This window comes from Pituophis catenifer, unplaced genomic scaffold, assembly GCF_029215685.1.
Source record: "Pituophis catenifer annectens isolate HBS135680 unplaced genomic scaffold, rPitCat1.0.hap2 SCAF_3, whole genome shotgun sequence".
Classification (NCBI taxonomy): Eukaryota; Metazoa; Chordata; class Lepidosauria; order Squamata; family Colubridae; genus Pituophis; species Pituophis catenifer.
The window spans coordinates 161,872,161-161,933,108 of NW_027256883.1; the positions used below are offsets into that span (position 1 = coordinate 161,872,161).

At 38.5% G+C, this 60,948-nt stretch overlaps 2 protein-coding genes and 1 pseudogene across 2 annotated transcripts; 2 read left to right on the forward strand and 1 right to left on the reverse strand.

Annotated features, from left to right (window-relative positions):
* Window positions 1–31,995: 31,995 nt before the first annotated feature.
* On the reverse strand, window positions 31,996–33,671 carry LOC139315068 (craniofacial development protein 2-like; annotated as a pseudogene).
* A 1,494-nt stretch (window positions 33,672–35,165) lies between these two features.
* KCNA10 (potassium voltage-gated channel subfamily A member 10) lies at window positions 35,166–36,740 on the forward strand. The gene has a single exon (XM_070941094.1). It carries the CDS (start codon window positions 35,166–35,168, stop codon window positions 36,738–36,740), a length of 1,575 nt encoding a protein of 524 aa, XP_070797195.1.
* Window positions 36,741–43,606: 6,866 nt separating this feature from the next.
* LOC139314114 (adhesion G protein-coupled receptor E3-like) lies at window positions 43,607–57,882 on the forward strand. Its single transcript, XM_070939648.1, has 16 exons — window positions 43,607–43,640; window positions 45,477–45,575; window positions 45,868–45,999; window positions 46,783–46,856; window positions 48,052–48,144; window positions 49,844–50,018; window positions 51,036–51,158; window positions 51,509–51,708; window positions 53,064–53,222; window positions 53,635–53,829; window positions 54,193–54,428; window positions 54,599–54,659; window positions 55,225–55,316; window positions 55,466–55,634; window positions 56,785–56,883; window positions 57,823–57,882. Exons 1-16 carry the CDS (start codon window positions 43,607–43,609, stop codon window positions 57,880–57,882), a joined length of 2,001 nt encoding a protein of 666 aa, XP_070795749.1.
* Window positions 57,883–60,948: the final 3,066 nt, after the last annotated feature.

A 60,948-nucleotide genomic window follows, 5' to 3' on the forward strand; every position in this document is an offset into this window, starting at 1 on the left:
AAGTCTCTTGTAGCCACATCTGATCAAAGAAAGGATCAAAGAATGTCAATAAAATTGCCCATGTGCCTGTGAATGTAAAAGTGCCCCTGAACCTGTAAAAGTTCATATGAAGCCTCAGCAGTAGGAAAGCTTGCTAAAAACTTAAGGGAAGATGGTGAAATATAAAGCAACTCTATAGTGCAAAACAAGTCACTGAAATAAATTGTAACCATCTTCCACAAGCCAACCATTCCTTAATCTAGTTTGAAATTATTATTATTATTATTATTATTATGTGCCATCCCATCTGTATTCTTGTGATGCTCATGTCATCTTATATGACATTGCATTCCTTCTTGCAGATTGTCTCAACTTTATCCAAACTTCATCATTCCTACCGTTAAAGGTAGCACAACCTAGTTATTCTAAACCAGTGAATTCATTTAGCAATTCTGCTGAGCAAGTTTAGCCAGTATTCTAGTACAGGAATCCACCCTGCTAAAATAAAATTGCCAATGTCAAGATAAAAGGAAAGGTATGAATAATTCAACTCCCAGGTTTTTTTTTACTCAGCCCTGCTCTAAATATTTTAATAGTTCTGTGCTAGGGGATATCTAGTTATTTGCTCAGGCACAGATACACAATCTATAAGTAAATGATGAGAAAGGAATCTTCTAATGCAATATGATGGAAGCAACAATCTTTTCCATTAAATTATGCCACAGATCTAATTTGGGAGATTTTTGAAAATAATGGATGCTAGGTTTAAAAAAATTGCCAACTGTAACGCGTTGCTTTCATAATGATCTATTGCTTGGTCTCCCCATTTATTTTATGTTTAAACACACACACACACACACACACACACACACACACACACACAGCACACTCAAAAGCATTAATTGGATTATATCATGATCAATGCTCATGTAGCAGTTTTCTTCTACATGGTGCCCTCTTGTTAGGCTGCACTTTAATTCTCAGAATTTCTCCCCAGAGGTTCACGAGGCCAGAGTGATGGAATGAAATAGTGCTCCTTTTTGACCTCACAGTATTGTTTTTATCCCTGTTCCCTCTGGTTTCCTTGAGGGAGTTAATCATGGCATCTTCAGTCTGGAATAATTGAAGGGCTTCATTCTTGATTCTTTAAGATCTTTCCTTGGGGGTCCTGAATTTCCTGGTTGTACATATTGCTACCCCAGCAGAGGATCCATTCACCAGAGAATAGAGCACTGTCATTTTATCCAATTTCATTCTAAGAATTGTGAATCTAGATTGCTCTATTTTTTCACCATAATGAAGAGGTGAATAAGAGATGTTAAGTGTGTACATATAAGAGAGGTTAAGTGTGTACATATACCAATGTAGAAACTATATTTTTCTCTCTCATGTAATCATTGGAACTATTTTGATTACACTGCCATAAAAGCTCAATAAGAATTAATAAAATTTATGTGATTATTGCATTGCCTTGATGTTCTTATATTAAATAAATAAATAATAAATAAATAACTTTATTGTCATTGTACGTGTATACCCAGTATACCCATACAACGAAATTCACTTAACGCTCAAAGACCAGGTCCAACACACATAACAATCCTCAAACACACTCCCACCCATCACAATTCTCCACCCCTAAACCATCCAAACATCCACACAACAGACCAAGTAATACTGTCCAACAGCTCGCTGATGGTGGCCCTTTAGTTCATTATTGAGTGCAATTATAGCTCTGGGATAAAAACTATTCAGAAAACGTGTGGTCCAAGTTTAATTGTTCTGTATCTTCTGCCAGAAGGCAACAGTCCAAAAAGATTGTAAGCAGGATGGGAAGAGTCTCTGAGAACGTTATGCAACTTTCTCAAACAGCGAGATTCGAAGATGTTGTCCAGGGCTGGTAGCTGGAGTCCGATGATATTCTGGGCAGTTTTAATGATTCTCTGTAGAGCTTTTTTGTCCGCTACAGAGCTGCTCCCATACTATGCAAGAATGCCGTATGTCAGGACACTCAATGGTGCTGCGATAGTAGGACAGAAGTAGATGCTGAGATAGATTTATCTTCCTGAGCATTCTCAAGAAGCACAGCCTCTTCTGTGCCTTCTTCACAAGCATGTTAGCATTCATAGTCCATGAGAGGTCCTCCGAGATATAAATGCCCAGAAATTTAAAACTACCCACAAGCATCACACACAGAAGTAATTACTTTCATGCACACATGCATGGACACACAATTTCCCTGCATGTATCATTTATTACAAATAATCATAATATTACAATGAAGAATCTTTAGTTGTATGTATGCTGCTCAATGTTAACAAGAAAGAGGTTTACACCTCTTTCAAATCAATGATCCTCTCTATCCAAAATATGGACTTTGCTGTTTTCAAAAGAGTGATCTTTGTCTTTCAAATGCAGATGGACAGCTGAATTTTGTCCTGATGGGTTTGATCTTCTATGTTGTGCCATGCACTTGTGAAGTGGTTGTTTTGTTTCACCAATGTACAGATCTGTACATTGGTGAAACAAAACAACCTGCACCTATTCTCCATCCTTTTTTTTTTTTAATTTGATTTATATGCCACCCTTCTCCGGAGACTCAGAGCGGCTTACAATGCGTTAAGCAATAGCCTTCATACTTTTGTATATTTATACAAAGTCAGCTTATTGCCCCCACAAACTGGGTCCTCATTTAACCTACCTTAGAAAGGATGGAAGGCTGAGTCAACCTTGAGCCTGGTAGATTCGAACCTGCATCCTTCCCCCAACCCCTGCCACCATCACAACTGATGAAGTTTCTTGGATGAGAAATGAAACGTTTTGTTGTTCTTTCTCAAAGAAAAAACAGTCCAGTTGCCTTTTGTAAAAGTACTTTTGAGACAACTATGACCTGGATGATTGAGAATCTCCACAGACAAACTGAAGACTGTTAGCTTATGAAGGTAATGCCAACTTTTAATTAATTAAGCCAAATGGATAAACATCCATTGAAAAGAAACATGAAAAATAATGCGTACCTCAATTCTTTTCAGCAATGGTGCTTTGCATGATGAGGTGATATAGAACAGCGAAAATTTACATTTACTGGAATCACCACTAAGGACAGGAGGAAGCTTATGCTGAAATGTAGTACATCAATTATTATCTTTCCCCCTATGCAAATTGAGATGCCATTCACTGTTCTTTGCTTTCTCAACCTATTTGGTCTATTTTTGGCAATGTATAAGGGGCCAACCCAGCTCCAAAATCATATCTTCTGTGCTGAAATAAATACAGAAGGAGATCTCTATGTGTGTGCGTGCATGTGTGCATGTGGGCGTATTAAAAACACATTTTAAAACAAATTTAAAAAGGAAGATTTTTAAACTTTAAAAAAATCAAAGGCAACACAATTTACTTGTACAAGAGAGGTAGGGCTTTAATCAGTTTGATCAGTACCTCTTTACTTTGTGGACCTGTGGGTGTTTCTGAAACCATATTTTTTTAAACAAATAATTTCATTGAATTTCAAAAAATGAGAATAAAAGATAGGTGAGTGGAGAAGAAAAAAATTAGGAAAGGAAAAGTCAGGAAAAATCAAGCTAAGGTACAAAGAGCAAAAAAGGATGAAAAAGTAAAGGGAATAGAAAAGATACGACTTCTGACTTTTTTTCTAATGACATACATAAAAATACATCAAATTCTTATTTATTTATCTGATTTCTATAATCGCTCATCTCAACAAGTGACTCATTCTAAAGTTCATATCTACATTATTTCTATAATCATATATAATTCTAATTCTAATCATCAAATTCCAAAATCAAAAATTCATTTCTTTCAGTTTTTCATAAAAAGTCCAAAAGTAGTTTTTAGGTAGAAATAAAATTGTTTAAAGTCTTTTCTTTAATCAAAGTGCCAATTTTGTCATCTCCACTAGATCCATTAACTTTACCATCCATTCTTCCATTGTAGATATTTGCAAATCCTTCCACCTTTGTGCAAATGGAAGTTTCCCTGCTGGTATCATATGTAAAAAGAAAGTTCCATAAGATCTTGCAATTAATTTGTCCATTAACCCCAAAAGAACCCAGCTGTATACAGTACCTTTACTGTACTTTTAAAATCTCCTGAATCAAAATACGTATTGATACTAATATTTTCCAATTTTTTGGGATATACTATACAGTTGGATCAATTGGAGAATAGATGAAAGAAATGGTTGAGATTTACAATGAATTATAACTTTAAAGAGAACTTTTATAAAATGATGTGTCTTTGGTATTTGCTGGAAATGTAATCAGATTGAAGGTACTTTTTTCATCCTTGTAGCCATGTAAGAAAGCTGAAATCACATATTTTTGTAAGCTCCTATTTTGTCTATTCTGGCTGGGAATATTGGGTGCTGAAATCCAAGCCATGGAACATTTCCAGAGTCGCCTTGATTTTGTCTCTGACATTGAAGTACCTTTCAACAGGCTCCTATCTATTGAAAACAAAGGAAGATCAAGTTTTGATCAACTTATTTTAGATTGTAACTTGTCAATGAGATCACAGGATGAAAGACTGAAACCAAATGAATCAAATACCATGAAGGCAAAAGTGCATTCTTGGGTTGAGGTCTCATTGTTCTCTCTTGTCATCATTAGTCATGCTGCTAGGTAACAAACCAGAAAATCACCAGCAAATCAGAATGCAAAGGCCCATAGTGGTGATTAAACACAGTAAGCAAAGATGGAAAAGAACTCAAATTATCTTGGACGCTAACAGAGTGGAAGAAATAATATTTAACACAGGTGTTTAAAATGGAGATTCTCAGTCATCCAGGTGATGGTTGCCTTTAAAATGAGAACTGACTGAGATGATTGTTCAAGATAATATGGTATTTATTTATGATGGTGATAGATTTCATTGGCAAATAAAGTTAAATTTACATGCCATGATGCTCATTGGACTGTGACAATGACAGTTCTTCAGGTTTAGATTATGGATCACTCAATGACATCATTATCTTTCTGCTCCACTTTTCATATATGTTCTAGTGTGCCAGCATTGGTTGGGAGTTTGGCTTTAAGACGCATGGGAGGGAGGGAGGAAGGAAGGAGGGAGGGAAATTATAGATTCTAATTATCTGATTCCCAACACACTTGTCTTTGAGGGGTCCTTGGCACTTTCTGAGTTTGGTTGTTTTCTTGCAGATGTTTCATTACCCAAACTAGGTAGTATAATCAGTGTTAGTGATAGCACTAGCATTGATGATGTTACCTAGCTTTGACAATGAAATGTCTGCAAGAAAACAGCCAAGCTCAGAGAGCACCAAGGACCCCTCATTTCAACCTTGAGCTACAAATATTCTCCTTTATTGGTACATTTGCCTTTGTTTTTCAAATGTGTTGGGGTTTCAGCTTCATAGTTGAATTCATAGTTCATATCACATAGTCCCAGCCAAAGGACAGGGTTTCCTTTTGACCTCAATCCACTGGCCCTTATTTCGTGCTCTTGCAATTTATATTTTCAGTTCAACTTTTGGCTATATATCATCATTTGTGTCGACCCATCGAGAGATATTTTCTTGTTACAGTGTGACTAATGGTACTTTTGGGGCTGAGAGTGAGTGAATGACTTTAGTAGAACAATTCCTTCAAAGAGTCCAAGACCGCGGAAGCTTTTTTGTTTCTTTAATATGTGCAAGTATATTCACAAGTATTAACGGTGGGGAAAAACAGAACAATATCCACCAGTGTGTCCAAACTTCCTAGTAGAAAGTCTCTCCTTCCCTTCTGTTATGCCCAAGGCACTAACTTTCTCTATCGCTCTCCCAGAACAACTTGCTAGCAACCATCAACTCTGTTTTTAAACTACAATTTCTGCCCTCTCACACACTTTCTCCTTCCTCCCTGCTGCCCAGTTTTTCATTAAGAGATAAGAATGGAACTGGCCAAATTATTTTGGAGAATGTTTAAAGGTTTTCATTGTGCATCTTTTTTGGACCTTGTCAGTCTTCTCTCTGCATATCCATTGCAAGATGCACTTCCGTCTGGGGCTTCTGTCCAGCCCTTCCAGGTCTGTGGCTTCCCCAAAGTTTCGAGGCAGCCAACTCTCCATCTACCTTGGGTTTGGAGTGAATCACATCACTCTGTGGCCTGGTGTTTGCTTCTCTTCACCAGGGAAGCTTCCAGGCAAAGTCTTCAGACCTTTTCTCCCTCTAGAGCCATGAAACAGCAACTGCTCTCACCAGTGACCCAATAATTCACAGCAAGGCTCTGTCCAGCCACCAATTTCCTGCACAGTCATTCCAAAATGCTTTCTGCCTTTCTGCCTCATAGCAACGCAACTCAAAACTTGGCAATCTCTCTCTCTCTCTCTCTCTCTCTCTCTCTCTCTCTCTCTCTCTCTCTCTCTCTCTCTCTCTCTCTCTCTCTCTCTCTTTCTTCTCCCTCCACATGGTTCAAATCCCCAGAATTTCCCACAGCAACTGAAGAGGTGGGTTCCCACCCCCCAGGGTTGTAAAACCCCAAAGCTTGTATATTACATTTGGCCAATGAGAATCTTGCTTCCATCTGCCCCACAACAGTCCTGGCAAAAAGCCAGGGCAGCTCATCTGTTCTCCTAACAGCACAGCTGCCCTCCAAGGTCATACCTGAGCTGCTTCTCCTTGCTTTGTTTCATTTTTCCCCCCTTTCCTGACTCCCACCAGCAAAGCAACAGCCAGTCCAGTCACAAAGCCATATACCACACTTCTCCAGGATATCTGTCTCTACTCAGGCCTGTCTGGTCTCCCAAATTGCACCCAACACCATTGTAATCAAGCCTATTCACCTTGTTGCTGATTATTTTAATCTTTTCCATCCTTCCCAGCCTTATGAACGTCTCCAAAATTATCCAAAGGGCAGACTTTGCATAACATACCCAAAATGAGCCTGGTTGTTTATATCTTGAGTAAGGAATCTAGATTATTTTGTTCTATCTTGGCTATCTATGGTTTTCTCAAGAGTATTCTCCAACACCCTAACATTCAAAAGTGTCAATGTGCTTTCTATCCTGCTTCTTCAAAGTCATATTTTTTACTTCCATACAGGGTCATGGGGAAAACCACTACTTGCATAATTCTGATCTTGTAGGTATCAACATGTCATTGCATCTCAATATCTTTTTCAAAGCTTTCGTTGTTACTCTGTCGAGTTCTAGTATGCAGCATATTTCTTGATTGTTGGTTCCTTTATTGTTGACGTTGATCTTGAAAGGCAAAAGGTCTTCACCACTTCAATGTCTTTATTTTCACTTCTAAGACTGGTTGTTCAATCTGTGGTCATCAATTTGGCCTTCTTTATATTTAAATGTAGTCTCCTTTATTTTATTGTGCCTCTTGAGCAAGTGATTGATATTCTTTCCTTCAGTTTTAAAGCCATATTCATTTTCGTTCAACCCAGACTCTCTCAATATATATTTATCATATAGATTAAATAAATAATGAGAAAGTATGCAGCTTTATTCTTGCTCTTTATTGGAGGATATACAATAGCAGAGATTCACAACAAGCAGGTACAGTTGTTGTTGTTGTTTTTACAATGACTAAAATTATTTTTCTCTGTTTCTGCACAATATGGAAATGGACAGAAATGAAACAGCTCTTGTATGAGTAAAGGAGAATGGGCATTTTGTCTTCTGTTCAACAGATCTGCCACAAGAGGTCACCATACATTCAGCTAACTCAGATAACATGCATGAAACAGTTTAAACTAGCATTTCTCAATCTCAGAAATTTTAAAATGTATGGACTTCAAGTCCCAGAATTCCTCAGTTCCTGAGGCTGAGAAACATTGACTTAAACATTAGCATAAAATAATTTGAGAGGATTCAAAGCTCATAGTAACTTCCTATACTTCTGAAACTGATTGACTTTTTAAATAAAAATATGTATCTTTAAAAAGCGTCCAAATTATTCTGAATGATGCCTTTGCTAGAGGTCTTCAGTCACTAACTCCTGAAGTAATGTCCCAAAGGTGCTTTTTTTCAAGAGGCAACTGGACTTTCTTGTTTTTCTCTGAAGATGTTTCGCTTCTCATCCAAGAAGCTTCTTCAGCTCTTGGGTGAGCTTCTTGGATGAGACAATCATGACCTGGATGACTGAGAATCTCTACAGACATCTTGAGGTAATGGAAACAAGTATAAAATGTATGGTCCTACAGTGTGGATAAAGGCATATGCTGCCTGGCTCTAGTTCATTTGCTGTGATTGTTCTTGGTACTCTATGGCCATTACCTATATTTGTGTGGCTATCTGTTGTGTTCAATGTGGATAGAGCTGCTTGGGCTTTCCAGCCCATAGGATATTTCAAGTGACTATAGCAGTGTTTCTCAACCTTGGTAGCTTGAAGATGGGTGGACTTCAACTCCCAGGATCCCCCAGCCAGCGCTGCTGGCTGGGGGATTCTGGGAGTTGAAGTCCACCCATCTTCAAGCTACCAAGGTTGAGAAACACTGGACTATAGGGATAAATTGGCTGAGAATTCTGGGAATTGCAGGTCCAGGATGGGTGGGTGTTAAGAGTGGAGAAGACTGATCTATGTCTATATGCAAAGATGCCGGAGACGACAATGGTATTTCACTTAGAGCGAGAAAGGGTCTGCTCCAACAATCAGCAAAATGTCTTGGTGGAATGTGTCTGTTGCCACAGGCTTGCCAGATGCGTGGAAATTTGTCTAATTTTTATTAACATTAATAAAAATAACTAAAGTAACATTTCTTTGACATCTGGCAGCAAGAGCTAGACAGTTAAACCACAAACCCTCCATAGGCTGACCACAAAAATCTCTTATAGACTAGCTGACAGGATGCAGCTTTAACATTGGGCTAAGATGGATTGCAAGCGAGCCCGTTACTGCCGGGCTGTCAAACTCCAGGCCCGCGGACCGGATGTGTCATGCCCTGACCATGCCCACACCTGGTTTAGAAAAGGGGGGGAAAGTCCCAATATGTCATGTGACACTGCCATGACGACGTGAATTTGACACCTCTGCATTACTGGAATGAAGAAAGGTGATGTGATATTTAGCTTAAGGAGTGGTTGGGGTGTCTGGACAAGGGTCTGGAGGTGAACAAAGTTTATCATTAGCACAGTAAAACATGTCTAGGGTAGTCAACCTATATGATAATGAAGTGATATTAAAGTATTATGGGATGGCTTTTCTTTATGCAGATGCTTATTTGTACCCTATGACTATCATTAAATGTTGTACCTTATGATTCTTGACGAATGTATCTTGTCTTTTTATGTACACTGAGAGCATATGCACCAAAGACAAATTCCTTGTGTGTCCAATCACGTTTGGCCAATAAATAATTCTATTCTGTTCTGTTCTGTTCTGTCCTGTCCTGTCCTGTCCTGTCCTGTCCTGTCCTGTCCTGTCCTGTCCTATCCTATCCTATCCTATCCTATCCTATCCTACCCTACCCTACCCTACCCTACCCTACCCTACCCTACCCTACCCTACCCTACTCTACTCTACTCTACTCTACTCTATTCTATTCTATTCTATGTCTAGTCTAGTCTACTCTATTCTATAGTCTATGTTTGTGACTGTCATGTAATTTTGTAACCAATGAGCAATTTCTTACTTTTGTTTCCTGTAGGTAAATTGTATAAAAACAACTGGGTCTAGTTTTCACTCCTTAGGTGTGAAACTCAGAGGACTCCTCTTCTGCTTCTGTACAGAAATAAAAGAATTTTGTCTTTCCTTGACCCTGTGTGGAAATTGGCTTCTTTGCAGGTTCCTGTACATAGCCATCCTTATGGCTTACAGGCTTGTCTATGGTTTAATGGCCCTTACTGCTCCTTAAAGTTCCTTCTTCTGTTGTTTCCCCTGATAGACCCAAATCTTGCCTTCTTATTATTTGATCATATATCCTTTGTTAACTTTGAATGATCTCAGAATCTAACAGGTTAGACCTGGTTAGTATGTGGATGGGAGACCACCAGGAAATGCCAGGACTGGACTGTATTAGGACACACACACACACATCACTCTGGAAGAAGACAGTGACAAAGAAAACTAGATTGGCACACTTATCAAGTCACTTAGAGTTGCATTTAACTTATGGAAGACTTTTTCTCACCCATAAGCCATGCTTCTTTATTAGGGCAGCCACTAATATAGGGCCAAAATGGGTGGGGGGGGGGGACACCTGATATTTTAACTGCTACACCAAACTGACTCTATTTATTTTGCATGTATCAATGTATATCCTATAGTTATATTAAAATAGAAATACAATTTGTCAGACCATAATGGAGAAGTATTCAATCTAAATGCCAAAGATTGAAATGTTGGTGTTGTAAACAGCTTGGAGAATTTTACCCATACTTTAAATATTATATTTGAAATGAGATATGGTACAACCCACCCATAACACATTTCCAACATTATATTATTCTACTCATTTATTTCTAAAATACTAAAATAAATAGGTAAATATATCAGAGATGGGTAAATGCAGTTTCTAAAAATCAAATCAGTACATATTGAACATCTTCATTTGATCTTTTTGCAAATTAAGTTATACAACATAACATCAATTTCTTTTCTCTCCTTAATAAAGGCATTTCCTTAGTATAGTTCCTAAATAGCTCTAAATTGTAGCTTTAAAATGTGATGTATTTGTTTCCCAATCAAATATTTTACTAAAGAGGTTTGTACTCTCTGTGAACTTTAAGCAGTGCAGGGCTGGCCCAAATAAACCTTGATTGTTTAATGAAGTACTTAAACAACTGACCTTGGACATCCCTTCAACTGAATTGATTGTATTAGAATGGCAATTACCTTCTAAACTGCTACATTGTAGCTTGGTTGACTTCATTTATGACACCAATTAAACAAGCCGCAAACGTTAATGTTATTTGTTCACTCTTTATGAATTAGGATGAAGCTCAGATAATGTTCATTGCCAGGGAACTGCAAAAGTTAGGAAGTTGGGCACATCTATTTTCCCAGAATCACTTCTGCAAATTTGTGTAAAGTGAAACTGAATTGAAATGTCACTTCCTGTTCAACTGGGAGTTGGGAAATGGGCCGTTTCAGGCCTCCGGAGGGCCTCCGAGGGGGTGGGGAAGGCTCTTTTTGCCCTCCCCAGATGCATAGAGATGATCTGGAGCCATGTGAGAAAGAAACCGGCCCTTCCCCACCTCCTCCCAGACCCTCCGGAGGCAGGAAACAGCCTGTTTCTCTATTTCTGGTGGGCCCAGAAGGCCCGAAAATGAGTTGGCCGGTGCGCACATGCACGCCAGAGCTAAGATGGTGTACCCACTGATAGGCTACGTGTGCCACCTGTGGCATGTGTGCCATAGGTTCACCATCATGGATATAGAGGATTGCGTTTGAAGTTAGGGTACCTTTACTGCAGTGGTCAGAGTACTGATGCTATGCCAACCAGATGACAAGACTCCCTTCTAAAATTTGGTCTTGGCATTTGAAACCCTAAAGGCCGTGTAATGTTGGCTGGGACAAGGGAGTTCCAGATTCAAGTTTGTCATGGAGCAAACTAAGTAAGTTTGGGTCAGTTAATATCTCTCCATCTGTTGTGAAGATCAACTACAAAGAGGCACCCTTATATGCTGCATAGCACTTCTATCCAGATAATAAAAGGAAGGATGGCTACATTAACTGTTTGAGACCATGCATATAACAAGCCAAATTGCCCAGGTTTTATTTGCTACAGAGGGATACTGTTTTGATTCTTTCCAAAAGAAATTGGAACAAGAGAATGCCAGCAGGCCCTGTAGGGCAAAAGTGTCTGGAATGGTTGTGTTTCAGAGTGACTGTAGTCAAAAGTTTTTTGTCTGCGTTCAAATCTTTTTTTCCTTAAATCTGGCAAGCATTGAATTTGTTTTGATTTCTTAATTATTCATGATGATGACTGGTCCTATACCAGTGGTGGGTTGCCCCCGGTTCGCACCGGTCCTATAGAACCGGTAGTAAAACCGGCAGGAGGCTCCACCCACTGACCCTGATGTCATCAAAATGCTTCTGCGCGTGTGCAGAAGCTTCTGCATTTGCGCAGAAGAGCACACATGCACGCGAGCGAAGCGAGCATGCCCACGCGGCCCCATTGTGAACCGGTACTAAAGGTAAGTAGAACCCACCCCTGTCCTACACTATAGTTTTTACTTTATTGTGTAAACCGTTTTAGGAAAAAATATTTTGAGAAACAGCCTGAATCTTAGATATTTGAGAAAATAATATTACTATTCCTCCATTTGGAAAAAGATTCCAAAGCGAGTGTGTGTGCTCACGCGCTCACATTTTTGGTGTGCAGTGAACCAGTGATAAAATTATGTGAAATCCACCTCCACTGAAGATCCTATTTCATTTGGAATTTAATCCCAAATTGATTGCCCTTTTAGCATTTCTCTTGATACTTCTCCAAAAAACATCCCTAAGAAGCCACATCTCCCTCTCCCTCTCCCTCTCCCTCCCTCCCTCCCTCCCTCCCTCCCTCTCTCTCTCTCTCTCTCTCTCTCTCTCTCTCTCTCTCTCTCACACACACACACACACACACACACACACACACCAGGGATGGGTTCTATTTACCTTTACTACCGGTTCGCAACGGGGCCGTGCACGTGTGCTCACTTCACTCGCACACGCACTCTTCTGTGCATTCACAGAAGCATTGATGATGTCGGGGCCGGTGGGCGGAGCCTCCCGCTGGTTTTACTACCGGTTCTATAGAACCGGTGCGAACCTGGGGCAATCCAACACTGACTCACCAGACTCACCAGAGGTGGGATTCACTTACTTTCCCTACTGGTTCACAAATGTGAGTGTGCCTGCTCGCTTCACTCACACACGCCACCTCTGTGCATCCGCACGGCCTTCTGCTCATGCGCAGAAGTAGTTGCACATTACGTCTGGGTGGATGGGTGGGTGGGTGGAGCCTCCTGCTGTCACCGTTACCAGTTCGCGCAATCCGGAGAGAACCGGTTGAATCCCACCACTCACACACCCACACACCCACACACACAATTTAAGCAAATTTCCTTGTTTTAGGGACTTTAGAATCACAGGCTAGAAGGTACCTTGGAGATCTTATAGTTCAACCTTCTGCTCAAGGCAGAAGACCTCATACATACACAAGTTCGCAGACATCCCGGCTTTGGCTGCAAGAACTGCAGGCAGCCTTCCTTGCCACACACTTCCTCCTCCTGCCGCCACAGGTGGGAGGCCCAAGAGAAAGCACCTGGTCTGGGCACACAGTGGAGCCCTTCCTGGGGAGCAAAGCAAGAACTTACTGATTCATCCCAAGAGCGAACACCAGAGTGGTGGCGGCGGGGCTCCGGGTGGGCAGCCCTCAGGGGAGGAATTTTCTCTCAGGCCTCTCACCCATCAAGATGTTGCTTGATCTCATGGCCACTTCTTGTGGTGCTTATTGGTGTTGAACATACCTTGGGCGCTCGAGGAGATGCTGCATGTGCTCTCTGGGTTGGCAGCTGTTTCTCTCCACTGCTGCTCTTGCTGGGAAAGCGTCTTGCACAGCAAAGCAAAATTTAGCAGCTGTGAGTCACCGTTTTCCTCTAAGTGCCACCTGGAAAGCGGCAGAGAGAAGCAGCCAGGTTGAATGATGTTTCTCTCTGCCGTAGCACTTTCCGGATGGGATTTACAGGACCCAATGCGGCAGCTCATGGCTGCTAAATTTTGCTATGCTGCACCAGACACTCTTCCAACAAGAGCAGCAGTGGAGAGAAACAGCTGCCAACCCAGAGAGCACATGGAGCGTCTCCAAGAGTGACCGAGGCTTGCCCAACACCAAGGGCCAGAAGAACCGCCTGCAAGATCTGAGAGATGCCGGAGATACAACCTAGCTGCTTCTCTCCACTGCAGCACTTTCCAGATGGGACTTCTTACAGGTAAGAACCTTACCCAAACCACTTTGGGGCACCTGCACCCATGCTGCCCCCTGTGCCTGTGATGTCCCCCCATGGTCCTTTGGCTGTGTGTGGTAGGCCACAGGCCAGATAAATTGCTTCAGCCCAAGGGGTCATAATTTGAGGTCAGAGAGGGACATGTGCGCGGCATGTGGGCAGAGGCCCCGGGGAAGGCCAGAGCTAGGGACTGCTGCATCCCCTGACCCAAGGCGAAGGGGGAGTGGGTGGCCTGCAGGCGCATCCCCTGAGGTGAAGATCATGCAGGCAAAAGGGCATGCAGGTGGAAGGATGGTTAGAATCAAGCCCGAAAGGTAGCTAAGCCTCGCCATGTCCACCCCAAGACAGCTCTTCGGGCACTTACCTTTGTAGGCAGCCATGGTGAGCAAAGTGGGCAAGGTGCAGAGACCAGCTGGGCCACGTGGTCTGGGCAAGCGAGCTATAGAGTAGCTGGGCATGGGTGTGACTCTAGTCACTGGCCAAGGCGGGCGAGGTGGGATAGAGTGCAGTGGGGAGGAGCGAAGTGGGGTGGAGTGGGGCAGGGTGGGTGAGGCCAGCCACTGGAGGGATTTGCCGGTCTGCCAAACTGTGCAGAATCATAACAACCGGTTCGCCTGAACCGGTCAGAACCGGCAGCAGCTCTCCTCTCGCTGACAGTAATATTTAAACTTCTGGCTGACTGTACCAACAACCATAACAATAAAAATCCTATAAATAAAATAAGACTTTCTCATTACTAATACAAATCTTAACATCATCCAGGCAACTCTGTACCACAATCTTACTGTGCTGGAAACTGGAATGATGTAATAAGGTTATGATGGCCCTTCAGGAAGAGCAGTGTAATTATTAATGGCACCATATCAATTTGAGGAGAGATGGTGTCCCTTCAGGGTCACAGCTGAGTTCGGTATTAATTACTATATTTTGAAATGAAGAGGAGAAGGAGAAGAGGAGAGAAGGTTTTGTTTCCCTGGTGATATTAAGCTGGGAGGATAGCATGGCAGTTCTTGTTGACTGAGAATTAAGACTGAAATGAAGCTTCTAAGAGATTGTCTGTCTTACCAAGATGAAGCCTAGTAAGCAGGGCCAGCTCTAGACTCTCTAGGCATTTTCTCTTCTTTTCTCTCACAGAAATGTGATTTAGAACATAGAATCATAAAGTGGAAGGGACCTTAGAGGTCTTCTAGTCCAACCCCCTGCTTAAGGCCAATTTCCCCCCAAAGAGTCATAGTTCTTTAATTTTCTGTTATTTTTAATTCTGCAGCCGACTAACTTTCTAAAATTTGGATTAACTCCAACCATCCAATTAATTGACCTAAAACTGATGCAGAGTTTAAAATTTAAAATATTACTTTCTTCGGTAATTGGGGGGCACCTGCTAGCCAATCCGCTGGTACTTCTGAAGGTGTAGTACCCCTTAAAGGGGTATGCACCAAGTTACTCATGACCAGGAAGGAAGCAAGAATAATAGAACAACAGGAAATTAGAAGCCTTTTCTTCATCAATTCCATCAAAATGTGAAAAAAAAGAGAAAAGGATAGGAGGGAGAGACGAATGCTGTTGTTACCTTAAAAAATGATCCTCCAGTCATTTAATGCTAGAGAGAAAAGTTATCAGCCTGTGCAAGTCAGGCAAGTCATATTCTGGTTCCCACTATGCATATGGCAACAATTATATTTATAGTTATAATTAATAAATATAATTATAAATGTAACCATATAACTATTTATAGTTATAGTTATAGTTATAGTTATGTTTATCCTCAAGCCAGTGAGCTGGCCTACACAGTGCACTGTTATCACTTTTCAAGGGTTTTCTTGATCAGGTTGTTTAGTTTCTCTATTGGGTTGGCATTTACTGGGATGTAAGTTTTTTTCTCTTCCAGTAATTCTTTGGCTTTCTGTATATATTGTAATCTGTCCATGATAAGCATGGTTTGGCCTTTGTCTGCTGGGAAGATGGTGATGATTTTTCTTAAATATAATTTATTTATAATTATAAATAAATACAATTGTTGTATTTAACTTACGCCGGGTACCAAAATGTCTAGAGCAGGGTTGTCAACCTTGCGGCCTGTGGGCTGGATGGTCACGTACTGGCCACGCCCACAGCCAGTTTAGCAAAGGGGGGTGGGGGAGTCCCGATATGTTACGTGATGCTGTCGTGACGATGTGAGTTTAACATCTCTGGTCCAGAGTGATTTCTGTAAGCATTTTTTCCTATGTCTGACCAATTCTTTCGTCTTCCTCCTGACAAGGCAGAGAGATTGGAGAGGAAGGGATTACAAGAGTGTAAGAAGGCGCACAATGGAGAATGCACATTGAGAGGAGTATATTTGGGGCTGCTGATGGCTACCATATTCTTTTTGATATGTATTCCCCTTATGTGTCTGTTTGCTCTATTAAAATCTCTTCTTCTCCAATGAATATAAATATAAATATAAATATGAATTCCTTTCTTGCTAATCTGGGGAGAACACTTCAAAATGTGGGGGAGTGAGGTAAATGAAAGCAGCCACAGGTATGTGATTTCTCATTTAGCAACTGTTTTACTTAACAACAGAGCTACTGATCCCTACTGTGATTGATAAATGAGCACTACTTGTATACTCTGGGAAAAAGAATTTAATTATTGGGTGCAAACTAGAGCCCTTAAAAATCCATGTTTGCCACAAATTAGAAGGCCCAGCTTTTATTTAAAATGTTCCCCTTTCTTTTGCATCAGCTGCAGACACAAACTGGAAGACACATATTGATTTTATGATAAAACAGTCTTGAATGCCAGGGCATTTCAACTTATTATGCCATGCTTCATTTTAGAAAATAAATTTACCCCTTGCTCTTTTTATTTTCAAAGCACTTGAAATATAAAACAATAGTAAAACCTGATCAAGTTATGCGTGCAGAGCGCTTTCTGACCTTTCTGACTTTCTTGATTTCTTTGCATTCTTCAGAAGTTCAAGGATTTCAAAATTGGTTCTGAGGCAAGTCCAGGCTCCAGTTAACTCCTCTTCCTGGATAGAAGAAAACACTTAGCTAAATGAAGACTGAAAATCTATCCGCTTGCCAATGAAGGGGGTTGACCTCTCCTGACTACCCTTCAGCCATGATCAGTTTGCACTGTTAACCTCAACCTATGATCAAACTGATACTTGTTTCTGGTGCTGATAGGATGATGAGCAGTGATACCAGTGAGAGGAAAATACAGTTTGATGGATGTGCCCTGCACTCTTTGCATGCAAAAGACAAAACCAAGTTTCTTTTTCAAGTAACATCTACCTCAGACCATCTCTCTTTCTCTCCCCATTAATTTAGAATGAATGTACTTAATTTGCCTTAAGATTAAATGTTTTATGATCTTTACTGAAGAGATTTCTATGATGGTGGTAAAGCAATGCCCCATTGTGTTTGGTAGACTGAGAAGTGAAATCTTTAGCACTTTTGGGAAGGAAAAAAAAAGATGACTTCTAAAAAAATGGCCAGAGTTAATAAAATGCAGGTTGTAGCTTTAAAGTATCAGGCAAGGACCAGGGAGACCATTTCCCTCAGCCATAGAAGTCAGTGGTGGGTTTCAATTTTTTTTACTACCGATTCTGTGGGTGTGGCTTGGTGGGTGTGGCATGGCATGGTGGGTGTGGCTTGGTGGGTGTGGCAGGGGAAGGATACTGTAAAATCTCCATTCCCATCCCACTCCAGGGAAAGGATACTGTAAAATCTCCATTCCCTCCCCAATCCAAGGGAAGGTTACTGCAAAATCTCCATTTCCACCCAATCAACTGGGATTTGGGAGGCAGAGAATAGATGAAGGTGGGGCCAGTCAGAATTTTTACTACCGGTTCTCCGAACTACTCAAAACATCTGCTACTGGTTCTCCAGAACTGGTCAGAACCTGCTGAAACCCACCTCTGAGAGAAGTTCACTAAAATAATTCAGGGCCAATAACTTTTTGTCTCTTTCTCTCACAAGACAGAGAATCAAAGGGGGAAAAAAGGATATTAATGTCATAAACCAAACCAAAAGTGCATTTGGTTAGCCTGGCTTTCCTGTACTGCTGCCCTTCCATTATGCAGGTAAAACTTTGGAGAAGGCCATATTAATTTATAAACTCACTTCATCATTTGTGGTTATGCCAGTAAAAAAAAAAACCTCCTCTCCTCATTTCTCCATTCTAATTTTTGAAAGCAAGAAACTAGGTAAGCATGTGTGTCCTCTCCCCGCCCATTCCTTCATGAGATTATTCAAATGAGATTATTTTTGGAACTCAGGAACATCATAGTAATATCAGACAAATGGATATGGCTAATTTTTCAAGTTTTAAATGGCTTTTTTCAATTGTTTTGTTTTTACACTTAATTTACCTTACATATTTCAGTTTCCATTGGAAAATGATGGGAAATGTGTGGTTTATTTTCTATGATTTTTCTGCCAAATTTCAACACAGTTCCATGGCTGAGGACTGTACATGGCCTAGGGCTGTTGTGTTATGCCCGGAAATTAATTGTGAATGGCGTTCCACTGAAAGGTGGAATCTCTCATAGGTTTTGCCCATCGGCTGCCAGTATTTTTTGGTGCTGCTTCTGAGGAACTAAAGATGCAAAACCACCCTCCTACCCTTTTGGGATGCATTAAAGCAATGAAGGAAATGTCACTGAGTTCATTTTTTATATACGGTCTGGTGAAAAAAAAGCAAAGCATCTGAGCCAAAATATGTTTATGAACGAGGCACAAAGTCCTAAATTCTTTTCTACTAGCGACTTGACTCCTGAGGTTACACTCTAGTTGAGAAGCACAATGCCAGGCTACTGGCATCCACTTCTTACCCGAATCTACAGCTGTTCTTGTCACCAGATGGTAGGCAGGATATGGTCACAGATAGTAAGTAGGGAAAACTTCATCATACAAAGCTTTTATTTCCATCTAAAGGCTCTGTTTTAACTTCTTGCTTTCATGGAGATTTCCTATTCCTACTCTTTTCTGAGGCTGAGTATGACAGTTTAGGTGGCAAACACTGCTACAGATAAACCCAGGTATTAGATAGCAGATATTTTAAGCACCTGTGCAAGGGGTACTGATTATTCCTATCAGTAGTTTATATTCTGATAGTCACATTACTTCAACCCTATTTGAGTTTTAGTATTGCTACAAATCAACTTTATATTCTGCTTATATTCCTAAAAAGATTTTTTTTAATCCATAATAGGCAGTAATAAATTAAAATAAGGAATCCATTTCTTGATGACCCTATAATGCCTTTTCTCCTTTTACTAGTGTTACATTATATGGTCATAAACAAATAATAAGGCATGATTGCATTTGGCAAATTAAACAAAACAGGATTTCTTCAAGGTTTCACTGTGGTGATGTTAACACAAACCTGTACACAAAACTGTAGAGGCAGTAATATAGGTTTCTGGAACAGTATCATGATGACAATCCTGTAAGTGATGCTTGTGATGCTACCTTGTCCCCCTTGGCAGTGATCAAACTTTCTTGAAGCCAAAACAATTTGGAGTAATTTTCTATTGGCTCTCTTTCAATTTGAAATCCTTTGAAGAGAACAGAACTGGGTGATCTACCTGTGGAAAATATATGTCTCAATTTTGCAAATATGCTTGACCTGGGTATTTTTAGGGGAGGAATGGACAAAGAACAAGTGACATCATGTGTGCCAATACACCATCATGCAAATCATTCAAATTATATTATTTGTATCATTTGCATGCTCCACATGACATGCCTGAAGTTTCTTATGATGCCTGTGCTGGGATGCAAAATGATAAGGGATCATTTAAGTACAAATATCCAGCTATTTTTCAAAGGATAGGCAGGTCAGCCTGGGTCACTAAAAACAGAAGATACTCTTATGGCTCAGTGTAAAAGATTGTTGTCAACAATATTGCCTTCTATATTCTCTCTTATATCACCCAGCTAATGTTCTCCATGATTTTTCTTTGACATGTTTCCTCCTCATGGGCAAAGGGAGCAAGTGACATAATGTCTTCATATACTGTATATGCATTGGTCACATAGTATAAACTGAAGAAAATTGCATAATTCTCATCATATGCAAAAATCATCATGATGCATGGAATGTCATCATGGCTTGTACTGGATGTCTTTGCTTCTCTCAAATTTCTGAAGCTAAAATTTACCTAGCACTTACCCAGCACCCTGTTTCCCAAGCTGTCTCCCACTAAAAATGTACAAAATAATAATACTGCATATCATTATTTTTTGGGCAGTTCAATATAGTGGTTAATGTGCTGGCCTAGAAACCAGAAAACTGTGAGTTCTTGGCCTCACTTAGGCATGAAAGCAGGCTGAGTCACTTCAAGCAAGTCATTTTCTCTCAGCCCAACCAATTTTATTGGGAAGTTATTGTGGGTAAAATAGGTAGCAGGAGTATTAGGTATGTTCACCATCTTGATCAAAATATGTATTTTTAAAAAGGTGGCTTAAATAGCACCAATAGTAATAGGTGCTTTGGGTATAATCCCAAAACAACTGGAACATCACTTGAAGTGTTGACAAATTCACCATCGGTCAACTGCAAAAGGCAGCTTTACTCAGAACACTTACATCCTGCAACAATACTTCTAGCACAATCGAACATCAACATCTGTCTGTCTCAGGTTCTTGAGAAGGACTTGATAGGTGGATAAAAATGCCAAATCCAGTCTGAACATCCAGCTGACTATGCAACAAACCCTAAAAAACCAAGTGTCTATATAAAGATGACTTACAGAATCTTCTAGTCTCTTCCCAGCTACTGTTGTGCCAAAATAACAGAAAGACTTTATATCATTTCGGTGTGCTTAGGTGATGCTCTAAAGCAGTGGTTCTCAACCTGTGGGTCGGGACCTCTTTGGGGGTCGAATGACCCTTTCACAGGGGTCGCCTAAGATCATCGGAAAACACATATTTTCGATGGTTTTATTAATAATTTTATGGTTGGGGGTCACCACAAAATGAGGAACTGTATTAAAGGGTCATGGCATTAGCAGTTGAGAACCACTGCTCTAAAGGCAGACTATTGGCCTAAGACTCAACTTTCCTTATTTCTGTGTGCCAAAAATTTGGGGGGCTCTTAGATGACAGCCAAAAGTGTTTTTGCCATCTCTTTACTGTCATTCGGATTTTTGCAGCTCAGATCTGGAAGTCCTAATCTTTCTCCTGTTTCTAACTGGGAATTGGGTATTGTTCGATTGCTTCTCATCCTGAGCTGAAGAAGCTTCTTGGATGAGAAGCGAAACGTCTTCAAAGAAAAAAAAACAGAAAGTCCAGTTGCCTCTTGAAAAAGCACCTTTGGGACAACCATGATCTGGATGACTGAGAATCTCCACAGACGTATTGCTCAATCATTTATTTCAGAACAAACCAAAAATATTAAAAAAAGATGTCTAAGTATTTTAAGGGATAATTCATTGCCCCACCCCAGCTTCTTAAAACTGCAAATATCAGAATTCTCAGCTACTATAGGAATTTAAGACATAGTAGATCCCTCCTATGAAACGACCACTAGTTTAGGGAATGCTGCCCTATCTAGCCTTCAGTTGTATTATTTGTTTTCCAATCTGGGTAGAATCCAGAAGTGATTGGTTTCTTATTGCATTTATATTGGTTTAGCTCATTTGACTTCCAGGGGATTAACTTCAGTGCAATTATGCAAGATTAAATACTTTGGGGATCAAATTGCCTGTCACTTAAGCACCCAAGAAGACCCAGTCTCTGTTTGAGGGCGACTACGTTTTGAGAATGCTTTCTTTTAAAGCCAAGGACAACAAGAGTATAAGATTTCACTTCTGTATTGGATTTCCGAAACTGATTCTTAGCCAAAGCAAACTCTTTCTAATGCTTATCATTGTAACAGAGAAAACAAGTAGAAACCTGTCACATCTGGAACAATTGAAAACCTCCCAGTGTTCCCCCATGCATTTTACTGCCTCTCAGATGAGCTGCTGAACAGTATTTGAGGTGAGTTGCAGAATATTTTTATTGCATTTTTTAAAAAGAGCTTATTTGGAGATTTGAGCTAGCAGAAATGTAATAAAGATCGTAACAGACAAGACACAATAGGATTATTAAAATAATCCCTCATGGGATAATACAATAACTTTAAACTGAATTTTAACAGTGGATGTTTTTAATCACCTTCTAAGTTTGACTTTTCTACATTGCTTATCTGACAAGGCCTACACTTGTAGACATCAAAACTCTATACCCAATTTAGAATAATCCATCTGGCACAGAATTCTAAATAGCTTTTCTTCTTCTTGATTACTTTGCAGAATTTTTTGTAATTTGCATTCTCTTGGCATTTATTAAATGATTGCAACCAATGCTTGATGAAGGAAATAAGGAAACAGATGGAGCAGTTTTTATTATCTTGTGACACAAATTGATCTGGGATAAACAATATAATTAAAATATTCTGTTAATGTGAAGATTAATGCTTGCATCCCAGTGTTTCTATTAAGAATGCAAAACCACCTTTGCATTCTTCAATGCCGTTTTCTTAGCTTTGGTGTGTTCTACTTATCAGTAACAAGTGAATTAGGATCACTTAAGTTCAAGGACTTAACTGGATTGTTACACACACACACACAAAAGCAGACAGCATACTAATTCATCTAAATTTGGGAAATAATTTGCTTAGAGATGTTAGAATGAATAATGTCTTTACCGTAAGTACTATTCATAGGACACTTGCTGCATTTTCTTGCATTCTAGTTAGGAATATTTGAAACACTAGTAGGAATGTAGAGGGGTTTTAGCCACAATAAAGGAGGGTATTATAGAAAAGAGAAATTAGGAAAGAAATTAGCCACCTTCTCTCCCTGTTTCGAATTGGGAAAACTGTTGGCTGCATTTAAGAGGGCTCAAATGTTCCAAAGAGAGCAGGGCTAAAATATTTTATTTTATTTGATACCAAATTACTGAATAAAAGAAAAAGAGTTTTAAGTATGTGACCTCAAAATTAAGAAGTATAATAAAAAAGGGGGAAGGAGGAAGGAGAGAAAAAAGCCTGAGAAATTGCTATATAAAAATGTTCACAAAATGTGACCATATTGTCCCCAAAGTTTATTTGGGGGTGGGGGGTTGTAGAAAAGAAAGCCTAATTCAAACATGACAAAAACAGATTTATTTTATTTATTTATTTATTTATTTATTTATTTATTTATTTATTTATTTATTTATTTTATTAGATTTTTATACCGCCCTTCTCCCACTGGACTCAGGGCGATGAACAGCCAAGAATAAAAACATCACATACAAAATTTAAAATAATTTTAAAAAAGAATTAAACAAATTTTGGCCCAATAAATTTAAAACACCCCAACTAAAATCAATTAAAAATTAAAAATATCTAAGGGGGGGTGGTCAAGCCAGCCTGGCTTGATGAAATAAAAAAGTTTTAAGGGCACGGGAAAAGCACGGAGATCTGGGATCCTACGTATCTCCGGGGGCAGGTCATTCCAGCGGACAGATACTGTATCAACAATCCATTGCTGCAAATGGTATGCCTATTTGTCATTTTAGTGATATATAACAATTCTTAATCAGACCCTTCTGTTTCACAAATGAATATGGTAGCTATTAATATCTGATGATTTCCCCTATTGGGAAAAAAATGTCAACATATGGCAGTTGACCAAAAACCATATCAGCGATCTTACTGATATTAGCTTGGATTGGAACAAGACCCAACTATATGAGTTTTTTTTTAGCTTAATCGAGTTGGAAGGGACCTTGTAGGTCATCTAGTCCAAACCCCACCCAAGCAGGAGACCCTACACCATTTTCAACAAATGGCACTCCAATCTCTTCCTGAAAACCTCCAGTGATGAAGCTCCCACAACTTCTGAAGGCAAGCTGTTACATTGGTTGATTGTTCTCACTGTCAGAAAATTTCTCCTTTAACTGAGTTAATTTCTCCATTAACTGAGTTAATGTTTCAACATTCCTCAGTTGCATCTTCATCAGGAAGGGAACAGTGATTCATTAAGATACAGTAGAAACAAAGTTTTTTCTCTCTGTATCTACCTCAATTTAGATTTGTAGGAAATTAACATCATGTTTTTTAAAGCAATTCACCACTGCTTTACCAAAAAGGGATATTTGGTCTCCTTAATTTGAAGGTCATACCCAGGTCCACAGACCAAATAAACAAGTAAACAAATAATTTTAATATGATTTTTCTGCAAAAAAAGAGTTATTCATTTAATAGCTGCAATTAATTTCTTCACATTCTCCTATCACGTTTAAGCAACAATGGCATCTGAACCAAATAGATGGAATAAGAAAATCCTTGAGTAGAATCAGCTGCCCAAAAGCACTAAATTAAAATTGTTTTTTAATTGTGCAAATATTTGTAAAATGGTTTCCTTAGAACAGAGTCGATCCAAATTAGCAAAATTTGTTTATCCAGAAAACCAATTTATTCACTTTTTGAAACCTAGGCGTATACTAATCAAGTAAGCTTTGGATCAGTAAAATAGCCAAGATGATACCTATCTACCTCACAATATTTCCCAGATATAGCTCATGGCATTAAATGAAGGTGCTAAAACTGATGCCATCCAAACACATAAGAGACACATATCGTAATAGCTGTCAGAGTTTCAATGGGGTAAAAATAAATTTCAAACTGAGCCCAACAGAGCTGAATTCTGAATATCCATATGTTAGCTAGTGGCAAAAGCTGGGATAAAGGTCCAATTATAAGCTATTTTCATCTGTGTAACAAAAATCTTGTCAGAAAAATTAATTCAATTTCCTTTAAATTCATTTGCAATAATGTGATGGAATGAACATGAGAAGGACTCCAACATGTAAATCTATTGAGAAGAAACTAAAGATCTGAAGATGGATCCACTTGATCACAGTGGAATGAAGAGTCAAAGACCAGCTCCTTGTAATTCAACTCTAGAAAAGGTGTAGATCTGAGATCACTCAAAACTGCTCTATGCAGTTGCTTCTTGCAAGAAGACTGCAAGACAGTGATCTCTGTCAGGTTAGAGTCCTGGAAGACAAAGCAATAGTTATCTTGTTCAACCTACAGTTTGCACTTTTAAGGACATTGGGTTCCTGTGCTTCCTTTTCTAATCACATTCGGAAATTGCTTGTTAATTGCTTTTCAGCTATTAGGAACCTGTCAACCCAGGTAAATCAGACAGGAAACAAAATTAGATGAGCTGATTCTACTTTCTTGTAAGTCTACATTAACAGAATATTGCAAATCTGAAAGTAAAAATCTGAAAGTAAAAATCTTTCCCTGCCACCTTTATCTGCCTGATCAATTAAGTTTCTTCCTCTAACCATTAAGCCACTGAGGGTTCCCCTTTCTTTTGTCTGATCATTTCCTAGGCAGTATCTCTTCTCTTTATTCCTGGAGGTAATTTCTACTTACTATTAGAGAACATACAGATCAACATATTTTACAGTACTGGGTGAGTTTCCTTCAATCCTTAGCAAAAGAACTTTAAAATACAAGTAGCAAATAGCAAAAGGGTGACTGAAACTTCGGTTTTAAAAAGTTGCAAATAGACTAAGGATCTAGATAAATTTGAAACAAGATTTTGGAATTAATTCTTTTCCATAAAAAAATACTTTCGTTTTGAATGTTTTTTTAATGGTAGGCTGGGACTTTGCAAATTGGACACTAGAGGGAACTAGAAGGAACTAGAGTTAATGGAGCAAAATATTTTAACATTGGACCAACTGAAGGATATTTTTTTAACAATGAACCCAGGAGTGAATTTTAACAGGAGTGTCTGCCTCTAAAATAGATTGTGTTCAAAACATGTTTTGGAAGATTTTCCAGATAAAACAGACTGATCTGAAAGTGGATTTAAAAATGACAAGCTGCAAGAATAATATGGAAAAAGATGCTACGCCTATCATACAAAAGAGACAGACTGATTATTTTAATTGAAAGGGATATACAAATAACAAATCACAAAAGTGACATGGATAACTTTCATATATTAGATTCACAAAAGAGAATGAAAAGAAAGTTTTAGGACATTATTTGAAGGAACTAAAGAGCAAGGTTATTAAAAGTAAAAGACAGGACTATAAATTTGGTTTATTCAAATATAAAGTTGACTTTTCTCCCCAGCTCTCCCCTTTCCCCTTCCCTTTCCTAGTTTAGCCTTCTGACCTGGCATTTCCTGGCAAAAATATTAATGGTAAGAGAACAACAAATTACAACAAAAACATAAATATGTGTGCCTTGGTTAGACAATTAGCAGAGATGGGAAAATTGAGAAATTTTAAGTTTTGAAAATTCTGTAGAAGGTAGTGGGGGAATTACATCAAAGTGATAGTCAAATGTGCCAGGCAAAAAATAAAGATGAATGCTGTATGAATAGATTGTTTAAAATGTGTGGTAAAACAATATGAGATAAGAATGAGTATTTGGTGAAATTTGCAAAAGAGGAAACCCTGCCCTTTGATTTTCTCCCCATTGTTGGAGACTTGGCAGTGTTGGCTTCAATGAATTTTTAAAAAGCTGAGGAACATTTGTGTGGACATCTCAAGGAAGCCAGTGTCCAGGACTTCGGAAAACTTTTGTATTAAAGTACTACTGTTGGCAAGTAGCCAGTCTGCTTCAGCTGCCCAGCTTCACATGATTAGCTAGGGCACAATCTGTTTCCTCTTACGGTACTTGGGTTGTTCTCTCTCTCCATAATCTAATTATATGTGTCTAGGTTGCAATCTGTTTTCCCCTGCTCATTTAATTTTTAAATTATAGACCAGGGGTGAAATGCTCCCGGTTTGGACCGGATCACCCGATCCGGTAGCGATGGAGGCGGGTGGTTCGGAGAACCGGTAGCAAAAATCCCTGCCCACTCCCCATGCCCAGCTGAACCGCACAATCATCAGAGGCTTTTTTTTTTTTTACTTTTAAAAGCATTTTTTCTACAACCTCTTTGGCCGAAAAAATGCTTTTAAAAGTAAAAAAAAGAAGCCTCTGACGATCCAAGCTGAGTTGCCTGATGGTCAGAGGCATTTAGAAGAAAAAAAGCCTCTGATGATCAGGCAACTCAGCTGGGATCGTCAGAGCCTTTTGAAAGCATTTTTTTGCATGTTTTTTTACATGTTTTTTTTCCTTTAAATGGTTTTAAAAATTAAAAAAAAAAGATTAGTCATGCCCACCCAGTCACATTACCCCCTCCCCACAAGCCATGCCCACAGAACCAGTAGTAACAAATTTTAGATTTCACCACTGCTAAAGACCTATTTAAACTGTTTATGTTAAAATGCAATACAGGCAGCCCTCGACTTTCAACAGTTCATTTAGTAGCCGTTTGTAATTAGAACAACACTGAAAAAAAGTGACTTATGACCGTTTTTCACACTTACAATCTTTGCAGCATCCCCATGGTCACGTGATCAAAATTCGGCCGCTTGGCAACTCTCATGTTTATGACGGTTGCAGTGTCCTGAGGTCATTTTGCAGCCTTCTGACAAGCACAGTCAATGAGAAAGCCAGATTCACTTAACAACCATGTTACTAATTTAACAACTGCAGTGTTTCACTTAGCAGTTATGACAAGAAAGTTGTGGCAAAACTCACTTTACAACTGTCTCACTTAGAAATGGAAATTTTGGGCTCAGTTTGTGGTCATAAATCAAGGACTACCCATATATATTCATATTAAAACCCAGTTCTTACAAACTGCATCCACTTATAGCGTCTGCTGTTTTTTTTAGCCTATAGTAATCGAAGTAGAACCTTCCCCATAAACTTCTCAAAAAACTTCCCCATGGACTTCTCAAAACGGACAATGTGGAAATAGGTAAACCCACGGTTTTTGCCCTGGTCTACATTCCCGGCAGAGATGCTTCCCCAAAGGCAAGGAACCCACCCCTGATTGCTTAAATTTAAAAAAAAAAAGATGATTGCATGTGGAGAAGTCTGAATTCATATGAATGAATAACGAAGAATTTTGGCTGCTGAGCTCAGCCTGGGTCTTGAATTTAGATAATAGAAATGTATCCCAGAACAAAGGATAGTTTCTGTGTTAAAGCATTGGCTACAGTTCCCAATTTTTCAACATTAACCATGACACATTCTTCTCTATTTTTGCCCTGGTATATCCTTCTCTATATCTAATTATATTTGCCTGAGTTACAATCTGTTTGGCCCTGCTCATTTAATTTAAATAAACACATATTTATGACTCAGATTGATCTTCCCATATGTTTCTTCATCATGTCAAATTATTTTTAAGTTGTGAGACACATAAATAGGATGTGGGAGGAGGGGCAGACAGCAGTCTCAGAGAAGCAACAAATACAAAATTGTGAAATGTTTCAAAAATGCCCTGATTTGATGTGTCTGCTGGCTGGTGTTGCACCAAGTGGGGGATGGCAGAAGCAGAAAGCAAAAGAGGGTGTATTTATCAGGAATGCCACCCCTGGAAATCTATACATTGTTTAGTTGGAAGTCATAACAGTGTTAAGGAATGCAAAACAGTAGCTAACATTCTGCTGGAGTTTTTTCATGCTAACACATCTATTGGTGGGAGTGCCTTAAATCAATAGTGACAAAACAGCCAAAGTTATGTTTGAGATATCCAGTATATTGTTTGGGCTTTCAGGTTTCTCTACCTAAATACAAAAAGGCTAAAAAATCTTCCTGTTTGTTTTCTTTTCTGGAAGAAGAAAGAGGAAAATGATCTGGATGCCCCTTTATGCCATCTCTTCTTCAGTATTTCAAGCCTTCTTTAGATGCGAAGTTAAGGAGCAAGGTATACATTGCCTTGTTTACCACAGGGAACTAAGGCAAACTTCTTCATAAAGGAATAAGCTTTGATTCCACTGTTTTTTTCCTTCTGTATTCCCTTTTTCTCATTTTTTTCCCTTACTCTTTAAAAAAACTTATAACGTGGGACTAAGGAAGAAAAATTCTGACCTAGTTGTCAAATCAAGTGTTGGCTAACTAAAATTGTATGTCCCTGCCCCACTGCCAATCCCTACTAATGAGACAAGTGAACCTGTTGTCCTTTAATTATCTAGGGCAGGTAGCAGAAGAATTAGCAGATTCTCTTGGCACTATTTCCATTCCACCGAGCATCACCTGCTAGCAGGAAAACAACTACTAATTGCTCTAACTAATTTGAGGTGAAGCAGGGTTGGGTAAATTTAGCTGAACACTTAGTGAGGCAGCTTTCGCTGCCTGTCAGGTTGTATGATTAACAGGTCATAGGCATGAAGAGGCTTTGCAAGGTGAAATGGGAAGGAAATATTTCAGTTCTCTTTTCCAATCCTTGTACAGGTAGCCCTCGACTCACAACCACCACTGAGCCTGAAATTTTTGTTGCTAAGTGAGAAATTTGTTAAATGAGTTTTGCCCCATTTTAAGACTTTTCTTGCGACATTTTTTTTTTTAATTTGATTTATATGCCGTCCTTCTCCGGAGACTCAGGGTGGCTTACAATGCGTTAAGCAATAGCCTTCATACTTTTGTATATTTATACAAAGTCAGCTTATTGCCCCCACAAACTGGGTCCTCAATTTACCTACCTTAGAAAGGATGAAAGGCTGAGTCAACCTTGAGCCTGGCAAGATTCGAATTGACTAATTGCAGACAGCTGGAGTTAAATTACAATGCATTAGCCTGCTGAGCTATCCAGGCTCCTGGATTTGTTGAATAGAATAGAATAGAATAGAATAGAATAGAATAGAATAGAATAGAATAGAATAGAATAGAATAGAATACAAAGTGACCCTTTTTGATTAATGTGCTGTTTTTTGAAATAGCTTTCAGAGCCCAGAGTGCTACTTGAGTATGGGAAAACATGTCAGAGAAGTTGTTTTAAGGAAGTTGGTAGAATGCTACTTGTGGCTGGTTTCATTCATGAGTTTTAAGAATTGTAAGGCTCTTGAAATCTTTGGCTGAAGTGTTATGCAAAGAGTTGTAGGAACAACACATAACACATTCCAGAGAGAAAATATGTATTATTTAAAATCATTGTCTGAAGAACATGCATATTTTCCTTTGTAATCACAGCATAACTGAACGTGTAATGTGAACACCTGGGAGACAAATGCAAGGAAAATGCTGAGACTCTACTGCTGTTGTTGTTAGTCACGAAGTCATTCCACCCATCATGACCCCATGGACAACATTCCTCCAGGTCTTCCTGTCCTCTACCATCTCCCACAGTCCATTTAAGCTCATGCCGACTGCTTCAGTGACTCCATCCAGCCACCTCATTCTCTGTCATCCCTTTCTTCTTTTCCCCTCAATCGTTCCCAGCATTAGGCTCTTCTCCAGTGAATCCTTCCTTCTCATTAGGTGACCAAAGTATTTGAGTTTCATCTTCAGGATCTGGCCTTCTAAAGAGCAGTCAGGGTTGATCTCCTCTAGGACTGACTGGTTTGATCGCCTTGCAGTCCAAGGGACTCGCAGGAGTCTTCTTCAGCACCAGAGTTCAAAGGCCTCAGTTCTTTGGCGCTCAGCCTTTCTTATGGTCCAATTTTCACAGCCATACATTGCAACTGAGAAAACCATAGCCCTGACTATACGCACTTTTGTTGGCAGGGTGATGTCTCTGCTTTTTAGTATGCTGTCTAGATTTGCCATAGTTTTCCTCCCCAGGAGCAAGCGTCTTTTAATTTCTTGGCTGTAGTCCCCATCTGCAGTGATCTTGGAGCTCAGGGAAATAAAATCGGTCACTACCTCCATTTCTTTCCCATCTATTTACCAGGAATTGAGAGGGCCATGATCTTAGTTTTCTTAATGTTGAGTTTCAAGCCAACTTTTGCACTCTCCTTCTTTACCTGCATCAAGAGGCTCTTTAGTTCCTCTTCACTTTCTGCCATTAGAGTGGTATCATCTGCGTATCTGAGGTTGTTGATATTTCTCCCTGCAATCTTAATTCCAATTTGTAATTCATCTAGTCATCACCTTTCTTGTGATGTGCTCTGCATATAAGTTAAATAGGCAGGGCGACAGTATACAGCCTTGCCAAATTCCTTTCTCAAATTTGAACTAATCAGTGGTTCCGTGTCCAGTTCTCACTGTTGCTTCTTGACCTGCATATCGGTTTCTCAAGGGACAAATAAGATACTCCCATCTTTTTAAGAACTTGCCACAATTGGTTGTGATCCACACAATCAAAGGTTTTAGCATAGTCAATGAAGCAAAAGTATATGTTTTTCTAGAACTCTCTAGCTTTCTTCATGATCCAGTGTATGTTGGCAATTTGATCTCTAGTTCCTCTGCCTCTTCAAAATCCTGCCTCTGGTAGTTCTCAGTCCACATACTGCTGAAGCCTAGCTTGTAGGATTTTGAGCATAACTTTGCTAGCATGTGAAATGAGTGCAATGGTGCAATAGTTTGAACATTCTTTGGCATTGCCCTTCTTTAGAATTGGAATGTAAACTGATCTTTTCCAATCCTGTGGTCACTGTTGAGTTGTCCAAATTTGGCAAATTGAGTGTATCACTTTTATTGCATCATCTTTTAAGATTTTTAATAGCTCAGCTGGAATACTGTCATCTCCATTAGCTTTGTTGTTACTTAGACTTCCTAAGGCCCATTTGACTTCACAATCCAGGATGTCTTGCTCGAGGTCACTGACCACCCTATCGTGGTTATCAGGGATGTTAAACTCATTCTTGTATAGTTCTGCCACCTCTTCTTAATCTCTTCTGCCTCTGTTAGGTCCCTGCCATTTTGGTCCTTCATATTTGCATGAAATGTTCCCTTCATATCTCCAATTTTCTTGAAGAGATCTCTGGTCCTCACTATTCTATTGTTTTCTTCTATTTCTTTGCACTGTTCATTTAAGAAGGCATTCTTATCTCTTCTAGCTATTCTCTGGAATTTTGCATTTAATTGGGTGTATCTTTCTCTTTCTCCCTTGCCTTTTGCTTCCCTTCTTTCCTCAGCTATTTGTAAAGCTTCCTCAGACAGCCATTTTGCTTTCTTGCATTTCTTTTTCTTTGGGATGGTTTTAGTTGCTACCTCTTATACAATGTTGCAAACCTCCATCCATAGTTTTTCAGGCACTCTGTCTATCAGACCTATTTCCTTAAATCTATTTGGCACCTCTACTGTATATTCATCAGGGATATGATTTAGTTCATACCTGAGTGGCCTAGTGCTTTTCCCTACTTTCTTCAATTTAAGCCTAAATTTTGCAATGAGAAGCTCATGATCTGAGCCACAGTCAGCTCCTGGTCTTATTTTTACTGACTGTATAGAGCTTCTCCATCTTTGGCTGAAGAGCACATTGTCAATCTGATTTCTGTGTTGACCGTCTGGTGATGTCTATGTGTAGAGTCGTTTCTTGGGTTGTTGGAAAAGAGTGTTTGCTATGACCATCATATTCTCTTGACAAAATTCTACCAGCCTGTGCCCTGCTTCATTTTGTACTCCAAGGCCAAACTTGCCTGTTATTCCAGTTATCTTTTGCCTTCCTACTTTAGCATTCCAATCCTCCATGATGATAAGGATATAAATTTTTGGTGTTAATTCTAGAAGGTGTTGTAAGTCTTCATAGAATCTGTCAACTTCATCCTATCCAGCATCAGTGGTTGGGGCATAGACTTGGACTGCTGTGATGTTCAATGGTTTGCCTTGGATTCGAACTGAGATCATTCTGTCATTTTGGGGATTGTATCCCAGTACTGCTTTTCCTACTCTTTTATTGACTATGAAGGCTACTCCATTTCTGTTGTGGCCCATCAGCAGCCTGTGCAGATTGTAGCTGATTCTGACAACGAGGAGGCTGGTGTGGTGCTGAGCCAGCAGCCTGTGCAGCTGGCGCTTGAGTCAGACAGTGAGGAGGCTGGAGAAGATGTGGTGCCAGAGGCAGGGATTCAGCCAGGGCCTTCAGAACCTCCAGAAGCTCCTTTAAGTGAAGAGGATGAAGAGGAGGAGCCTCTTCTCAATGCATGGGCGCACAGAGCTGCCAAAAGGCAGGAGTGGCTCCTCAGGAGGAGGTCTCCTCGAAAGTAAGGCTTGGGGCTAATTGGCCACTCCCTTAGCCTATTGAAGGAGGAATGCCACTTGCAGCAAGCTGTAGGGAACAACTTTAGTTCAATCTCCTTCGCGGATTCTCTGCAAAATTGTTTCTGGGCTTTCTGCCAACTCTAGTAAGACTGTGATTACCTTATCTTAGAATTCTGGTAGGCTGTTAAGACAGTTTATTAACAGCCTTTGGTTGATAAAGACTAAGTTATTTGAGTAAAATAAGCTTTGTATAGAGTATGTGTGTGCTGCGTTCTTTGGGGTCTGTAGCTGGGGCTGAACAATTTCTTCTGAAGGATTCTTGCCCACAGTAGTATACCTGTTACGTATGGATGCACGTACTAAGTTACATAGCTGCTGCGGATTGGTCGGAAACCGTGGCGGGAAATTGAAAGCGCTGTCAGTGGCCAGAAGACGGACAATGGAAAGGTTTAAAAGGCAAGCCTCAGCTGCCACGTGTTGAGTCGATTCGTGAAACGCACTAAATAAAGAAGTGGTACAGATGTTTCGAGTCCGAGTAGTGCATCCACGGGCGAATCTAACAATACCTGATAGTCATCGGAATTAAATTCACCCATTCCTGTCCATTTTAGTTTGCTGATTTCCAAGATGTTGATGTTCAGTCTTGTCATTTCTTGTTTGATCATGTCCAACTTGCCTTGATTCATGGATCTTACATTTCAGGTTCCTATGGAGTATAGATCTTTACAGCATCGGATTTTCCTTTCACCACCAGATACATCCACAGCTGAGTGTCCTTTCGGCTTTGACCCAGTTGTTTCATTCTTTCTAGCGCTGTCCATGGGGTTTTCATGGCAAAAATACTGGAGTCGGTTGCCCTTTGCTTCTTCAGTGGATTATGTTTTCTCAGAGCTCTCTGCTATGACCTGTCCATCTTGGGTGGCCCTGCATGGCATAGCTCATAGCTTCATTGAGCTATGCAAGCCCCTTTGCCACAACAAGGCAGTGATCCATGAAGGGGGAGACTCTATACGGCCCAATAAATGGGACTATTATTGTGTTAAAAGTAGTGCCGAAATATTCAGTAGGAATAGTTTTGCCTTATGTTCAGCACAGAATCACGGTTCCCATCAGCCCCTTCCACTGTAGTGAGATGTTATAGAAACTGTAGCCCAAAACATTTCTGGAAAACAGCAAACACCGAAATTTTCTGTAGCATGAAAGTAGTTACAAAATAGTCCTGATAAAGGTGGATTTTCAAAATCAGAGCTTAAAATGCTTATACAGTATGAACTTCAGAATTTTTACACAAGTCAAAATTTAAAGGAATAAATGAAAATTCCTATATCCTTCCAATTTCTAAAATCTGCCATTCTTCTTTATTCCAGTACTAAATAGACTTCTTGAATTCTTTCTCAAATGAATTTAAATTAATTTAGTACTGCAAAGTTTCCATAACCAAGAAGCTTGTTAAACACTGGTATCACTGAATTATCAAACCTATTATTTTACCGTAAACCCGATGAGTGTTACTTGGAAATTATTTGTGTAAGAATGCAATGTGTATTAATGCTAAGAACCAGTGTTCACCAGTTTGTAGCATCTGCAAACTGTAGCATTTCTTTAGCCTGTGGTGACCAAAGCAGAACCTCCAGAGACCTACTTCTCAAAAGTGATCACGTGGAAATGTAGACTTCTGCTTGTGGTTGAGATAAGCATTTCCCATAAGCAAGCAATCCATTCCCCCCTTACTTAAAAATAAAAAAAAGATGCATGCTATGCAAATGTCTGAACTATAAACGGTTAATGGAGGGTAAGCTTCTGTTGCTAACCCCAGCCTGTCCCTTGATATCCTATGAATTTACTGTAGTAAAAAATACCTGCCATGACAGAATTTAAAATGCAAAATAAAAAGCCCTTTACTCCAGTAATCTCACTTTGAATTTCCCATTTGAAACAAGTGTCTACAGTTCTCATGGATCAGTAAAGTTATTACAGTTCATGGTTTTCGTGTATCCATCCAAAGACTGTCTTTGTAAAACTTTATAACCTTGGGTATTGTAAATTATGCTGGAAGAACTATACCTATAACAAAATGTGGGTTCCAAACATCTACAAGACTCCTCCTTTAGAAAAATTATTCAGTTTGTTTAAAGAAGAATTATCCTTAACCCAGATTTATTTCATTCTTTGCAAGCAAAGCACGCATACATACACACACACGCACACACACATAAATCCTTTCTCCCTCTCCATTTGCAGATAGCGTGGGAAAGACACAGCCTACTGGTATCTAACCTGGGGATTTAGGCTGCTCACCTGCTTGCTCCCATGTGATGGATGTGTCCACTTGGAAAGAAATGGAGGTGGCACTGGTTAATTTTGACACCGCTGATGAAATAATGGAGGAGCCTTGTTTTTCAAGTGACCTCAATGCTGCTGAGCAACTGCACAAACAGCCTTCCAACTGTGCCAGCCTTCTGTCTAACTGGAGAATACTCATCAACAATGAGAACACCAACAATGAGACCATATTCTCCAAATTGTCTGCTGAGTTCTGTGACCACTTCGGGGCAGAGAACGGGGGCATGGATGAGGGTGACCAGAGGGTAATAATCAACATTGCTGGGCTGAAATTTGAGACGCAGCTCAAGACACTTCATCAGTTTCCAGATACCCTACTTGGAGACCCTGAGAAAAGAATACATTATTTTGATTCCATGAGAAATGAGTACTTCTTTGACAGGAATAGGCCCAGTTTTGATGGAATACTGTACTACTATCAGTCTGGGGGTAAAATTTGGAGACCAGCTAATGTTCCTATAGATGTCTTTGCTGATGAGATCACTTTCTATGAACTTGGTGAAGACGCAATGGATCAGTTCAGAGAAGATGAAGGCTACATTAAGGACCCTATCACCCTTTTGCCATCCAATGACTTTCATAGACAGTTCTGGTTGCTCTTTGAGTACCCTGAAAGCTCAAGTGCAGCCAGGGGTGTGGCTTTGGTCTCAGTTTTGGTCATTGTCATTTCTATTATTATTTTCTGTATAGAGACTTTACCTGAATTCAAAGATGAGAAGGAGCTAAAGCATGAAAGTAATAATGTAACCAAAGCTGTTATGGCATCTAATACTTTCACAGATCCTTTCTTCATGATAGAAACTGCTTGCATCATTTGGTTCTCTTTTGAACTACTAGTCAGATTCATTGTTTGCCCCAGCAAAACCGAGTTCTTCAAAAATATTATGAATATCATTGATATTGTGTCCATCATTCCATATTTTGTCACCCTTACTACCGAGTTGATTCAACATAGTGAGCTGAATGGCCAGCAGAATATGTCTTTGGCCATCCTCAGGATTATCCGCCTGGTCAGAGTATTCCGCATCTTCAAGCTTTCTCGGCACTCCAAGGGGCTACAAATCTTAGGACAGACCCTCAAGGCCAGCATGAGGGAACTTGGCTTGCTCGTCTTCTTTCTCTTCATAGGAGTCATATTGTTTTCTAGTGCCATCTATTTTGCAGAGGTGGATGAACCACAGTCACATTTCTCTAGCATACCTGATGGCTTCTGGTGGGCTGTAGTCACCATGACGACTGTTGGTTATGGAGACATGTGCCCTACCACCCTGGGGGGAAAGATTGTGGGGACTCTGTGTGCTATAGCAGGGGTGCTCACCATCGCACTCCCTGTGCCAGTCATTGTGTCCAATTTTAATTATTTCTACCACAGGGAGACAGAAAACGAAGAAAGACAAGTCCTGCCTAGAGAGATAGAAAAAATACTAACTAGTGCAGTCACAGGGAATGGGAGTATAGATTCCTTGAATATCACAGATGAAAATTTTTCTCAAGAAAAGAAAAAAAGTATTGAATACTCGCACCTTGACAGAATTAAGGGACACTGACTGACCGACTGACTGCTATATCATGCCCATGCTGTGTAACTCTTCTCCCCTCTCTTTAAACAACATAACTTTGGTTTTCAAGACATTTATTTTTTACTTTCTGATTTCTTGTGACATTCTTAAATAAATAGGTTTCCTTTTCTGTCATCTAACATTCTGATTTTATTTTTATTTTTTTGTAATCTATCACTTTGGTTTCTTCCTTGTTTGCTTTGATATCAGTGGCTTCCTAATATAAGAATCCATGAATTGTGTATCATTTCTTTTCAAAAACATGCTACCTTGTAATGCTGCCTGAATGTCACACATTCAGGAGGACTCTTCTTTTAATAACTGCTAGTCCAGATGGAGCAGATGGAAAGCTCTGGAAGAATTACTACAGTGCCAAAGTTGAATTAATAGAGGCAACTGATTGACACAGCATGTTGACTGACTGATTGACTGACACAGCATTTTCAATTAACTGTTTCCTGTTTCTTCTTAGTCTTTCAGTGCTACTGATCTAACCCATACTTGCAAGTGTCTTTAGTATGAATAAATAAATATTTATCATGGTCTTGGCAAAACAACAACAACAACAATATCATCCCAGGTATTTGGGAAGAACTCAATATGTGGATAAAAATGGTAAATCCAGATTAAACATCTGGCAAAACAAAATATAAGCATAATAAGTAATAAAATATTTGAGATCATATGTAAGATATAGACATATATTCTTAAGTATTCTCACTAAAATCAGGGAATCTGGTTAATTATCATCTTAATGATTTCCAGGAGCCTTTTCAAAGCATTAATCCAGCCTAATATATAATGTTTTATAATGCAGATAAAATTGGGGTAGGGCTTTGATCACATCTGTGAGGTCGCCACACTGACTTTTTTGATCTCCTGCCTGTTGGAGAACCAGGTAGTGGAAAGATGCAGAAATCTAGCCTATAGCCCACCACACTCATTCTAGTCTGCTTTTCTCAGTCCTTCCACAGTCTCTACTCCTGTCCTTGCTTCTGCTCAATTATTTAAGTCATCTGGCCATTCCTTCTCAGGTTACAATTTTATACATTTTTATCTATGGGGCTAATTGAGTAGACATGTATACAGTCATGCTGTCAGTCAATTATAGACCTCTTCTTTCATGCAGTACATACTAGCTGTTTTACATGTCATTTCACATTCCTCTTTGGAGGAAAATACATGTAAGTTCCATAAATGTGAAGTCTTCGAACAATTAAAAGCATTGAACATTTGTATGCGGCCAAACAGAATTCATATTAACAAAAAAATAAAAGGTTGTTTCAATCATGCACATTTACTATTGAAATAGAGAACCACATTTGTCATTTCTTGACAGCGAGTATCATGTTCGTTTAAGTCAGATGAAGACATGTAGAATTGTAGAATTAGCATGGAAGTAATCTTCTATGATAGTCAGAAATAAAATAAATTCAAAAAAAGGCTGCACGAAAAGCCTTTGCAGCCACACTTCTTTTTAGTCCTTTAACCTATTTCTTTTATTGTGCCATCATCATGATTTATTTGACTTCAGTGAATACTTACTGTGCTTTAATGCTGTCTGTTCTTACTTGTGACCAATTTAAATAACCACAGTGTTTGACAGATTCTTCAAAATTCTGATTCTTCCCAGCCCACAGAGAACTGTGAAGATGGTAAGATAGAGCTATATGCACACCACTCCAAGGGCTTTTATAAATCACACACTGTCTCCTCCTGTGGCTGAAAATATAAATAAATTTGGTAATTATGGTGGCTGCAGTTGATCAGAAGTTGATAGGCAGCCAGACTGTTGATGATAGACTTTCAGACGATCATTACATGCCCAGTAGCCATCTGAGCTGTCTTTAGGAGATGAATTAAGATGGAAGGAACAAAATTAATATATTTCTCTTTAAAGGAATATTTCTAATCTGGATGTACAGTGAAAAATAGCAAAAATCTGAAACAAACACCTCTAGAAATAAATAGCCACGGGTATAAAATTTTCTCATAGGAAAAAGTACACTGGAATTTGTGGTTTGCTTCTGTGGTGTCTTCTTTCACTGCTGTTTACAATGATAAAGGCTCTCCTTTATATATCACCTCATTTTTATTTCAATCTTCTGGCAATCTTTCCCATACAAGATGGCAGAACTCTCAGAAGTTAACTAGATAACAGATGTATATTTAGAATTTAGATTTAAATGATTAGCAGCCTGGCATTATTCATAGATAGATAGATTATAGCTAAATAGTTACAGATACATTTTTCTTAAAATGTCCAGTTGCAATAATAACAACAATAATAATTATATACTTCAATTTTGTTTAAAAATATGCAATGCTATGTGATGCATTCAAGCTATTTAACTCACCTCTAAATTACAAAAATATACAACTGACTTTAAAAACAATAACAACAATAAAATAAATGCCTGGCTGTATGTCAAGTATATACTGAAAGCAAATACACAAAAGTCAGCCTAACACTAAAATCTCAATGAATATTTTTAAAAGTAGGGAATGGCAAATATAGTGTCCACCTTACTATTGCATTATGTTTGAATTTAAGCTGTTTTGCTGATTATAGAATTGTAGAAGTAGACAAAGCATGATCAAATTCAATGAACAACTGTGAAAAAAATAAGGTACTTAGGATAGTGATATCCACACTTCAACTTCGTTATACTGATCCAGAGATAGATAGTCTTATCTATAGAGACTTCCTCTTAAAAGGTCAATAGAAATATTTGTTATCCAGATAAATTCACCTATGCATCTGCCACAGAATGCTTCCTTTACCCAAACACATCATAAATAAATCTGCAAGGCAGATATATCTGGAAATGGTGGCGACACATCAGGGGTGGGTTCTACTCATCTTTACTACCGGTTTGCAATAGGGCTGCGCACACACGTTTGCTTTGCTTGCACGTGCGTGCAATCTTCTGTGCATGCACAGAAGCCTTTGCGCATGCGCAAAAGCATTCTGATGATGTCGGGGTTGGTGGGTGGAGTCTCCCTCCAGTTTTACTACCAGTTTTATAGAACCGGTCCGAACTGGGGGCAACCCACCACTGCAACACATAGCCATCTGTCCTTCTGATTTTCTGGGATTTTCTAATCACATGTATCCATAGCCTACCAATGCAGAAGAACATAAAAATAAATTAGTGAAACATTGCAGACCTGATCTCTAAATTACAAAAATGCAAAACTCGAGTTTTTCCAAAGGTAACAACATAATTGTAATATAACTAAGGGCTCACTTTGGACAACTACCATGAACAAATAAACAGTGCTGAATTTCACATACAGAGTACCATCAAGAGGACCTTTAATAAATAACCTCTTGAAGCAAAGAAACAGAGTAGGATGATGGAGAGCCAAATCAACCCCTCCACCTCTATCTCTCTCTCTCACACACACACACACACAGCAAAGAGAGATGGACTTAAACTGAGGTCTCACATAATCTTTCAGCTCTGGGCTTGTTGACATGCTTTCCAGACGGCAGTAGTGATGGTGGCTGCAGCCTTAGTCTAGAGCGTCTAGAGTAAAGTTTTGAAAATCAAATCGGAGGAATCAACGCTCAAATGGATCAGACTATTGACCAACATCCACCTAGTTGCTATCTTTGTAATTTCTCCTTCAGGCAAGGGAAGATGTATGCTTTCCATGTCAGGGTCTCAAGACATGTGTCAGAAATATATTGGTTTCCTGGACTACATACAGGCTGACTTCAATCGGAACTGGGGGTTCCAATGGAGAAAGTAAGAGAGTACAACCAGGTATGGAATATTGGCAGGATACTAAATGTTGCCATTCCAGAGGGTCGGTGCGCCCACAGAGAACACCCTCATCCTGGGCGCCACCAGCCGACATTGTGGCCGATGGCACCCGGAGGAGGGCAGTCCTATGTGAGCGCACAGGGTGGTGGGAGGCAGGCAGAAGGTGGTCCTGCAGGTACCCCGGGCCCATGCCATGTAGGGCTTTATAGGTAAGTACCAACACCTTGAAGCGGATCTGAAAGACCATCGGTAACTGGTGCAGCTCGCGCAGGAGAGGTATAACACGGGAGTAACGGGAAGCTCCCGTAACAACCCGCGCGGCCGCATTCTGGACCAGCTGGAGCCTCCGGGTACACCCCAAGGGCAGCCCCATGTAGAGGGCATTGCAGTAGTCCAAACGAGAGATAACGAGAGCTTGGGTGACTGTACGGAGGGCATCCCTGTCTAGGAAAGGGCGTAACTGGCGCACCAGGCGAACCTGTGCAAAAGCCCCCCTGGTCATGGCCGTCAGATGGTCCACTAAGGACAGCCGTGAATCCAGGAGGACGCCTAGATTGCAAACCCTTTCAGAGGGAATAAGCAACTCCCCTCCCGTTAAGAGTGATATAAATGGCTATGATATGCCCATGATAATGCTTAATTCCTATATTAATTGACAATCTGTTAAAGCCTTTTGTAAAATTTCTCATTTGCAAGGCTCTCAGCTATGAGATCCTTTTTCTAATCCCTATTTCTTCAATTCAATACATCTTCAGATATGGACTTTGACCACTAGAGGCCAATGTAATGTTAATAAATACTGTATTGTTTATTGATGGAAAATTAAACACTTTCAATTAATCCTGCTGGTCTGTTACTGTAATTATAACCAAATTTTCCAGATTTCTTTTCTTATTATGTCACTTAGACTGTGCTCTTCAGTTTGTTACAGGCTTCTCTCATCAATTCATTGGCTGTTTTACAATGAAAGAAACAGCCATTCAACTGAGTTGGTGCTTATATTGCCCTTAGACAGTTCTACAGCATAAAGAGAGTATGCTGTAAAACAGAGTAGAGCAGGAATTGAAATCTTTTGCTCAGGAAACTGAGAAAATGGTAAAATGATATTCTTATGGGGTTTTTTTTAAAAAAAAGCATTTGGAAAAACAAGTTAGCATAGGACAACATGGTGGCACAGGGGTTAGAATGCAGTATTTCAGGCTAATTCTGCTGACTGCCAGCAGTTCGATCCTCACTGACGCAAGGTTGACTCAGCCTTCTATCCTTCTGAGGTCGTTAAAATAAGGACCCAGATTGTTGGGGGCAATATGCTGACTCTGTAAACTGCTTAGAGAGGGCTGTAAAGCACTGTGAAGTGATATATAATTCTAAGTGCTATTGCTATTGTTATTAATAACAGCTATTAAGCTAGGCTTTATTTGACAATTTTCTGTATTATTGTAAGAGGCCTAAAACCAAGGAATTTTTCAATTTTTAATTTTAAAGGTGATCGTTATTTTTGCATACATTTGTGTCTTGATGCTACATGCATGTAAGCCAAGAAATATACCTAAACAATAAGGGGTAACATGGACAGACCTATAATTGTCTTATAAACCTTACTCTTAAGAATCTTTTTTTTTGTTGTTTATAAGATTCTCTAAGTAGCAATTAATGCTCTATAGATTATTCAGTACAGCTATATTTCTGTATAGCTGTATACATAACTGTAGCTATTAGATAGTCCTTAACTTACAACAGTTCTTTTAGTGCCCGTTCAAAGGTACAACAGCACTTTAAAAAGGATCTTAGGATCATTTCCCACACTTACGACCGTTGCAGCATCCCCATGTTTGCGTGATCAAAATTCAGATGCTTGGCAACTGACTTGTGTCTTATGATCGGTTGCAGTGTATTGGGGCCATGTAATCAACTTTTTGTGACCTTCTGACAAGCAAAGTCAATGGAGAAACCAGATTCAACAACCATGTTAACCACCATGTTACTAACTGAACATCTGCAGTGATTCACCAAACAACTGTGGCAGGAAAGGTCATAAAATGGGGCAAAACTCACTTAATAGATGTCTCACTTTACCAACAGAAATTTTGGGCTCAATTGTGGTTGTAAGTTGAGGACTATCTGTATTCTGCACACATTCTGGTTAATCTTTTCTATAGAGGTTCTTGGGGAGTTGTATTTTTTAAAAAAATCTATGCCAAAAATGACTTCATAGAAAACTATGGGATGAGTAACTTATATTTACAAAAATGAAAAAGGCTGACTCTTGGAACCTGTAACTTAGTGTTTGGACAGTTTAGAAATCTGATAAATTCTTACTTTCTTAAAAGTAAAACTTATTTTAAAGATTAATATCATACTGAATCCAGAACTTTTCTTTTTAGGACTGGTGGATAAACAGAAAAGAGTCACAGAAGATTATTTCAGTGTATGACTACTGCGGAGAGATTACTATATGCACAAAGATGGAAAGATTCCCATGATTGGTGAACTTGCTGAGATGGCCCAAGTGACTTCTTTGATTAGTAAAAGGTTACTACTGATGTTCATAAATGACTGGAAGCTGCTTATGGATTTTTTTTGTATGAAAGAGGAAATGATTTTGAGACTTATATGTTTGATGAGTAGAATAATAGGCTATAGAAAGAACGGAATTATAAAGTAATCTTAGAGGTGATTGAATAGAATTGTATGTATAACTGCTGAGAAGAAAATAGGAAGCCATTTGTTTGTTTGTTTTATGTTTTCTGTTCTTTTTTTTTGTGTAATATATCCTGTTAGGGAAGACATTAGGAACATACTGGGGTATTTTCTTTTTCTTTTTTTAAATCTTTAAGTGACTCTCATACATAGCAGGCACAATTCTGGATTTAGTTAAAGCTGTATAATTTGCAATGTCTGTGGATAACACATTCTGCTGAATAAGAAAGCTACTTCCTTTGGTCAATGGTACTCCTCCTCCTTTGATTTTAGGAAGTGTACATTACCAAAAGATTGTGTTCCTAGCACTTTATAGTTCCTTTATGCAGTAACTCTGGGTGATTGGCATAAAGCAAGTCATTTGTTCACTAATTCAAGAGGATGATGAGGATCTTTTTCAGTTTCCTTATTCTTGGTGAGTAGGCAATTCCCTGGTTAACAAACTGAAGGACAGTGAGAAACAATAGCTTGGGTGGTAGAAGAAATATATCACAGCTAGAAAATCCCATCCTCTACCTAGTTAAAAGGCACAAATGGCAGAATGATTTTCTGCCTCAGATCTTTGAGAATTGCTACCAAAGTGGATAAGATGCTCTTAGAAAGACAAAGCATTTGTGTTGGTAGACCATGATCATAAGGCTTCTGCTGCAGAGTTAAATGACTCCTAGGAAATCTATTCTCTTTGTTGAAGAATATAGAAAGAAGGATAAAAAGGAAAACGTATAGGGAGACAGAAGGGAGAAGCCAATTATCTTTAAAGTTCTCAAGAGTTGCTATGACTAAGTAAAATTGTAATCATTTGTTTTATTGGTCACTTTTGATGTATAAAATATGGTAGTCCAGCTTTATACTTGAGAATCAGATCAGAATAATGGGTGACTCAGTTATTTTTGCATTATTACCCTATGCAAGTTTACAATAACAGCTGTTCTGACTTGAATTGATTCTAAACTCTTAAATGAAAGATCAGGTTCTGTCAACACTCAATTTTGGATTGAGATTATCAGATGCAGCCAATGTGTGCATTCAGGTCTCAGCAATTAATGTGTTTTAGAATATTTTGCAAGATCCCTAGAATTACAATGAATTGTATGACAAACTGGAGGATTTTGTCACAGCCTTTGTGTCTATTGTTTAAAACCCTCTAATTTTTAAAAGGCAAATTTACTACGGTATGTATATAAAAAATCAGTATATTTTATTACAGTGCTGATATGACTTGGGGTGTAGAGTCTTTTCATTCTGACATAATAATCTACTCCATTAATCATTTTTCTTAAGATTACAACAATCCTATTTCTAGTCCAAATATGGTAGTAGATATTTCTCTATTGTAACAAGGACAATTAATGTTTTAATTAAGTCATGAAAAAATGGAATTGCAAATCAAGTTTATGGAAAAGCCATTGGGCATAAATACAAAAAAGCTAGAGAGCCTGCCTCATTTCTTCTATGTATTGGATTTGCAATAGTCTGTGCAGATGAAAAAGGTAGAATTTACATTATTTTCTGGGAAATAGAATAAAGGGGTGCTATTAAATACTGACTGAGCTATGTTGTAAAGGTCAGATCATCTGTGTGTTTTTTGCAATGAACTTCCATTTCCATTATAGTGTTTACCTATAAGACTTACTTTAAAGACCTTTGTCAAAATTGTACAAACATTAACTAACATCATTGTTTAACCCACCCTCATTTGCTGCAATACTTAAAATTCTTTATTTAGAAATGGATTTACCATACTCAGTTCAGTTGGAGAAATTTAGTAGCATGGTATGTATTACTAATATAGTCATTTTATTCCATACATATATAGACAGTCAAATCTGTATCTAAATCTAAAATCTCTTATTAGTAAATATTATGCAGTCACAAGTCAAAGTAGGCAACCTATAAGCCATATCCATCTTCCATTTCTGAATCCAAGTGAAGTCATTTGGCACATATTCTTTGGGGATAGACTAAGCAGCATTTCAGTTCTGATTCTACTTCCTCCTCCATCCAATGCTACCAATGCCTGATTTTACTGGTTGTCCTCTCATTTAATAGTCAGTAATGATGGTCACCTGCTTCCTTTGCTACACATGACTGACACAGATGTTCTAACCAAGCAATGCAAAATGAGATAATATGTGGTGTCATCATGACTCTTTTGTACCCGTGGCAAATGAAGCCAGTATGTCAGGGACAAAGCTGGCATTATGATATTGCAATACACATTTTGTCACTTTTCTCTTGTCTTGCCTTGCAGACACTTTGAAGATGTGCACTTTGAAGATAGCGCACTTCAAATCACATGGTTATATTACCGATTCAATAGAGTACAACTATGAACCATACTATGAGCCAGGTATCTCCACAGCTTCCAATCTTGCACTATTTCTTTGAGTTGTTCTATGCTCTGTCTGGTATCAATTTTGATAGTGTCCAGCCACTATATTCTTTGTACCACAGCTGTACAGCAGATAAATGATAAATACTGTATATAGTATAATTTTTCTCCTCTTTGTCTATGTATATTTCTAAAATACTTGGGGCAGGTGAAGGTTAATGCTGAATGGTTCTGATGGAAAGCGGGAAGGGCACAATAATGTTTGATTTGAATATTTTTTTCATCAAAAACATCCTGTTAATGTTTTCAGAATTTAGTGATTTAATCATGATGAGTACAAGTTGTTGCTGTTGTAGCAGCGATCATGAAGAATACAATGGTACAGATGCTTCTTTCACTCCTTCAACTGATTCTCCCATGTCAAATGTCACTATTAATAAGAGTAAGTATTATTATTCCTCATCTCATTTCAACTGCATAGTCTGGAGATTAATTGAATGCAAAGAAAAGAATGGTGATTTTCAGTCATCTCCAATGTCTTGTTCAATGACAATATTCCATTATGGGTTGTTCAGCATTTTGTTTCTCACAATGGCCAACTAGATGCCTCTGATAGTGCTTGATATAACTCTCTTGTGAACTCTGTGGTGCTTACTACTACCCACAGGTTAATTATGCCCACATGAATGTCTCAACAACTACAAAATGACTGTTCCTTCCTAAACCCTGAAATACATATTTAGAATTCCATTTTAAAACAGTAATAAAACAGCTTTGATGAAATAAGAAGTACAGGTTAACAATGACGAACTGAATTCTGAAATGAAATCCATGTTTTCATGGATAACATTTAATGGCCAGGAGCGACATGAAATATGGGGATGGGGTGCAATATGCAATGTGTTGTGCATTGGTGACAAGTTTAGAAGCTGACTCATACACATTGAAAGATGTTTTTCTTTTTCGTATGTTTTCTGTGAAAATTAAAAAAAGATTAATTGAGCAGAGCATATTTTATGGCTTGCACCACAAAATGGCAAGGCTTAATCCACTGCTCTGAGAAATAATGAACCCCAAATTCAAAGTCTCTGAATCTTGATTCAATTACTATTATTATTCAACCCAATATGCCTACCTGTATAGCATTATCTGCCATTAAAATATTTTATACTTTTTAAGCAGACAATTTTGCATTGTATTTAAATTTTTCTGTTTCCTTTCATAGAAATTCGCCTTTACTGCCAAGATTTAGTGAGGGAAAATGTCAATTTAAATATGTGTGAAGAAGAATGGAAACAAGTAAGGAAACCAGTATGGGTTAATTTTGTGACTGAAATGTATAGTACTGGGAATACAGGATGAAGGACTGAAAGTAGCTGAAGTAAAATAGGGAGTATTGCATTAGTATATTGTGTTTTAATTGTTCTTTATTATTAATTTGTTAATTGCTACGATTTGGAACCTTGAAAACATCTAGAGAGAATACCTTTTTTTTTGAAGGAAGAAATGAAACTGAATTTTTAATTTAAGGGGAATTATTATATTTTGTGATATAAAGACTTATTAGATAGTTTTCTCAACTCTTCCAGGAGAGGCTAAAGGCTAAAACTTGGAGACTTCATCTCTCTCTCTCTCTCTCTCTCTCTCTCTCTCTCTCTCTCTCTCTCTCTCTCTCTCTCTCTCTCTCTCTCTCTCTCTCTCTCTCTCTCCCTCCCTCCCTCCCTCCCTCCCTCCCTCCCTCCCTCCCTCCCTCCCTCCTATATAATCATCTATCATCTATCTATCTTGATCTAAGTTAGGTACTGCCCATCTCACTCTCAGAATGATTCTAAATGAAATTTATATGCTGTGAAAAGTTTCTGGGATTTGCTGGAAATTTATTTTAAAAAGCAGGAGAAAATACATGGTTAACTGAATTATGAAAACAATAGAAACTGAAACCGAGGAGGAAAAAAAGAGCTAAATGATTAATTAGTGGAGTTTTCAGTTTATGGGCTAAATGTATGCTAAAAAGGCCAAAACCCCTGAGTAAGCATACTTATTTATGAATTCTAATTGTGTTTAATAAACACAATAATTTAATAATTGTGTTTAATAATTGTGTTTAATAAAAAATAAACGTATTGGTAAAGCGGCCACCACATTTTCCAGACTAACAAATAGAGTATGGCTTAATAAGAAGCTGACGGAACATACAAAGATCCAGGTCAATAGAGCCTGCGTCCTGAGCAGGACTTTGCAAGGACTGAATAGAAGGTGGAGATAATAGCACTGATCTCTTTGAATTCATTCTAGGAATGGCTCAAGAATGGACATTCATTAGTATATAAGCCTCCTTGTGGCTATGAAGTCTCTCCAGGCTATGTTTCCAATTTATGACAGCATAGACTACCCACTTTTTTAAAAAGTGTGTAGCTGGGGTGGGGGGAAGCTTCTTTGTCCACTTGCCAGCTGAGCTTTGAGAAGAGCATATCATCCTTTTCTTTTCTTTTAGACAAACAATGCATATTGCTCTGAGATGAAACTTTTCTTCAAAGGCTTGACATCCCTCTGTGAAAAGGACACACATCCTGAAAACTCCTTGAAAGTGAGATTTATTAAGAACTGAACAGTTCATAGTTGAGAACAATTTCTTTTTCCTGAGAAGCAAGCCTATGTAGTTTCCTATTGTGTGTATTAATGAAAAATGGGCAGGTGGCAAATTGGGCACTTAAATAAGCTTTTCAAATGATGCTTCAGAATAATTTGTAGCAATGTTCCAATATCTGAAAACCATTATAAACATAAGAGAAGGAAAGGGAAAATGATTCTAATGGAGGTATTTTTCTATATGTGGAGGAAATTAAATAGCAATATTATTTAATCTTGTTATAATCCAGTAAAGTTTAATACAGTTTTCTAACTAGAATTGTATAACTAATAATCCAACATCGATGACTATATTTCCATTAGGGAATCATGTTAGTCTTTGCATCAACACCCACTTATGTCACCTTTAATATTAAGAGATGATATGTAATATAAGGTTTTGTAATAATTTCTGATAAAATGCTTAATAACTTTATTAGTCCTAAATATGTCTCAGGGCTATTTTTTGTTTATAATTAAAAGAAATACTAGAGCAAATAACATTCATAAAGTTGATTATCTACAATAAGAAATCCACAACAAAAAAAATAAAAAGCATTGAGAAGAGATTGAGCCAATGATCCAGTACGTAATGAAAATTAAAAAACACAGGGAAAGAGAATAAAATAGTTTTCTTTTTAAAACCAACTGTGACAATTGAGGGTTTGGGGGTTTTTTTTGCTTTAATTTATATGCCGTCCTTCTCCGGAGACTCAGGGCGGCTTACAATGCGTTAAGCAATAGCCTTCATACTTTTGTATATTTATACAAAGTCAGCTTATTGCCCCCACAATCTGGGTCCTCATTTCACCTACCTTAGAAAGGATGGAAGGCTGAGTCAACCTTGAGCCTGGTGGGATTTGAACTTGCAGTAATTGCAAGCAGCAGATGTTAATAACAGTGCATTAGTCCACTGTGCTACCAAGGCTCTTATTGAGTAATCCCCCCCCCCCATTTTTTAAAAAAATGAACAGTTGAGGTATTTATGTCACTGTGAAACATAAACATAGGCTTAGCTCCAAGATTTGTCAATTTTTATTTCAGGAATGAGCGATAATGGCTGCAGTCATTCAAACCATCTTTTGGTTATGAGTAGTGTATAAACCAATGAAGTGTTTTCTGCATTATTCTCAGAAGAGATTAACACAAATATTTGGATAAAACATTTAAAAGTCTAAATGGCTATTGGACCAGATTATTTGTGGGACCACCTCCCCCTAAGGATATCTGCCCCATTAATTGGATTTGACATTTAACATTTTCTTAAATGTTGCTACTTACAAGACCTAGGAAGTGTGTCTTTTCTGTGACAGCCCCTGCCCTATGGAACCTGCTTCTTCCTGAAGTCTGGCCAGACCCCACATTTGCAACCTTCCAAAAAGTAGTTAAGAACAGGCTCTCCCCATATGTTGGTATAGGATGAGATTCGCATGACAAGAGTATGTTGTGGATTGCATTGAATTATTTAGCTGTGGCACCAGGTCTTTTGGGTTTCAATGTTTGTGTTTTGTTGTAGATACATATTATTTTATTTGAGAATTGTGAGACACTCACAATTTAGTTCAAGATTGGCAGTTCTGTAACTGTTTTAAATAAAATAGATAAATAAGTGAGATTTGCATGGTTTAGCGATCTATTTGCTTTTTGTAATACCGCAGGGCTTGATAAATTCCTTTGAAAACATTTCTGACAGCCGTTCAATCCACTGGGATATTGAAGAAAAGAAAAATTTTTTACAAAATTTGCCCTTCTTAATGGAAGGAATAAGCTCAGTTGCCCTATTAATTACTTTTGAAGAAAACAAACCACAAACTGTGGATCAAAACTCCATGGGTAAGAACCCCACTACTTAGATAATAGTACAATTTGAAGAAGGAAAAAAAGAAAGGCCTCTATTTTTACTGTATGTTTTATAAGTGATTTTTTTTTTGTTCTGAGTCTCCTTTCATTCACCAGCCGTTAGCATATCTTCCTATTGTGCTTTACATAAGCAAGGTATAATTCTGACTTCATTAGTCTGGATATTAGTAATCAGAGCTATTTTCAATTTATTCATTTTATTTATTAAATTTGTATCCCATCTTTCTATGAAATATTAAAGGTTTTTACTGATTAAAGATAGGTTAGAAAACATAAAGTGGTTAATAAGAATAAAATAATAACAAAAGAGGAGGTGGAGTTGCATTATATCAGAGGTGTCAAACTCAATTTCATTGAGGGCCACATCAGGGTTGTATCTGACTTTGGGGGGGCAGGGTGGGTGTGGTCAGCTCGACGTCACTCCTGTTGGGGGTGCCTGTAGGGCCTGAGCGCTCTGCCAGTGAAAACGGGCTCCTGAGCTTCATTTTCAGCTGTTATGGCCTCCTGCAACCCTCTGCCAGGGAAAACAGAGCTTGGGAGGGTCTCAAGCGGCCCTCCTGAGTTCTGTTTTCACTGGCAGAGATACCGCAGGCCAGTCCTTTTCTGTTTCCAGAACAGTCCCGCAGGCCAGATCTAAGCACCCCATGGCCCCCATGCCTTGAGTTTGACACCCCTGGACAGGGGTGGGTTCTACTTACCTTTACCACCAGTTTGCAATGGGATCGTGCGCACGCACTCGCTTTGCTCGTGTGCATGCCTTGCTTCTGCGCATGCACATGTGCAGATCGCTGATGACGACATCCGGGGTGGTGGGCAGGGCCTCCCACCGGTTTTACTACCGGTTCTTGCGATCCGGTCCAAACCGGGAGCAACCCACCACTGCCCCTGCACTATATTATGATATGTGGTGATTATTTGTTATCAGCTCCTGGTTAAAACAAAAATGACCTGCATTCGTTAGATCCATTCAGCATTTCTTTGTCATTCCAGGGATCCAAACAACTCTCATCAGTCTAGAATCCTTAGAAAACAATGAAGCACTCAAGTTAAAAGCTAAAGGAAATCAAATGGCCATCCACCCAATAGCATTGGCAGAATCTGCCACAATCACAGGTATTGCTCATAGCTTGCTTGATTTTTCTACAGAGTAGATCCCAAACTACTTTTACAATCTGCTTTATTGCTCCCTCTCTGTCAGCTGCACCTCAGGATTTTTGAACCTGCAGAAACTTTCATCACTCTGGTTTGGATTAGGGAAATTTCAATCCAAAATCTGTAAAATGCTAAATTAGAAAAGGTGGAGTTAAGGGTAAGAAAGTAGTTGGTAGCACCTATTTTACCAGGAAGTAAATATATGGTCCTACATTGATCCTTTCATTATCAAGATTTTGCCAGGTTGGGGAAAATACACACTCTTTATTTGATGTTATCTTGCTCTCTGATCTTCCTTCTGCCACTTGCAGGTTCAATTGCTGTGGCTTTTATATCATATGCTGGGCTGGAATCACTCCTAAAAGAGACTTTACTGCAGAATGGAACATTCCTGGGTAATGAAACACTGACAGGTGTTTATACTATGAACTCTAAGCTAGTAAGCGTTTCCACCAGCAACTATGAAACAAATATTTCTACCCCAGTCAATGTCACCTTTGAGCATCTCAAGGTATGTAAATGAAGTCTTGTAAATGAAGGTATGTAAATGAAGAGGAAACCAATCCTCTTTTTCTATCCATCTTATGAATATAAAGTAAGAAAAAAATCAGAATATTGAGGAAAATGTAAAGTTGAATAAATGCCTTCAGTAGATCTTATTGTCATTCAAGACAAGACTGATAGCACCACTGGTAAAATCCTCTGTGGTTTGCCACCGGTTCACTGCCCGTGCATGCACGGTGCGCACCAAATACACTGTGCATGCATATGCAGTGCACACCAAACACATGCTTCACATGGAAAAAGGACACTTAAGGTAAGTAGAACAGCGAGGGGGGGGAACAGCGGTACCCGCGCCATTTAGATTTGCTAGAAAGCAGGATTTCCTTCTTTCTAGCAAATATAAATCGCACAGCACAGCTCATGGGTGAAATGCTCCAGGTTCGGACCGGATCGCCCAATCCGGTAGCAATGGCAGCGGGTGGTTCGGAGAACCGGTAGTAAAAATCCCTGCCCCTCCCCCATGCCCAGCTGAGCCACGCAATCATCAGAGGCTTTTTTAAAAGCATTTTTAAAAGCATTTTTTTTACAATCTCTTTGGCCGAAAAAAAAAGCTTCTAAAAGAAAAAAAAAGCCTCTGATGATCACGCTGCTCAGTTGGGATCATCAGAGGCTTTTAAAAGCATTTTTTCTACAAGCTCTTCAGCCGAAGAGGTTATAGAAAAAATGTTTTTAAAACGAAAAAAAGCCTCTGACAATCAGGCAACTCAGCTGAGATTGTCAGAGGCTTTTAAAAGCATTTTTTTTACAACCTCTTCGGCCAAAGAGATTATAGAAAAAATGCTTTTAAAAGTTTTTTTTAAAAAAGTTGGCCACGCCCACCCAGTCCCATTATCCCCACCCACCAAGCCACGCCCACAGAACCGGTAGTAACAAATTTTACATTTCACCACTGGCACAGCTGATTGTTGGAAATATCAGTTCAGACCAACCGGTAGCTTTTTCCGGTAGCTTTTATCACTACCGGTTCACCCGAATTGGAGCGAACTGGTAGGATTTTACCACTGGATAGCACATTTTATTTTAAAAAATCATGATTCTGTGGACTGCAGCTCATTAAAGCATATGTCTTTTAATAATATTTGTTATTGGAAAAAGTGCTATCAGAATCTTTTTGATTTTTTGCCACCATAGATTAACATGAGTCACTACAGTGTCACCTACAAGGTCTATGATGTATACATTGTTCTTTTTGCTCATCTTACACTTGCTTCCTTATTAATATTCAATAACTCTGAAGTGGAGTGTAAAGTAAATAGGGAGATTTTCTCCCTACCTCCCATCAACATTACTTCCCTCTTGCAGAAAAAAGTTGCCCAGGAAAAGGTTCTCTGTGTCCACTGGATTTCTGGTGCCTTCTCCGATCATGGTTGCCAACAGCTCTTTTCTAACAGCACCCATACAGAATGCAGCTGTCAACATCTGTCCAGTTTTGCTGTACTGATGGCCACAACTCACAAACAAGTATGTAACTTTTGAAAACATCTCAGAACTTATCATGGTAAACAGCATATTATTTTTTTCTCACTTATTCAAATATCTCTTGTGTCCTGCTCTTGTCAAGGAAGATAATTTTTATCATTGAAGCTGGGATAGAATAGAATTTCTTTACTCAACATGCTGAAAAGTTTTCCATAATTATTTATAGCCATTCCTCATACATACAGTACAGAAAAATAAACTACGGAATGCTTGTAATCCTCAAGATTTAAAGATCTTGACACTTCATTTCCAATCACAATACAACAAAAGCAGTCAGGTAATAGAATAGCTTTTATATGTAAGTCAGATCTATGGTCTTGATGAAGCGTAAACACATCTTCCTTATCAAAAGGTGGCTCATATGATTTTGAGAACAACTGTCTTCTGTTTACAGGGAGATCTGATCCTCACCATTATTAGCTACCTTGGGTTGTCCATCTCAGTCATCTGTCTCTTCCTGTGTATTGTCACATTCCTCTTCTGCCGCTCCAGCCACAACAGCAGCACCTTCATCCACCTACAACTGAGCTCCTGTCTGTTTTTTGCAGACCTCCTCTTCATAATTGGAATAGATAAAACAGGCAACAAGGTATTTCAGAAGAATATGTGATGCTCTGCTCAGTGGAGAGAGAACCCCATCTTAGTATGCTTCCTACTCAGTTTAAATTAGACTTCTTTTTTCTTTAGATCAAGTGATTTGAATCAGTTTTCTTTGCAAGCCCAATTCTTTTAACATTTTAAATTAGTTTTATAATATTTCCATATATGAAATGAAAGAAAGGTTACTTGGCACATATTTTTCCTGTAGTTCTATTGCTGGAAACATGAGGGTCGGAGAGATATAGTTTGTTCTATTTCTCTCTTTTTCATAGCCCTTTCTTGATTTTCTTTCAAAACCAACAATTCAAGAATCAGATGCTGATAAAGGAATAACATTTTATTTTTGATTCAGATCCTGTGTTCAATCATAGCTGGAATTCTGAAGTATCTTTTTTTGGCCTGTTTTGTCTGGATGTTCTTGGAAGCTGTCAATCTCTACCTCATTGCCAGAAACTTGAAAGTTGCAAATTACAGCGGGGCCAGCAAATATATGAAGATATCTATGTACCTCATTGGTTATGGGTGTCCTGTCCTGATTATAGCTATTTCTGCAGCAATTAAACCTGGAGCCTTTGGAACTCTTTATCAGTAAGTCTTAGCATATGGTTAAAAGCTGCTTCGCTCAGCCAGGTGCCACCAAGATGTAAACTACATGAGCACAATTGCTAGTACAACTCAGGGAGAACAACTCTATATAATACATTGAACTGTTCGCATATCTGTCTAAATTTCTCCTGATGATATTTCTTTTTCTTTAGCTGCTGGCTTAATCCAAATTTTATCTGGAGCTTTGCAGGACCTGTCTGTGTGATAATTGTGGTGAGTAAGCATTGCCTCTCTCTTTTGAACAGCAGAGAAATGAAAGAATCTTATATAACATTTCTTCTAAAATGACTAAGAAAAAGAAAATAAAAACCTGATATCAATATAGCTAAATCAGACACATCATCCTTTTTTGGTTTTTCAGTCTTTACAAGGTGGTGTAACTTTCACAAATAATGTGGTAAAAGACTTTGCTTGGGAACCACATTTAAAATAATGTAGGAAAATCTGTTACACAAATTCATATAATTTCAATATTTTGCCAATGGCTGGAATTTTTATATTATAGGAAGAACTTTTAGGGAAGTGGAAGGAAAGAAAGGCTGAACTGGGGAAGAACATTTGGAATAAAGATGCAAACTTTCATTTCTTCTTCTCATCTGGAATTAAAATAGAAGTGAACATCTACTTACTTAAAACAATCAATTAGCAAAGTATAGGAACCCAAACTAACTTTAGTTTTCTTTCCTTCAGCTCATCTAGTCTTCTTAGGGCATGATCTATTTCTTGTTGTTGTTATCATATTTATCTGAGAAGACTTATTCCCTTCCCCCCCCCAAAGGTCAATCTAGTGTTTTTCTGTCTTATTCTGAAGACTTTGCATGAAAAACTGGCCACTCTCAATTCAGAGATATCTTCAATCAGAAATACCAGGTAAGATCGATCATAAAGTATGAAAATAGGAGTTCAGTATGATCCTGGCAATTTGGCAAAACACTTTTTCAAAATTATTTTTCATAGTATTCTAGACCATATGAAGTTTGTCACAATGTAGGATGGTTAACCTTTTGCTATTGTTGTAGATCACTGATGTTTAAGGCCATAGCCCATGTGTTCATCCTGGGTGTGACTTGGTGTTTTGGCCTCTTTCAACATGGTCCTTTGGAAGACGTTATGGCATACATGTTCACCATCTTCAACAGTGCACAGGGAATCTTCATCTTCCTGGTGCACTGCTTGCTCAACCAAAAGGTGATGTATAGAAGAGCAGAGGTCTGCACTTTGAACAAACAGCACAATTTTGAAAGTCTTATGGTCCATATCCCAAAGGTGCTTTTTCAAGAGGCAACTGGACTTTCTGGCTTTTCTTTGATGATGTTTTGCTTCTCATCCAAGAAGCTTCTTCAGCACTGACTGGATGGTGGGGAATGGAAGGGTTTCATTGGAATGGAATCCTTCCATTCCCCATCATCCAGTCAGTGCTGAAGAAGCTTCTTGGATGAGAAGCAAAGCCAGAAAGTCCAGTTGCCTCTTGAAAAAGCACCTTTGGGACAACCATGACCTGGATGACTGAGAATCTGCATAGAAATTCTTATGGTCCATGTTTTCAAGACTAGCTTCAGGATTTTTTGAGTTCCTGGTACAAAAGTGGTCCATGTCCTCATCTATCAGTTTCTCTCTCATTGAAGAAAAAAAGTGTCTGTGTGGTTAGGAGGTGAATGTCATCTCCCTACAGATAGCCCTCAACTTATGATCATTTTTTAAAGGATGGTTTGAAGTTGCAGCAGTGTAGGAAAAAGTGAGTTATGAACTATCCTGAAGTTATACCTGTCATATCATCTCTGCAGACACATGGTTGCAATTTGGGCACTTGGAAATCAGCTCGCATTTTCAATCCTTGCAACATCTTGCAGAGATGTAATCGTGATTTGCCAACTTTCTCAGTCAGTTTCCCACATGCAAAGTCAATTGGGGAAGCCAGATTTCCTTAACGACCATGCTGATTTGCTTAACAACTGTGTGATTATTTAATGACCATGGTAAAAATGATCATAAAATCGGGTCCAGTCATGAGTTGATTTGTATGAGATGTAATTGTCACATCGCTTAATGACTAAAATTCAGATCCCAATTATGGTTGTAAGTTGAGAATTACCTGTACTAAAAATTGGGCTAAAAATCGATTGAATAGCAGAAAGATGAATTTTAAGAAAAGACAATGAAGAGAAGAAATCTGATGATTATCAATGTAATTATTGAAATATTCAGTAATAAATAAGAACACATTTTTAAAAAATTGTTAAATGTTAACCCACTTTTCATACTTACAAACAATTTCCAGAGTAGGGGCTATTGCATTGAGGATTATTCTTCTGAGTGACTTTGTATTTTGGATCTTCAGGTGAGAGAAGCTTACTGGCGATGGGTATGTTGCAACAAAGACATCAGACCTCCTGTTTCTGAGATAACTATGACCTCTGTTCCCATCAGCAATCCTTTGGTAAGATAGATGTGAGACCGATATATTTAATCAAACTTACAGTGTAGGGGTAACCAGCCTTGGTGCCTATTACAGGCAGTATCTATAGTGTCCAAGACATCAATAAAGTCATTTTTCTAACCCATTTCATTCTTACATTGCAAACACCATCTTTCACAAACAGCAGGCAGTGGAAGAAAACTGGATTATCTTGGATTGACTACATGAATTTCTGAAATACCGGCTTTAGGTCTTCTTTTCCTCTTTTGGTGCTGTGCCAGAGAAATTCGGAAATACGGGCAGTTCATTATTATTTAGAAACCACAATTTGTACTGGCAACTCAATTGTTAAATGATGTAATCACTAAGTGAAACTGCAACTGTGTTTATAATCTTATTTCAGCCTTTCTTTGCTTTACAGATCTGCAAAGGTTATAAATGTAAGGATTTGTCGCAAAGTTACTTTTTCATCATTGTAACTGCAGACTAAAGCAAACTTAATAGAGTTTAAAATTTAAACTCTTGCTAAAGGAGACATTCATTAAATGAGGGCTGAACTAATCCATTAGCTAAAATAATATTTTCTGCCTTTGATTCAAATATTTTAGAGAACTAACATTTGATGGAAAATTATGTAGGGGATGCATTCACTTATTTGCAGATTCTACAAAGTCCTAATTTTTAACTGAAAATTGAACTTTTTCCGCCTACCCACAAAAATTCTGTCATTTCACTTAAAAGCGAAAAGCATCTGAGCAAGTTGTTAAAAAGTGGAGATTGTTGCTAGATTATGATAAAAAATATAATATTGTGCCATGTAAAGATAGCATTTGTGTTTTCTTTAGTTTAGCTTGCTCAGTAAACAAAGATTTTAGCCCAGTCTTCATTTACTATTGTATATTGTTTTTACCTTTTGCTCATTCTAAAGCAAACTTTTAGAGGGTATTGTTTTTTTCCCAGGAAAATGAACCATCTATTAATGAAGTGCATAACCAGAAGATTGAATGGGAAGAACAATGATAGCACACTGTCTCTCCTTTGGACTCTGTTCAGTTGAATGAAACTGAAGAAAATTGGAATATAGTCAGCCATTTTTAATTCTCTTTCCTTGCTGATCTCTGGAGCCACATTATCTCCAATGTGGAGAACTTTCTCCTCCCCAACCCATTCCTTGTTTTAACTCACTTAACCAGAAATAGGGTGGTTAAAGAAAATATAGAGGGGGCAGCTAATCTGCTTGCCACTAACTATAATATGAAGTGGATATGTTGTTAACTAAATTAAAAATACAGAACCTTGAATAACTCTATAATGCAGGATGAATTTAAATCTCTTTTTCATATATCGTGAATATGTTATCACTACTTTTCTTAATGTATTGCATTCTTATGCATTAATATCTTTGTAGATGGAGTATTGGATAAAATGTTTTTATTTCTCAGGTAGATATAGATAATGTTCTGCAAATTATTTAAAGAGGCAGTTTCACTTGTGACTACACTATAAACCAAGTGTCATTCTTTGAACCATCTTAAGTACTATACATCTTTCTCAAGATATGGCTCTTTCCTGTGTTGTTGGAATGCATAGAACACTCTTCTGCCATGATTTTGCTGGTTTTTAAGGAACAATATATTGCTAAAACCAGGGGTCAGCAACCTGCAGCTCTGGAGCCGCATGCGGCTCTTTAACCCCTCTGCTGCGGCTCCCTGTCACTCAAAATATGCATCACAACTGCCAATGTGCGACATCCGCTAGCACATGATTTATTGAGCTTTTCAACCCCCAGTAGGCTAACCATGGATAAATCCAAGAAAATAAAAGTTTTAGAAGAAAACAGAATGTTTAATTCAACTACATATGCTAGTTTTGGGGCCGCTCAAGAAATAGTCAGGCACGGGAAGAGTTTTGTCGCTCCCGGTGTTTTCTTTTCTGTGGGAAACGGGTCCAAATGGCTCTTTGAGTGTTTAAGGTTGCAGACCCCTGGCTAAGACATTGAAGTTAAGTGATTTATACTCCACGTAGGTAAACTTTATTGTTTTGCTTTATAATAAGAACAATACATTAAGTACTTGAATTTATAATTTCACTGGCTGACATTTAATATATTTATTATTTACTTCCTTCCCTTCCCTTTCAGGACTTTTATAAATGTACAATTATATACTTTACATTTGTCTGTTTGCTTTGTATATTCCCAGTGGTTAAGTCAAGAAAGTATCTTGAGATTTATGGTCCAAAGCTCATCAACACCATAATGCATCATGCACGTGAATTTTGGTATTTTAAATATCAGTCATATTTAAATATGTCACTGAGTATTTTTGGTTACCTTTATTAGCTGCAGCTATTATTCCATTTTAATGTCAAGTCACTTTGTAGAACTGCCTCAAATTATAATGCCAGCTGTAGGATAAATAGAATGATAATGATGCCCGAAGTAATTTGGACTGATTGATGGATTGATTCTAATATAAACTCTAATTGGCTGCTAATTATCCAGGAAGCCAGATCTGTTGGCCTTCCCATTGACTTTGCTTGTGGGAAATGGGCAAGGAAAGTCGCAAATGTCAATCAAAGGCTACGGCTCACTACCAATCTCAATAAGATCACTCTAAAGCAAGCATCTAACATACAGTATATATATACACATTACAATAAAATCAGGAGAACATACTTCAAGGATAGCTTTACAAGATTACATTGTTGACATTTTCCTTATCAAGTTTGCCTTAGTTATATGGGGCTGAATCTCTGCTGGCTCAAGTCAATTTCATTCTGCCTTTGTTAAACCAAGTAGTTTTTCTTTCTTTCTGGTAAGGCTTTGTTCTGGAAAGGCAATAATTTCCTTAGAGATATTGGAACTTCATAGACGGGGAAACTGGACCTGGTCTCTGTCATGTCCACAAGGTCAGAGGGAGATAACAATAACAGAGTTGGAAGGGACCTTGGAGGTCATCTAGTTCAAACCCCTGCTCACGCAGGAGACCTGTACTAGGGATTCGAACCGCCGAACTGCCGACCTTTTGGATCAACAAACTCAGTGTCTCAGCAAATAAATCCTCTTTTTTTTCCAACCATAACATCATAAAGGGATAAATACTACAAAGCCAGTTATGGGGCTGCTTTGGGAGCCATTGTCCCATAAACCCAAACCAAGAAATACGCCTAAACAATATCGGGCAATATGTCTTTAATAAGCAAACTGAACTCTAAACAAACTTTTTTAAAACTGCAAATTTCTATATAGTGTGTAGCAAATTTTACTTTATGGATTAGTCAGTACAAATCTATTTCTTGGATATATGTATTGATGATGAATACCATTACTACAGAGAGTTTTTTTCTTTGTATTTGGCGTACAATCTGGCTACAATATACTCTGAATTCCCTAAGAGTATCCAATTTCTATCATCATCACCACAACGTTGAAAATGTCTTTAGAGAAAGCATGAGTGTAATACCTATTTGAGAGCCAGTTCATTGTAATAGTTAAAGCATTTGGCCAGAAACTGGGAGATTGTGAATTCTAGTCTCTTATTGTCCAATGTGTATCCACAAAGTCATCTGGGAGACTTTGATCCAGTCACTTTCTCTCAGCCTTAGGAAGGAGGCACCCTGCCAAGCAAAATGTAGGAATCCGTCCAAGCAGTCTCTGAGAATTTGAATGGAAGGGGAGGAGGGAATTAGGATAATAAGACAGTGCTGTTTACTTCAGTTATTCAGTAGCTGGTATCTTACCATTTGGGATAAATTCTTAACTATTTTTAAGGCAATTCATATTTGCAAAGGTCTGACACTGCATGAATGCCACATGAAGATAATTATCTTCTATAGTAGAATATTAGGAAATATTTGAAAAGTATCTGCTGCCCTCAGTCCTTCTTTATTGGTTGTGAATATTTGCTTTATATTCAACAAGATAGTTTAAAGAGTTCTCTTTTTCAACATAGTTTTAGATGATCCACCAAGATCCAGCTTCTTTACAATGCAGTGAAACCTATAAACAGGCATTGATCTCTCTTCTGAAGGTCTTCCTAAGAGATAAGACAGCCATATCATCTTTGTTCTAAAATAGGAAGAACA

Bases quoted from the DNA above. Each gene is read 5' to 3' on its own strand.
- LOC139314114 (XM_070939648.1), top strand. From the start codon at position 43,607: ATGATGAGGATCTTTTTCAGTTTCCTTATTCTTG. The intron at 54,660-55,224 runs GTGAGTAAGCAT...CCCCCCCCAAAG, and splicing joins CTGTCTGTGTGATAATTGTG to GTCAATCTAGTGTTTTTCTG. The intron at 56,884-57,822 runs GTAAGATAGATG...TTTTTTTCCCAG, and splicing joins TTCCCATCAGCAATCCTTTG to GAAAATGAACCATCTATTAA.
- KCNA10 (XM_070941094.1), top strand. From the start codon at position 35,166: ATGGATGTGTCCACTTGGAAAGAAATGGAGGTGGCACTGGTTAATTTT.